The following is a 72,089-nucleotide window of genomic DNA, read 5'->3' as shown; positions in this document are numbered from 1 at the left end:
TTAATTAGAATATTTAAACCATGGCTTACCTACATGGGATCTTCATTTCCTGATATTTTTCTCTCTGCTGGCAATGAAACTGATTGCTGCAAATCAGGTAAACACAACACAGTATCTCAGGATTTTTTAAATTGACCTCCTAATATCTGAAAAATTGACTTTAACAAAATACATGTCAGTCTTAACAGAGGATCCCTCCACTCTGGTAAGTTTAATACCAAGGGCAGTCTAAATTCCTCCACATTTTCATGTGAAATATTTACTAAAATATCCATTTTTAATTAGTTGTAAAAAAAAATGGATAGTGATTACTGATCTAAAATTACTAGGTTAGAAATGATGCTAAATGATGGAATAGCAGGTGAAATGGATGATGGTTCCTGATTTATAAGCTAAGTAGTCATCCATTCTATTTATAAGGCTAATCTTATTATAAATTATCTTAAATTACACAATGAAAACAAGCAAATGAATTTAAGTTTATTCTTTAGTTTCAGTTGAAACCATGTTCATTAGAACACTAGTGTTCAAAAGTGATATGGGGCTGATACAGAGGCAAAGATAAGTGTAAGTGGTGATCAGGTGGGGTGGGGCTTATGTCCTCTACCTTCTTTATTCAGAGTAGTTTGATATTCATATTTTTGGGTAAGAACATTTTGTATGGTGTTTTCCTTCTTAAAAATGTCATTTTTTTTACCCATATGACAATTTTTAATTTATAGAAAAGAGCACAGAGGTTTATATACGGAAGAATTCTTGATGTTCTTTAGCAGCAGACAAACTTGGTGACTCCTAAAGATTTCTTCTAGGCTTATCAGTCTTTAGCTCAACCTGTAAGACTTAGACAAGTTGGACTGAGAAGTCTTGGTTGAATGTACCTTCCCTTCAGGGTTAAAAGACACACTAGACTAAAGCCAGCATTTCTACTCCAAATTCTCAGCAACTCCTTCCAGGAAATCCTTCAGATTAAACCAATCAGAGCCCGTCTTCTCAGCCTCACTGCTCTAACTACTGAAACATCTTTGGGAAACCCCATTATCGTTACTTTAAGTGCCACCAACAAGCAATATTATGTAACTGGAATGTCATATTCATTCTACCATTCCTTATGATCAGCTTCTCTAATTTCTCTCAATTTTCCTGAAAATTCACCAGCTTTTTAGGTACATTAACCACCAAGCCTGACAGTAATCCCTTTCATCAAAAACTTTATACTTTAGGAAGAAAGTTCAGGTGATTTTTGTTAAAAATCCCTCAACTTCTTCCTCCACAATTTTAAGTATAACTCAATAGCAATTCTTATCTGCTTTATTTCATTTTCAGAAGGTAAACTACCCCTCCTCTTCTCCAATGTCAATTCCTCTCCCCTGTACTCAGTCTTATCCTACACAGTTTCTCTAAAGTATCACTTAATCAAAAATGTGCCTTTCTCCTAAATTTCTTCCATTTATACATCTGTTCAAGAGCATCCTGACCTCATTCTAGCTTTGATCCCATGTTTCCTTCCAGCTACCAATATGTTTACTCAAAGCCTCAACTGAAATTTTATGTGTATGTGTTTGTTACATATTCTATGGCAATTGTTTGCATCAGAGTATTTTTCAGATATAATAACCGAAACACAAGTAGGATTAGAACAGAAACATAAAGATATTTTATCTTATGTGCCTTGAAGTCTGGAAGCTTGGAAGTTGGAAGTTCCTGAGCTAATCACCAAGGGTACACATTCTGTCTTCCATTTCCAGGGTCAGCTTTCATCCTTGGGCTTGTCCCTCATGGCTGCAAAATGACTGCTATAGCTCTAGCAATGATAGCCTTTGATAACTATACCCAAAGGCTAGAAAATGAGGAAAGGGCCATAAACTTTTCTGTGTCTATTAATAAAAACTATCACAAAAGCCCATCAACATGTTTCTCCTCATGTCTCATTGGCCAGGATCACCACTGTACTCAATTCATCTCTTAGGGTTGAGTAAGACCCCAGATCCCCTAAAGCATATGGCCATTTGATATCCACACTAACGCAAGGCCCTGTAAGCAAGGAAGAAGCAAGGGTAGGGGGTGGGGTGTAAGGTGTTCTTTAAACTACACATCCAAACAATCAGAGTGCCGGGACTCAGCATCCCTGTGGTTGTGGTTTTGCTGTGTGGCTCCACTGAGGTCTCAAATGGGACATTGTGTTATTTTTTGTTATTGGCCATTGGTTAAAGATAAAATAAGTAGGAATTTGTGTGTGTTTGCACATGGAGGAAGGGAAGTTAGAAGAGTAGAGAAAAATCCAATAAAACTCATAAATTCATGATTATGTTGCTGAATTAAATTCTTAATTATTTATAACACTTGACTGCTTCTTATGCATTTTGGAAAATGTACCATTTAAAGAGCCATATGGCTTACTGGTCTAGAAATAGAAGAAACTAGAACAAAGGATCAGGTTGGAATTTGGTCTGAATAAGCATTCAACATTAATTCATAGTCCTGTTGAATTAAACATGGCTGTGACTATAAAGGAAAGATTTCAACAAAATACAGAGATAGATCTCTATTCACACCTGTGTTCCTTCAGACTAAGGACCTATTATGACTTTTCAGTGATATTATGAACTACTGGAAAACTGAAAAGGGATCTTACAGTAAGCATTATTCTCTGCTAGAGGTAAATTTGAACTTAAGTCAAGTTTGATGCTTAAATATCCTGAGAACGTGTTTATATAGGACTGCTGAATCGGTCTCTCATTTTTCTCTTTCTTTAGTCTGTTCTCTGGCATGACTTTATCTTTCCTCTCACCCTTGGCCTCCCCATGCATTCCTTCTGGTCCTCTTCCTTTTCCTTACGTCTAGAATTCTTTCACCTTCATTCTCTACTTCTTGACTCTTATTCTTTACATTGTTTCCTCCTTTCCAAGTCCCTTAGCCCTAGAAGTCAAATGGAGTGAATACTTGTCCCCTAGTGGACAACATTGCACTATTAGGAGTCCACCCTTTTTGGTCTGCATGTCAGCTTCTGGTCGTATCAAGGTAAACTGCAGTAGGCAGAGCCCTTGTCTGGTCGGGCTTGACTATGTAGACAAGCAATCTAGATAAATAATTCTCAACCTCTGCTCACAAAAACACCCTTTTTCTCCTTTGTAGTGTGTTCTCAGGCCTTAAATTTTTTATGTTCCTGCTTTAACACTTCACTTCACAATGCCTCCATAAAAAGTAATATCTTTTCTCTTTCATTAAAAGAGGAATATCCTTCCAAATAGTTATCTCTCAAGATGTGTTGAAATCCCAAGAGGAACTGTGTTTTACTTTAAAAAAAAAAAATGCTTTCCCATGTATTATCTTGTTAGATGATCCCCAAAATCATGTGAAGTAGGCAGGGAGGCTAAGCAGACAACAATAGAATAGGCTGATTAAGGGCAGAACCTAGATCTCTCTTATCTTTACAGTTTTGATACCTATGAATTTGTATTAGAGTAATTTTATATAAAATAAGAAGATACAAAGACAGTGAATTTACAATGAACACATAGGATTTCCTCCTCTTTATATTCAAGGGGAAATAACAATTACAATTATTCACCCCATGAAAACTTTAATTGTTTCCCCCTGGGTGACAGACATGCCCTTATCTCTGCAGGTCCAGCTGCAATTCTCTGTCCTTCAGTCCATTTTACTTACACGCTGACATGCCATCAGTACTGACCCCAAAATGAAGTTTTCTTTTTCCCTCCTTCCTTCCTTCTTTTTCTTGTTTCTTCTACTCTCTCCTTCACTCCATTTCCCCCTGCCTTTCTTTCCTTCTTTCCTTCCTCTCTCTTTCCCTGTCTCCTTCTTCACTCACTTTCTTTAGTTCTTCCCTTGTTTCCACCCCCACTGCTAAGAAGAGATGAGAAATCCTTGATTCCCTGCATTCGCATTCTCTTTGCTTTCATTCTTTTTTTTTTTTTTTGGCCATGGTTCTATGATGTAATGCAAATTATTAGAAAATATAATTCACTCTGTCTTAGACTATTATTTATAATCTACTCTAGCATTTTCACATTCTTAATATCCCCGGTGTCAGAGAGAATTACAGCTGGGAAGCTGACTTCAGGCTTCCGTATAACAGGAGGGGAGAACATTGTTTTAACAGGCAGATTTTATGCTGTGTGGTGGAGTTTCGTGATTTTTCTAGAATAGGTAGACATTTTGTTATTTATTTACAATTAGTTTTGAAAAAAAAATGACATTCTATGATTAAGTTTTTCTTTTCTTTATAAGAATAAGAAAATAAAATTATCAGTAGATCAGTTAAAAGAAAAGAAACTTCCTATGCATTTACAAAGATATCTAGCAGTTGATGACTCCTGGGCCTTTTAGGTCTACAGGACAACTCTGACTATATACGGCCCATTCTACACATTTGACTCTTAACTTGCCCTAGTTTTTGGTTTATTTCTCTCTGTCACTCTCTCTCTCCACACCTCTCTGTCTCATCCAATCATTACACACACACACAAACATAGACATGTACCATAAAGGTGAATTCTTTAAAAACAAACAAATGAGATCCCCATCTGTTGTTCGTCAAAATTTAACAATCCACTTGGTCTCTGTCCAGCAGATGCTGGCCGTTTTTTTTTTTTTTCTTTCCTTGACAAAGATAAGATTGATGAACTTACCAGGAGTTAAGATGGAGCTTACTTTACTTACAACGCTTGACATGCCATCAGTACTGACCCCAAAATGAAGGTTTATTTTTTCTTCCAGGTACTTATCAGGAGTTTAGACAGAGCTAAAGAGGAAGAAGTAGGAAAAAAACAATTCAGCAGTAGGATGGTGAATATGAAAGAAAATGAGAGCAGAAGATGAAGACAAGGTAGACAGAAAAATTATTCCCTCTTAGCAAACAACATGCTCTCTGATGACCTGCATATGAGGGAATCCCAGTGGAATTCAATATTAAGACCTTGCATCCTTTGTCGGGCCCATTAACACACACATACACCAGCCCTACAGAATTTGTTCCTGTCCCTTCTTGGTCATTGCGAGCATGCACACACTCTCTCCAGCATCTTCTTGAGTAACTCAGGGGTGGACCACAACCTCTCTAACTGCCAGTCCTCCTCCCATCCCTTTAACCTACTCTTTCTGAAAAAAACAGACAAGTAATTTACATTTTGAGAATTTCAATGCTATTCAAAATAGAGAAATAGACAAATAATGACAAGGATAAACTACAAGCAATTATAAACATTTTCGGATATTAAGTATGATCAAGATCTCTAGAATTATGCATTTTAAAAAGTCCCCTGTAATCTGTCCACTCATGCAACCAAACGATACCCTTACATACCATTTCTATAAAATAGGTCATGGTCCTAATAGAATAATTTTACTTTTCTCATAAATATTTTCTTAATGTTGGGCTCCATAGTTCAATGGATGAATCAGCCCATCATTTAGAATTGTGTTTGTTTACTTGTCTTTTTTATTATAATGAGGAACAATACATTTTTCTACATGAAATAGACTGAGTAGTATAAAACCAACCACTGACTTCATGAAACATACCTTCTTTAGATAGGGAGGAAAAGACAAATTCAAGTATTTTTATCAATGAAACATCACCAGTGCTCGATGGTAACCAGATGACATGATGTGTTAATTTGTTAGGACTACCATGACAAAGCATCACAAACTGGGTGGCTTCATTAAAACAACAGATACTTACTCTCTCACATTTCTGGAGTCTAGACATTTAAAATAAGGTATCAGCAGAATTAATTCCTTCCTGGGGGCTAGGATGAAAAGTCTGTTCCACTCCTGCCTTCATTCTTCTTGGGGTTGCCAGCAATTCTCGGCATTCCTTGATTTGTAGATGCACCACTCCAGTTTCTGCCTCTGTCTTCACATGTTCTCCTCTCTGGGTGTCTATGAAATGTGAGTACAAGTGTTGAATTAGTATATAAGACATGGTGCATCCTTGTGTGTGTTTGTCCCATTAGTAAGGACACTAATCGTATTGGATTTAGGGCCCCCTGTAATCCAATAAGACCTCATCTTAGCCAATTACATCAGCAAAATGTTTGTTTCCAAGTAAGGTCATATTCTGAGACTTTAGGTGTACAAATATTTTCTTGCACACTATTCAATTTACAATAGATGGTACATAAAGGTCCTTCTATTTAATGGAAAGACAAGCTGATACAAGATGGTGTCCTTGGCTATTTTATGACCATTTATCCATTTAGTTTGTGTTTTCTTTTCTGCAGAGTAGTGAGACTCATATGTATTTTTAGGATGCAGCAAGTCTCATCATTGATGGCTACTTTATCAATCTCTAGACCTTTCTTTGAAAATCACAAGAAGTTAGAATCACATGCTCAGCGCTGATAATAATAATGCAATCTTTGTTTTGATTTAAAGCTATGGATTTGTAATTCACATAACTAGATAGAACAACTTCTAAAATGGACTTTAGAGAACTGAATATCTCTCATCTTAGTAAATATCTTTACTTGGTAAAGCTCCTTTAAGAACAGGAGTTAAAAGCAAGGCATATCAATTGGAACTGGTGAAAAAAAATTAAACTATAAAGACATAGATACTGAACACACACACACATACACTCACACACAAAAAAACAACAAGAAATGAAGTCATCATCATGGCTTGTACTATTTTATTTCAAGGGTAAATATTTCATATTCAATGATAATTTTGTACCTGTTTAAAGAATAAGCTTGCTCCCTCTTTATCCCTTGCATCTCAGATTCTTGTCATACAGTTTTTTAGTCTATCTAGTTAGAATTTTGGCTCAAACCTGTCCTTCCTCCAACCAAGCCATGCTCTAAAATAGTTTATTTTTTTTGCCCCATAATAAATGATTTGTGAATATGGCTTAGAAACAGTCTAAAGTAGCAATTACGAACGTTGTTTCTAGAACCAGATGGCTTGCATTCAAATCTGCCACTGTGTGAATTTGAGCCAGGTATTTGATCTCTCTGTGCCTTAGTTTCTTTATTTGTAAGACGCAAATGATGAAAACTGTACATTCCTTATAATTGTATTTGAGGATTAGATGAGTTAATATCTCATGTTTGTTAAATAACTAAACATCTGCTAGGGTTCTTGAGTCTTACATCTCTATTATTCTCTGTAACACTAAACTTAGAGCTCTGAACTTACTGTATATCTAATGGAATATTTATATTCATAAAATATAATTGAATTGAGGTGAACTCAGCAAAATTCGCATCTCTACACATTCCCATGCATACATTGATTTTATCTAGTGCAAACAGGGATGTCTATCCCTCCTGGAGGTTTACAGCACTTTGTGGGTATAGGAAACAAACCGATCATTGCTCACGGAGCACAGCACCCCACATTTGATGAAGGTCTTTCACAAATATCCTCCCCAACTTCTCTTGCCCAGCTAAATAATCCTGTTCAAAATTTACTTTCTCTTAGAATCTTTTACATCAACCTCAGAAATATATCTCTTCTTCTGTGTTTTTCAACATTAATTTTATATTCCCTAAGAATATAATTTATAAACATCACCATAGTTTGTAAAACTGGAAGGTAGGGTAGGACTTTCCAGGCCAGTGGTTATTGCCACTGATGCAGATCATAGTCAGCTTAGAGCTTAGATTTGTCTTTTAATGTACATGACTGGGGCCCATCATGAGAAATTTGGATTATATAAGGGTAATGGTTTCATGTTTGAGTTCTGAAGCCAGATAGGACTCAAAATAAATTGCAGCCCATTCTACTTGTCATCAGAGTGACCCATACAGTGCTTCTCAAACTTTAGTGTGCACACAAATCACCTGAGGGGCTCTTAAAAATGCAGATTCTGACTCAGCAGGCCTGCGGTGGGGCCCAGGATCCTGCATTTGCAACAAAAATCAGCTGACAATGCTGCTGGTTCAGAGAATCATACTTTGGGTATTAAGGGCCTCAGGGCTCAAAATCTCAATTTGTTTAATTGTATAATAGAGTTGTATGAAAAGTAAAGCTGTCATGTATAGAAACTGGCTTTATCACATATCTTTGTACAATAAGTGTTAGGCATTTTATTAGTGTCATTATTAAGGCCATCTTCATGGCCTTGGACCTATGCAGCTGTACAGAGCTCTGTCTTAAATGGGATCCATATTTTGTTGAATGCTCTACTGTCACCATCTTGAGTTCTTAATAATTTTATCTTTGAACTGTTTTGTGATTGAAATAGTAGGACAATGGCACGTGCATACGTGAGAGGAGATACTCAGAATATATACCGCCACCACATTACCCACATCCCTTGCCAACAGATTGCATCTAAAATTCACAAGGTTCCAAGAGCACGTAATTCTGATGGACCCAAAGTGAACTGTAATTCAGTAAAACTCAAAACTGCATGGTAAACATGTTATCTCTACAACTAAGTGAGTCCACACTTTCCCCAAGAGACCACACTTTCCATTTGAACTAGAACTTGCTTTGAATGCAGAATGAAGACAATGGCAGCCTAAGAATCATGAAGAATCCAGGATTCCTGTTACAGCATTTCTTACTTGAGTTACTTCCTGTATATTAGTAACCACTTACACTGAAAATAATACTTTAGAAGGAAAGGTACAGATAAAGCAAACAATAGTTCCTTCCTCTTCAATTCTGTATTACTTATCATTAAGATGAAGGTAAAGAGTATTGGTAGAAAGTATGCATATCAAAAAATGAAATGCAAAAGTTAAGTTAATTTTGTGTAGTGTCCACTGTTCTGATAAGAACAAAATATATAGAGATATATAAGCTCAGAATATGAATTGTGCAACTTTGGTTATTTTATATTAAGTACTTTTGTATTTGCTTTTAAATCTGGCATTCTACAATATAAAGAAGTAAAAGTCATGCTAATAATTTAAATTTAATTTTTTCACTAATTAGAATGACATTAAATAGCAAATAAAACACTATGACAAGTTGAATGACAGATCATGAAATTGAAGTAAAAGCTTTATAGCTTTATATTTTAATATCTTTAATGGGTATTTTTTCTTTGCTTTCTGAACTGGGGGGTCCCTGCAGTTTCACTTATACTGAGCCCCACAGATTATGTAGCTGGCCCTGCCACCATTATTATAATCATTATTGAGAGGTCTGGGCTAGGCTTCAACTTGAAAATCCCTGATAAACCTAGAAATAATTTTGCAAAATTACTATTCAGATCAGGAAACTGTGTACTATCTATTTTTGAGCACAGTTCTCACCCTGTAATTTATTGCTAAAACTAGGAATATTTTTTACATTGCACAAATATTCTATTCTGAGGAATGTCAGATTAATTATTTTATATTGTGTTCCGATTGTCCTCCAGGTAGAAAATACCACTATAGTGTTTGCTCAATTTCATCCAACCTAGAATTGGTCCTCCCTTCTCTGAATGCATGTCTCATTTAATGTAGCCACACCTGTGACAGAGACTGTGCTCTCACCTCCATTGTGGTTACTCATGGCACCTCAGTTCCTTATTGTTACTGAGCCTTGGTGGCCTTATTGTAGTACTCTTCACAGTGGATAGACTTCCTCATAAAGTAATCTAGTCTTTTCTTGAAGAGTGCATGAGTGAACAGGTGAAGTAATTGAATAGACTGTGAACCCATTTTAATAATTACCAAAGGATGGGGGGGTCAGGTCCTGAGGCATTATTTTAAATTCTAGTTTTGACTGCATTTATGCTTACACAAGAGAGACAGCAGCAGTGTGTCAGTTATCATAGAGTGTTGTCTTTATCTTTCCAAAGTGGGTCTGTTTGATTCCACTATTTCAATTTATTACTGTGGTGATAAATAGTAGTTTTTATAATTGAAAGTGAGCAGGAAGATATCGGACACAGTTTCTAAAGGTAAGGAGTGCCTAAACTGGTCCTCAACTGATGCAGCTTCTGTCCCATTTAGACATGTTTAAATCCATATTCCTCTCATATAGTCCCATCCCAAGCAGCTAAGACTTTCACCCCATATATTGCACTGCACAATTGACTCACTGCCTTGTGTGTGCATTCGTGGGGGGGAGTTTGCTCTCCTCTGGTGCTTCATGTATCATCTGGTGCCGGAGGCAGTGAAAATACAACATTGATGGACCAATGGGCTGATCCAATATGGCAAATCCTATATTCTTGCTTGGGTACAAATGAATAACCTCATATAGTTCTGCACACATTCAACAAAATGATGAAAGGGAGAAAAAAACAAATGGAATTTCCTGATCATTGCATTCCACTTTATTTCTCTGTTTTAACTTTGTAAGTGAATTCAATGTCTGTAGAAAGCAATTGATGGCTCTAAAAGAAAAGAAAGAAAAATGTTAAAGCCCCAAACCACAATTTGAACACTGTTAGCCTTGGTTCTCTATTCCTGCTGGAATCCTCAGCTGGGCTCCTCATCTCACAGACTTCAAAGGTCACCTCAGCATTTCAGGGCTAAGGGACTGTGATTCTGCAGGGCAGAACTGCAGCCTTCTGTCTGCTACCATATTGTAGTAGGGGGAGAGAGGGAGGGAGGACAAAGAGAAGGACTGACTAGGTATATATGAAAGAAAAAAACTGATGCTCCAGTTTGTCTCCAAACATCTCAAATATCTCTTCTAAGCAATCATGGTCCATGTCAATCATTTCAGCTTTTCCACAGCCCACTCCATACATAGTTTCGATTTCTGACTTTCTAGAATGCCCTTCGGTTTAATTTCTCTGCCTATCTCATTCTTGTGCTGTATATCCTTCTTTCCTTACCTTCTGAAGTCTTCCTTAATCAACCCAGACTGTAATATTCCTCTGTCACTATGAGTCTCTGAAGGATTTATTATATCACTTGCTTGTCATCATGTTACTCTGCACTTTACTTTTTATTTTGCATAAACACGTGTTTCTTCTACTATGTGAGTTAGTTAAGGAAAGGTCTAGCATCTTTTATCACCTGTTGTTCCTGGCAATGCATTTTATATAATAAATTCATAATTAATATTTGGTAATAAAAATTGATGTTATCCTTAAAATAAGTATATGTAGGCCATCTGTGTATATATATATATATATATATATATATATATATATATATATGACTAAGTAATTTTTTCCATATGTTTTTATTTTAAATATTCAAGTAAAGGACAAAAATAAATCACTTGATTCTTTTTATTTTGATACTTTTACATTAGCTGAAAATAGTTGAAAGACAGAGCTTGTATTTCCAAGTGCCAAGGTCTACCAAGTACTACCCTATTTCAGCAGTTCTTTTTTTTTTTCTATTGAGTATCAAGGGCCGGGAAGTCTGATTCCAACTTGATTATATATAGGTGGAGAAAGGAGGAAGAGGGATAAACCCATTCGTCATAAACCAATCAGCCAATTTAAAAGATCAGGGCATATTAACCAGACAAGAACGAGAAGGACAAATGTGCTAAATGCCCAATGGGCACAAACAATATATTCAATGCAAGGAGCAATACTGCAGAAAGAGCTCAAAAATAATTGAATGTGAACACTATACATAAATCCAGATGAGATTCAAGCTGTGACCTTGAGGTGAAAAGGCTCCTTAAACTGCAACCAAAGCTTTCTATTCTAAAGGGATTAAATCTCTGAAAATCATTCTTTTTCTTCGTATTCATGTTTCACACTTTGTAGTGCTCATATAAAAAGGGCAGGTAGACCAGGAGTTCAGTGTTTACTTTCTTGTGTTTCTTTTCTTCCCAGATAGCTGGTATCAGCTTTACCAGACATCAGAGTGGGTAGCCTTTTTTCACCTTTTGACTCTGGTTTGTAATTGTCAATACCAGGTTAGCCAGCTTTCTAATGGAAATTACCGGTGCATGGGAGAATGATAAAGCAATCTGCTCAGGTGGGAGAAGTATAGGCTTCAGAGCTCCAGTCATCTTTTCCAGGGCTCACAGTAATTATGAGAGCAAAGTTAATAAACTTGTGCATGAAACTTGTTATAGAATATCCCTAGATTCTATTGTTGCCATTGCATTACAAAGTACAAAATTTCAGCAAAAAACTAAAATGTTCACACATAGGCTAGGCAAAGCTTTGTCCTGACTGCTTTTCTATGGCCTCAGCATAACATTCGAATCTAGCCTCTGAGATAAGGTTGCTGGTGGTATTTACTAGCTTGATTTTCCCTTTCTCACCAGACAGGTGGCAATGATCAGAGAGCTCAAAAATATTTAGAATGGCAGCTACCACAACAGACAGTGGTTTCTTAGTTCAGAGCTTGAAAGGATTAAAGCTGGCTTAGGAGAAGGGTTATATTCCCAACAGGCAATATTTATAACAAAGAGAAGGCATTTTTCCACTCTCTCTACAAGAATAACAAGGAGGAAAAAATGAATCCCAACCATGATTCTCAAAATGACAAGATGTGGGCAGGACTTAAGAAATATACCTTTCTAATTCCCAGGCAATTTATGTGTGTATGGCTAAGTATCCAATTAGCAGGCACAGTTGCCATTTTGCATTAAAAAATATAAGGTTTTACAACTGCAAACCATCTGTGCCCATAAATTTTACCAATCACTTTGCAGAGGTCTACCAAGAATTTAGACTTGAACGTTATGGAATTTATTTTCCTCTGCATTTAAATAATCAGAGCTTGACTGACATTTTTTATCTATTAAAATATTTTCCTTAAAGAAAAGTAAGAGGTCACAATATGTATACATTGGTAAGCCTCACAAAAATCAACAGATGATTGCTGACCCATGAAAAGCCTACATTTCTAAACCAGCTCTGGCCAATGGAATTTTTGCAATGATGGGATGGGAGTGGTCTGTATCTCCACTGTCCTTTAGTAGCCACTCAGCACTTAAAGCAATTAAACACTTGAAATGGGGCTAATGCAACTGTAGGACTGCATTCTTAATTTAATTTAATTTTCAACTAGTTCAAATTTAAATAGCCCCACGAGTAGTTACCATATTGAGCAACACAACTCAAATAAGTCATGTTGTTAATAGGCCAATAAACTAAGAAATGACAGTTTGAAATCAAATAGACACCTGCTCCTCAATAGCTATGTGATGGCCATACAACTTAACCTGTACAGGGCCATTTTTTTCATCTAGCAAATGTCAATAACAATGGTTCTTCTAGTACTGTTGAATGATTAAATGCACAATGTGTAAGTTATTTGAACTCTTGCCTGAACAATGCCTTCAGTCATTGTTTTTGCATCTCTCTTCTCTTTCCCTCCTTTCTTTGTTTTCTCTCTTCTTCCCTGCATTTGTTTCGCCCTTTGTTAGATAAGAAAGGACCAACAAAAGAAAAAAAAAAGCAGCGAATGAACAGTATGCTTGATAAGGAATGCTGTTATACCTGTCACTTGATCAAGTACATTGTTGTAAATTGGAATTGTACATGAAAGTCGCTTACCATGTAGCCTAACCCGCCCTCAGCACTGAGGAAGTGACAAGCAATACAGCCAGTGCAAAATGTGCTTAGTTCTCTTTCTAATCTTTAATTGTATTGTAGTGATTATAAAAAGAGAAATTATTTGAAGGTTCCAGGAGAGAAAAATGATTGTCATTGGGCTTGGAAAAAGGGTGCGAACAGTGAAATGGCAGGATTTTAAAAAAAAGAGAGAAGGGAACAAAATGGAGAATAATGCAATGTAGTGAATTTAAATTGTGGCACATATTTTGCGTTTTCAGTCTCTTTTTTACTTAGTAAGTGTTAGAAAAGTTTAATGCCCCATATTTAGAATCATACTCTTTCAAATGAAAGAATAAAGCTTCCCTTAAAGACATGACTCAAATGGAATGAAAAAACTGCTCAGCTCTCCTATCAGGGTATCTGTACCATTCCTTCCTGCTTCCTGGCTACTTGGAAAGAAGGTGAATCAACCAGGGGCTGGTTTGGTTTGCTTTCTTCTTTATAGTTACCACTCCTTTTCCCACCTTGTGTTTACTTCTCTGTGTGTTTGTCTCCTAATTCAATATCTGTTTTCTTTTCAATGTCACTCTCTTTTGTTTGTTTGTTTTCCTTGTTTCTTGCTGTTCTTTTTTCTCAGTGCATTTTCCTGACTATGGTCAACTTAACTTAGTGTCTTGATTTAAAATATCTTATTTAGCATTTGGCAGGTACTGGGAGAAAGCCTTAGTAGTTGTTTTGTACTTAAGGATTATGCTTTCATTATGAATCCACAGGAAAGTAGGTTGTAGAATTAACCATGTAACTAAAAGCCATCAGAAAACCATTTGCTTGTTTGGCTGCAAATGACTTTTACCAGCAGCAGAACAATACTTACTTTTCCTCATTTGGAGGACTTGCATTACTCTGATGGGCAATTTAGATTAAGCACCTGTACAGAGAGAAAAGGAACCCCAACATAAGAAGTAAGACAGACAACATTTTATAAATGTTTGAAAGAATACTTCCTTAGAAATCAAGTAGCACACACACCCATAAAATAAGTGAATCACAGTATAAAGAATAACTGAAGTGTTTATGTGGATAATAACAAAGACCCTACAAGAGAATCATAGGTCCAACAAAAAAGAACCAGCAAGAGAACTGCTTAATGGTGTAGATGGACATGAGGTGTAAGTACGGTGTGATAGATACAAAAGGGCCAGCAACCCACGGGAAGATCCCAAATGGTCTAGAGAAAAGATTGTTTCCCATGGCCCACAGTTCTAAGGGTTCTTTCCAGAGTTCCTTGTAAAGTGTAACTAGCACCTACCCCAGAACGCTTCTGCAAAGCCTTTGCATTTAGATGTACACACTTCATGGTGCTGCACATTTCATTTAGTTCTCAGCTGCTGTGTTCTCAGTGGTTCTCAGTTCATTTTTTTAATCATCTTTATAAATGTCAGGTTAGACAAATCTGAAAGCATTGAAAGGATCTTATTTGACTGTTACCATCCAGGTCTTGGGTTAAGCAAAAACCCAGTGAAGAGAATCTTTCCAGGATGAGGCTTAGATCATGATGCTCTTTTACTGCTTTAACTTGCTGCTTATTACACATGACCTTTAGTGAGGAGTGGGCAACCTTACAGGAGAACATTAACTGAGATCAAATATGGAAAAGTCATGAAAGAAAGAGGATGTAAAAAATCAAAATAAAGCATCTTTACTGATACTCCCGGATATTTGCACAATTATTTTTACCTATTTGAGAATTTTCATATTTTTATTTTCTCAGTTTCTTTCATCTGCTTTTAGGAAGAGATCCTACAAACATTATTTCCCCTATTTGATAGATACATAAACAAATACCTAGAAAAATTAAGTAGGGTACTTAGGGTCCTTCATCAGGAGGATGGCAGAGAAGAGAGTAAAATTCATTTACATTTTCCTAACACATTTTCCCCCCACTGGCCTCATATTTAATTATGCAGGTAATGCAGAGAAGTAGAAACCAATTAGGCTCTAGATAGGTAGGGATCCTCTTCTAAGTTCAGATCATAAAGTGTCTGTATACCACAGTGCAGGCGCTTGTTTTAAGGTGTGTCTATCATTTTTTTTTCTTTTTCAGAGGTCATTTAAATGTACCACTGACATCCTGTGTGCTGACTGTTGGGAGGTTTTAAGAAAAGCATTGTGGAAGAATAATTGGCATGCACATAGTGTGATGGCAGCCTGCAGTCAACTGCAACTGCTGTTGTTCACTTCACAACATGTTTTATGCGGCTGGGAACATGTACATTAAGGTCAATTAGGTTGCCGAAATGGAGAATGGTAGCTGAGGGATGCTTAGTGGAGTGCACTGGTGTTTGGCAGGGGAAATGGAACTGATAAATCTACATGTGCTTGGTCTGCCAGCTGGTGGGTGGTCCCCGCCATGTTGCTGGAACATTATTCAATTCAAGTCAACAAATATTTATTGAGTAACTAGATGATGCAATGCACCAGGCAAACTGCTGGTAGGACAGCAAAGCTCAGGTCTTAGAAGTGTTTCCAGTAGCAATAGATCTCAGTATCTAGCAATGATTGCAATGATTGCATGGTTCCCACATGGTAGACATTGTTCTCAGTGTTCAACACTGTAACTTTCATAGCAACTCTATGAGATAGGTGCTCTGCGTTCCTTATTTTATCAATGAGCAGACTTGGTTGGTGAGGAGTAGTGCTTTTGCTAACCCTTATAGTGTCCTCTTTTCTGGGTATTTGACAGAGTTGCATTTCACTGCTACCTTGAAGTTGGCCATGTGGTCAGGTGTTTCACCTTAGCCAAGGAAACGTGAGCAGCCATGATGCCCTCGGGGAAGTGTTTAAGAGCTGCAGCACAATTCTCCTGCTACCATGGTCCCCAGTGACCTTCCAGTTGAGGGAGCCACCATCAGCCTGGATCTATCTGTGCACAAGAATAAATGAGAGCAGGGAACTCAGTGATATAAAACAGACAAGAAGTAAAATGTCATTTAAGCCCCTGCGATTTTAAGGTTGTTTATTATGACACCATAACCTGGCACAGACTGGCCAATAAAAGGTAAGAGTAAGAATAAAACACATGTGAAGTTAATTGACAAAAAAGATAGCACATGATTAAGTCCCAAGGAAAAGTACCAATAATAAAAACAGCTATAATTTATTAAATTCTTGGCAAGTGCTAAGTTCATTTACACACATTTTCTCTAGTACGTAAAACAAACCTACAGAACTGCAATCCACATTTTACAGACAAGAAAAGAGGTTAACTGAATTTCTTAAGATGATGTAAGAAGATACAGAACTGTGAATAAAAGCAGGTCGTTTTGTTTACAGAGCTCACACTGCCTATACATGGGCTGGAAAGGACCTTAGGGCGCCTTATCCTTATGCTTCTCGACTATACAGTTTAAACCTCTTTCTTTCCTCTCTCCGTTCTTTGCCCACACCTTTTCTTTCCCACTTCCTCTTCCTCCTCATCTCTCCCTCTTTGTCTTTGAGATCTTCTCTTCCTTACTTCATTTCTCCTTTCCTATTTCCTGCCTTCTCATTCTCTCCAGATATATACTGTGCACTGACTTCATGCCCATGTAGGGAGCATGGATTTTCTTCATGTTTACCTCCTCATTGCTACACCTTCTAGTGAGTAGAGACCAGGAATGCTAAGAAATATCTCAGAACACACAGGACAGCCTCCCTGCAACAAGGAAATATCCAGCCACAAATGTCAGTAGTGCTGAGGTTGAAAAATCCTGCTCAAAATGATTAGTAGACTCATCACCAGCTCTTCTTCAAGTTTGAATCTGAGATTCCCTTCCGTACTTAAATCTCTTGGTTAATCAAAACATGACTTCATCTCTTCTACCATAAGAGGTAACACCTTTTGTTTTTTTCTTTCTGAGTCCTCACTTTCAGGAGTTTCCCTGTTTATCTCCACTCATTCTCTTTGATTCTGGGTAGTGGATGATGCAGATGGCGCATAGGAACTCAAATTCCAGTTCAATACTTCCAGTAAGGCTGTATTGGACTAGATTCCTAGGATTTTAAGTTTCTATTGATATTCTTGCATTTCCAAAAAGTAGATTCATAGAAAACTGTGTCAGGAAGATGTTCATCTTCCATGGAACAAAAAATTTCAAATCATCTTATACTTGGAAAATGATGAAATTAAACATATTTCTTTACTACAGGGCTTTGCTGAGCCTTTAATATGTATTATGTCTTGAGAATCTATAAGTTGGAAATGATTTATGAGTGTTTCTTCAATATATTTTATCATAGAACTTTTTTTAAAAGAACAGCTTTCTGGACTCTTGCTCTGTAGTACATATTTTGCAAATTATGACTCCTCCAACTTGTTCATTTTACTGAGGTCCTGAAAGTAAATGACTTTTTCCAGTTTAAAAGACTAACTCTTGCCAGAGCTGGAATCAGAATCCAAAACTGCTGACCCTAATTCACTGTTCTTTGCAATATATGTTGGATAATAAAATAGTGTATCAATTCCAGTTTATTCTTTTATTGCAGTTCCATTTAATTGAATTATTTCTTTAAAATCAAAATATACACACATACTCACATAGCTATGCTACCTTCTTTACGTATTTTTCTCATGTAATATTTAGGCTTACAACTAGGTTTATGAATGTTTGTTAATATATTTATGCATGCCTAAAATATCTATAGTTTTGTTAAGGCTTCCCTACATAGTACTGAGGAATTTTTCTTATGCTGGTGGATTTACTGATTTCTATGAACACGTAATATTTTATATTAAAATAAGAATTACTTGAGATTCTTTTATAGTGGAGTGTACCTTATTTCACTAAACCTGCTCTCACACTTTTCCTTTATGATGTTCTGGATCATTAAACACAGGTTATTATTATATTACCTCGGGTCCATTGAAAGCAGAACTTAAGACAAAGAATAAAAGTGAGCAAAAAAAGGGAGGGAGGGAAAGATGTGAACAAGGTGATGTGTTGTGTTCTTATATGGCCACCACTTCATAATTAGCTTCAAATAACTCTAATAATTTTTATACTCATTTCTAGTTTCCTACATTAACCAACATGCATTGCTTAATTTGGCAGATTTCTAATCTTGAAAAATTCCCAAGATGTTCCATTTTATTTTCAAACTCAAATACCAAATTTTCCAATTTTCTTTCACTTCTCCAGAACTGGACTTGATTTGACCCTTCTGTGAAATTTCTAAGTAAAATATACCTTAAACCATTCAGATCATTTCATGGTTTATGACAACATTGCCTTTTGCCATGTTTGATATTCTGGTTAAATTACAGAAGCCCTATCTGGGCAAATATGCTGCCTTTTAAAAATCTCTGTATCGCCCATAACACCTAATACTAGACATTGCACGTTGTTCACCTGCGATATAAATTTCTAAATAATTGCTTGTTCAACTTTGTTTACATTTTTTTCAATATATAAATATACAGGCTTTTTCTTTTTTCAATTCTGAACTTTCTTTTTCTCTATTTCTATTTTTCTCAAGAGGTTCTCAACCTCTGTTGCCATCCTGATTAAAGAAAAGGCAGTAAAAGATTGTTTTCCTTACATAAAGCTTTAATTTTTTTTTCTGAAAGGAAGAATGTGAAGTAGTTACAAGTACAACAGATGAGCACCTCTAGTCCTTGTTCGGAGGCTAATTAACTAAGGAACCTTGGAAAGTCATCTTACCTTTCCCAAGCCTTCATTTTCTTATCTTAAAAATGAGCTATAGTATTTTTTATATGAGCTACTCCATAGGACTATTTCAAAGAGCAAACACAATCACATAAATACATTTTGGAGGTGCAGAGCAACATATAATTGCAAACATTGTCATGAATAGAAAATGATAGTGTCTCTGAGTAGGGCAGTGCTTTGAAAACATTTAGTCCTGTCCTCTTACGTTAGTGATGAGTGACTTGGACACTAGAAGTTTGCAGAACTTGTTCAAAGTCATAGAACTCACTGATGCCAGAGTCAAAAATGAGCCCAAAGATTGACGCACCCCTTTCTATTTCTGCTGAAATTCTATTTCCAGATCTCCAGCTCACCTGATCTCTCCAGATTACCAAATCATCTCTATCCTCCTATCTCCAATGTATTCACTTTCTATGGCTGATCAGTCTTCTTCTCTGTTCCCTAGAAAAGGTCTGAATAACTGTGTTTGATAATTGTTTAGGTTCTTTTTATCTTTCAGTAGTTCCAGTCTTTTAAAACTTGATTTTAAGCTGATATCCTGGCCAGGTCTCTGAGGGGCCACGTGCCCTTGTTGGCTGACATATTCTTCCTCTGGCCTGTCTACACTGAGCCAAGCTACTCTGAAAATCACAAACATGCTTCTTGACTTTTCTGATTTGATAACTTGCCCTCCCTCTTTCTGTGAGCTTTTCTTTTCAGACTGAATGTGCCTCCCAGCTCTGTGTACCTTTGTACATCAGAGGTAATTCTTGTGCCCTAAAGTCACCCTTGCCCAAATTAGCTCATTTCATCAGCCTTGCCAATTCTCTGGAATATTCCCTGAAAATTTAATCACTCAGGTATTCTGGGAGATGGAAGATCAGTTCCAAATTCTTTTAATTGCATGTTATTTTAAGCAGTAAAATTAAGTATAATATTTTTTCAATAAATTCTGGCCTCTGACTCCTAGGCAAGTTTATTTTATTTTAACATAATACTGTATTTTCTTGTTTATTATCATTAGTGCTATTCAAGACCATGAAATATAGAAATGATTCATTCATTAATATAAGTAAATTTGTATTTTTTCTCATTTTTTGAAGAAGATGTTATATTACTTGACTTTGAATCTCATCAACCTATTACTTTCTTTGACAGTGAAAAAAAGGTTAGAAAAATCCAAGTACTTTCTGTTGGCAGTAGTCAGATGAAACTCATATATACAAAATGGGATGAAAAACTGTGTGATGAGCTAGACTTGAGGCGAGAGGACAGGCATCATATATCTCATTGTTTTATTTGCCTTTCTTGGTCCTCCAATAACTATTCCTAGTTTTGTTTTGCATCATCTATTCCCCCAAAATGCACTCCTTAGGCTTTTATATTTATAGGCCCCTCTTCCCTTTTCATTCCTTAGATGGTTTTCTTTCTCCCCTTTTTCTTCCTTCCCCAATTATTCTATGGAGGCTTTTATTGACTTTAGCCTTTGATAGCTCTATGTATTTGAAAACAGCCATTCACTACCTCCTCTGGAGAAGTACCAATAAAGTGCAAAACCATTATCACAAAACTGTTTCTCAAAGTTTTGTCACATTCCAGACAGTTTCATGAAGATATGCTGAAAGGATTTGTTTTGTTTGTTTCCGTTTTAGGGATTGCTAAGGGCAACAGGCGACTGGGGAAAGAGATTGTAAATCATAGATTGTTGTGACACATCTTATTTGTTTCCGAGGTATTTTCTTTTCTTTGTGCCAAAAGAATTCAAAGTTTTGTTACAAAACTATTTTCTGATATCTCATGCCATATCAGAAAAATAGATCATTTTCTTGCTTGAAATCTTGAAAATTCTCTCAATGAATTTTTTAGGTACTTCCAATCCCAGGTCAATGAGTATTTCATTAAGTAGCAATAGATTTTGATTTAAAAAACAAAATCACTTTATAGAGTATTTCCAGAAGCTTGTTATGCAATAGAGAGGAAACCGAGATTCCGCCTAGGTAGTTCATATGAAGATATTGACTCTATAAGGGCCACTTATTGTATTAGGTCTCCTCTTAGGAAACTTTGGGGCATTATGATAGGTCACTGGAAGTTGTATTTGAGTTTACTCTGATGCTCTGGGTGTCTGGCCAGAAGTATCGATAGACCAGAGACTCAGTCATCAGGGTATGCACAGTGATAGATGTTTAGGTTTATTTTGACTGGATGGAATATGAATTTTGTTTTCTGAGTTTTAGAAATCTTGATTGAGGAGCCTAATGATATCCATGCTGAACATTGATCCACACATCAGGTTTGGAGCTCAAAGGGAGATGAAGACTAAAAGCATAGTCCTTGGCTACATTTTACTAAAATATACGTATTGAGCTCCTAAATGAGGCCACTTTGCAGTGGCCTGGAGAACACAGTAATGAAAACAAAACAGTTCTTGACCTCAGGGAGTTTAGATCTAGTAGTATTATACAGGTATGAGAATTTTAAGCAATCCCTGTGGAGGGAGCTGAAGGAAAAAGGTGTTAGGTGGAGAGACAAAAGAGAGGAGTGGCATGGGCTCCATAGGAGGGAGCTTGGTGAATAAACAATTTTTCAACTGTATCCACCTTTGATAGGGTGTTTTAAGAAGACCAATATTAAGTGGAAGATATAATTTGTTTTGTGTGAATATAACTCTTTGTATTAGAAGGACCTTATTAACAACAAAAAATAGCTATCTGTAAGACATCACAATTCTTTGAAAGATTTTTATAGTACAGATTAGTTTTTTCTGGATTCCCTTAGTGTTTATTCGTGAGTATATTTTATCCTATACTACCTTATGCTTTTATCAATTTAAATATTCAACAGGTCTTCTTTGATTGGTTGATGTAAACAGAATTAATACCATTCCTCCCCACTTGACACAAATCCCTTCGACAGTATAAATTCAGTAAAGATGAACCAAAGATTTTTTATCTATGTCTCATAATTTAAACATGATGCAAACACTGAAGGAGGGCACAGATTAATATACGTGAAAAGTAAATAACAATTCAAGGCAATAATAGTATGTATGCCTTCAGAAGGGAGCCTATTAGAAATCATAGGAGTTTTATTCATTGGTCCATTTATTCGTTCCATGTATATCTATTGAAATGACCTCTGAATTTTCTTCCATATCTAAGAATCTCTGTATAATTTGATGACCTCAAATCCATGTACTGACCTAGGATTGCTTTGAGTTTTTTCATTCTTTGTAATATGTGTGATCCAAAAATCCTTAAAAAGAGAGATCAGAGAACATAATTTTTCTTCGTATGTTTCCTAAAACTCTTGGCAGCATGCTATGAGAGCAAGTAATTTTCTCTCCATAGCTACTTGCTACATGAGATCATTATAAATATGTACATAAACATACACACAAATAAACATAAGTATATGTGTCCTCTAAATGAAGGGTCAAATATCACCAATATTCTGTATTTTGTCCTAGATCCAGTTACTTATCCCAAGTTGTCTCTTGTTAAACCATAGAATGAAGTGTCATCTGGGGCATTTTGAGATACAGAGTATAATACAACTGTTTAACATGAACACTTTTATTTAGGGGATTATTTACTGAGCTTTTCTTTGATTTGGCTTCATCAAAACGTAAATTCACTGTTCTGTATTTCTTTGCTTTATTTACCAGGGAGAACACATAAGTATTTGATTATCAATCCATTCTTGACCCTAACTCCCATACAAATTCCATCTCTGAGGCAAGGTGGGCAAAGGACCTTTACTTTTCTCACTGTGCACCTATTTCTCTTGAGTTTCTGCCCATTTCTTGCCTATTCAAAATTCTCTATATGGCCAGTCCATATTATAGGAGAAGACAGTCTGATTGGCTTATTTAGTTACCATTAATCCTATTGGGTAGAATCATTTATGGTGGAACATGCTATTATTTATCATACAGAAAGAATTTGTCCCAGTTACTTTTGAATCACAAGGGCATCCTGATTCAGTCAGTGACCATTTTTGCTTGAAAAACTCTTCAGCACTTATCTTACAAGCACTGGTTTGTGAATAGGGCAAGTTCAAAAAGAGAAACTATTGGGCATACAGCCTTGGCTGACTGTAGGTGCTGATTCGTCTGAGCAGCTCCAGTTTGCCTTGCTGCTCTCCCAGCTGTCTAGTTTGCTGATTCTTTCTCAAGAGTGGTAATACAGATTCTTTATCCTTCATGCCATTAGCTGCCATCTTCCGACATATTCAAGGATGCATCTGTCTAACATGATCCATGAGAACAAACATAAACACAATCATCACTTTCCAGCAGGGAGGCAATTCAAAGGCATCTCCGTTTACTTTATCCACAGGGAATATCACAGGCTCCTTTAAATGCTGTTTGTCTTGGACTCCACAGTCTCCATATGTCATCTGTTTCTCCTCTAATTCCATCATAATCCCACCCAGATGTTATCAGATCATCTATAAACTATGGACTACATAGTAAATTTAGCTACCAATACATTTTTTGTGTTGTAAAGGGGAATAATTAGAACTTAGCAAACACACACGGACAACAGCAATAATAACTGGAGGCAGATAAAAGCAATACCCCTCATTTATATTGCATATCAAAACACTTGAGCTGGTATTGTTTTCCCCAAGACATATTCTATAGTTTGGTGCTTTAATCCAGAACTGCAGTTGGCAAGAACTCTTAATCCAGTGGTGTGAGACAAACACTTCATTGTCATGAGTCCAAGTCCTCAGTAGTCTTGCCTGTGAATATGACAGTGGACTGTTATTAATTTTCATCACTGATCACGGTTATATAAGAATCTCCACAGGGAATTACTTAAATCCCAAGTTTACCTAGTACCAAAAATTGCTCCCAATATTTCTGAATAGCACCATAGCACATTTTCCACCTGTTTCTACATGAAATTAAGGATTTTAGAGATGGCTATCATGATGTTTCAATTTCTAACTTAATGAAACACTTTTTTTTTCCCCCTGGGTTGAATTATCCTTCTTTAGGCTTTTATCATTCTAGAAGACCAAAAAGCAAAGACTTTGAGCTTTATTTTTAAGAATAATCATGAGTGATTCACACTGACAATTCCAAACCATGGTTTCAGGATTCAAGTGTGGTTACAGGAAAATACAGCAACAAATACCAGATGATGTTTCAGAGCTCAGACCGCATCTTGAAAGACAAATTTATCTGGGAAGAAGTGTTCATCTCAGGAAGGAGCCCCACACTAGTCGTTGTTTTGTTTTGCTGTTGTTTTAATTTTATATTTTATAATGGCAGTACCTCTGTTTTATAGGCTACAAGACTAGTGAATCCCGTTTAGATCAAGCCACTTCACTTCTGGAGCAAATAATGTTGGTTACCAATCCCAGTGCTCATTTTCCTATTCTACTTTCTCAAAAGGATTCCAGGTTTGTTCAGCTATCTGCCTCCCAGTGAAGATAACACTATTCCCAGTTATTTAACTAAGCATGGTAATTCCACTATATTTGCCAGTGAAAGGTTTAGGGGTGAGTATATAACCTGACAGGTAGCTCCGTTGAAAAAAAAATCCTTAATTTTAAAAAGAGAGGCAGGAAACATAGATTTTCTTCTGATAAATGCAGTTTTATTGTCATAAGATATGTACAACTTCAGCAGCCCTTTTAAACTTAAAAGAAGTATTTGGCATCACTTAGAGGAAAATGCTGAAAGTGAACCAGCAGACCCATATGGCAAGTACATGACCCTACTGGGGATGTGCCCAAAGTGTGGGCAATCACAGAGGGAGAAATAACTAACTCTCCCTTGGGGAGTTGTAAAACATTCCAGAGAAGGTGAATTTTTTAAAATAAGAATTCATAGATAAATAGAAGTTCATCAAGGGCAAGTATGTGAGGAAGAGGTGATCCAGGTAGAAAGAATAGATAAGAAGAGGCAAAAAGGCTTAAAAGAGCACGTCATAGTAGCAGAAAATTTTCTGTGGGTTATTTAGGGGAGATAGGAAATGCAGCTAGAAAAATGGATCCGGGCCAGTTACTAGGGGTCATTTTGTGAGTTGCTTGAGTATGAAAGTCAAGTGCTACTAGTGAAGAGCAGCTGAAAGAGCTTAGTGATTACATGATCAAATTTACTTTTAGAGAGGTTTTTGAGAGGATGGACAGGAAAGTGTAGATTTAGGAAGCAGAGCAAACCATCAGCAGGCAGTTTAAGTAGTAAAATAGGGTAGAGAAGGGAGAGAGCTAACGGGAGACACTGGTTTCACTTAATTTACCAGCTCTTTGCTTTCAGGGAATTTCATATCCTGCAGCTAGCTGACCCAATACAATGGATTTGAAACCCACTTTCCTTCTGCCAATTTTGCTAGCAAGGTTTTTTATAAAATTTTCACAAACACTTTATGTTTTCAACCTAGGGCCACAAACAAGTATAATTTTTGATGTCCTTTCATGAGTTTTAAAGAACAGCTTCAATTGTCTTTATGTTGTTTTTCCTCTTTCCTGAATTATATTGAAACCTTCTGCCAAAGGCATAAAATCATCATTAAAAAAAAAAAAATCCAGCCAGCCCATCTGTTGCAGAAGTGCCACCTTCCCTGAAGACGGCTAGCACGTTTTTCTCCCTCTTCAGCAGTCAATGTTGCTTCTAAATTCCCCCAGCAGAGTCTTTGAAAGAATCTCAAACTTCTTCCCAACCTTTTCAATCTCACTCTTTAAAGCATGGTTGAGATTTAGGGTAGGTGGATAGAAAGTACTTCTCAGTCACATCAATATTTCTTTCAAGTTTGGCATAACTTAGTCTTTTAGATTCTCAAAATATTAATCATACCTTCTCTCTCCAGAACCTTGTATGCCATGTGCTACCTACATAGATTAGACTCTGACTTTGGAGAGCACCTTGCCAACCCTACTTTCCCATGTGCTCTCCTCACAGTGGGAGTATCCGTGAAACTTACTAACAACCCCTGTTCCTCTTCTAGACCATGCTGCAGGCTTCTGGGATCTGGGAATTCTCTGCCAAAAGATCCTCAAGCTCACATCTAAGGACTGCACAGGCCTTTTCTCAAGTCTTGCCTCTGAGGGAGTAGCCAGTGTATGCACCCCTAAAGGGCCAAGGGATAGCCAAAGGAGAACTATATTCAACAAGTGTAGATGGAGTGGGACATCGGTCTCAAGCATCTACACATGTGTATATCTGCACTGCTGGACAAAGCCAGTGATAGGAAGAAAAAGGGATGGTCAGCTTCCCCCACACTTGTGTTTCTGCCCCAGGAGTCAAAAATTCCAAATTCAAATGTACCCTTCCAGGTTATTATGAAGATATATTTTTTTCAAAGTACAAGGGTCAAATATAACTTAATAGTATGTTGACCTGACTTATAACAATTTAAATATTTAAACATGTTATATGGATCTCCATGTTCACTCTTACCCCAGGAAGAACATATGATAGGAAGAACAGATGATGAGATATGATGTTAGAACAGCTTCCTTGTTCTAAAATGTTCCTCTGTAACCTGTTGCTGTGTCTGAAATCCCACCATCATTATTCATCTTTATTCATCCTTTTTCAGGTTCAAGTTTACTTGAGGGGATCAGTTCTGTGGGATTGGCATTTCCAAATTCTCTCAGATAGTAGGTTGGAGGACATATTTTAATTAAGTGAAAGATTGAAATGCTATGAAAACAGGCAACAACCATGCGAGTCTAAAAATGACTTGGGAATCTGCAGAGGAAGAAATGGTGTAGAGAACACTCAAGGGGAACGTGCGCAGTTCAGTGAGCTTCCTAAACCCTGGCTCAAGCCTGTCAAATCACTATCCCTGACCACTGGATCCCACGTGCATTTTGTCATATCTTGCTGGGGGCCTGGTCCAGGGCTAGTGATTTCTTGGGTTCATGGTGCGGAGAAACAGGACAAGGAGTACAACCCCTGTGCCATCTCCAGCAGTTGTTGTGGTCTTCGAAATATAACTCTCTGCCTCACATTTCCTCTTCTTTAAGGTAGAGATATTTCCTGACACTCATAAAATACTTTCTAATTTGTGTGACCTTTTTTGTTTGTTTGTTTTGTTTTTGTGAACTCAGTTAAGAATGAATGTAAAGGGTTCTGTACTAGAAAATGTTCTGTCCATGAGTAGGCTGTTAACACGCTCTTGTGCCTGGCTTTGTTGGAGTAGGGAGTGTGTGTGTGTGTGCATGTATGTGTTTGTCTGAGGGAACCTTGGATTTCTAATCATGATAAAAGCAGTGTACAACAGGAACACTGCAAAGCAATGGCCTAGGGGTGCTGTAATTTCTGAGGTTTGACCCAAGAAGGGGACACTTATGTCCATTTCCACTATTCCCAATGGGAAAGTGCACAGAAACAGAATTGAAAGAGTTCATCATGAACCAAGCCCCTGATCTTACCTCCCTGACAAACTGGAGGTCAGATAGAGCTCCAAGACGATGGACAGTTTTAGGGCCAGAGTAGATTGTTGGGGTGGAATATCTCTTTGAGGTGATTGGAAGATAAGAGGTGTTACCCACATAGTGCTTTTCAAGGCTGTGCTTTGTCTAATTCAAAATGATTCTAAAATCAGATAATATTCCAAAGAATGCTTATAAGAAATATCATTTGTTTTGTACTTAATATTAGGTAGGACATGCCAGACATGTATTAAACAGAATATTATCTAATTATAGCCTCATAACAATACCAAAAGTTAGGTAAAATTTCTATTCTAATATTTTAATGGGGATCAGGTAGGAAAATATCCCAAGAAAGAGAGATTTTGATGTGGAAGGGAAAAATGAAGTTATGTGTACATGAGGAATAAGTAGCTGGGGATGCTGTTTGGAAAGATGTCAGTAAAACAAACTGCCAAAATCAAAGTGTGCTGTTTCTTTTTTTTTTAATTAAAGCATAGTTGATATACAATATTATATTGGTTACAAGTATACAGCATGTATACATTACACATACAGTATATATACATTGTAAATTCTTCACCCAACTAGTGTAGTTCCTATCTGTCAACATAGAAAGATGTTACAGAACTATTTACTATATTCTCTATGCTGTACTTTCATTCCCCATGACTAATTTATACTCTGATTGAGATTCTGTGCCTCTTTACATCCTTCATCTCTTTCACACACTCACCCCAACCCCTCCCCCATGGTAACCACCCCATGGTAATCACTTCTCAGTGTCTATGAATCTACCACTGTTTTGTTCATATGTTTTGTTTTGTTTTTGGATTCCATATGTAAGTGAAATCATATGGTATTTATCTTTCTCCACCTGGTTCATTTCACTGATCACAACACCCTCCAGGTCCATTCATGTAGTTGCAAATGGCAGGATTTCTTTCTTTTTTGTGGCTGAATAGTATTCCACTGTGTACTTGTGCCACACCTTTTATCCAGTCACCTATTGTGCCATTTCAATTCCAACCAAGAATCATACTTTCAAGTGAAAAAGTAACAGGAGCAACAACATAAATACCCAAAAATATAATATGATTCAAACTCCATATGTCAAAGTTGTGGCTGCAATGAGCAACAGCACCTGGGGACTGGGGAACAGCTTCATAAGAGGTGGCAAGGGGGTCTAGATTTTGAGTGATACATAGGATAACAGTCACATGTCATACAAGTGTGATTATAGAAATTATTGGTGGAATAAATCATATTAAAGAAACAAGAAGCTTTTATAATACCTAAACAGAACAGGAAGGAAAAGTTATTTAAGAAAATGATCAGACAAAAATTAAATTGTTCTTACATATTTTACTGGCAAAATTTTTTTTACGAAATCTATCAGCTATAGTATTTTATGAGTCAAACTCTTACAAAGTTAGAAAAAGAATTAAAAATAAGCAGAAGCAGTTTGATTTTGCTTTTTTTCCAACTACCCTGCAAATGTCCTTCAAAATCTTCTTCCCTCAGATTATTTACCGTCAAGCATGATGATAAAATTCCCAGGTAAATATATCCTCCCAAGCACTAAGTGATATTCAATATTTCTCCTAAGGTGAAATATCTCTTACCAGAACAAGGGTGAAAACAAAAAGTTGGGGTGCTGTTTGTCAGCATTCAGGGAGGATAACAGGGAAGACATATAAAACTCAGAAGAACAAATGAGGTCAAAACAGCATCTTAAAATAGCCAAAAGTTGAGAAATCCTTAACAGGAAGCTGTAAAGTGCCGCCCAAACAGAACAGAGAAATCGAGCAGAGAGAGAAACAGAAATGTGGTTGACTACTTGCTCTCATATCAATCATTCTGTTTAGGATTTTGTCGGTGTCACAGTCTCCAGTGTGTGTGCTGGGAACCTCGTCTAGTATCTGATTAGAAAGGTGAGGTTGTCAGTGCATTTCTACTCTTTGGAAATGTGGAGTGATGAAATATCAAAGTCAATATTTTTGCCAATCTTCCCTGCCCTTTGCAATCTCACATCTCTCCAGGGGCCTAAAATCTGCCGATCCTGGAGTAGATCCATGTGTGACTGCCAACAAAGCCTCTCGGAGAGGAGGCTGAGTGATTCCACATTGGGCAGAAAAACATGCTCCCCTGTGTATCCCCACTGAAAGGAGGAAACTCCAAAGGCAGGAGCAGCGATGGAGCAAAAGGTTCTGCAGCAATGAAGTAACAGGTCTCATTGTGATTTTCTTTCTTTATTTTGGCTCATTTCTCCAACTCGACTTTTATTTTTCTTTATGAGAAAATTTAATATAAAAAACGAGTATGTTTCGAAGTGTGAAATGGTGAAAGAATGATTTAGGGCTTGAAGCATTGTTGTAGGAGAAATTCTGAAAAAAACTCAGGGGAGTAAAATGTGGCCCTTCTGATACAGTTTTCAGTAGACTTTTGTCACCTTCACTTTTGCCTGAGGTTTATACTAAAGTCTGGTATCCTGTCAGTGATCTTTGACCAGATGCATTCTCGGGAAATTTTGGGTTTTCTCTTATTGGTTTTATTTCTCTTCCTTATTTTTCCACCACTGCTAATCCTTCAATGTCTATTTTGCTCTATATATTCAAAATACTAACCGTTCTCAACAACCTTATGGTCCTTACTGTTTTCTTCACTCTGTGTTCCTTATGTGACCTGGGAGGACCCTGAATCTGTGAAGTAGAACTCTGGCTGCCTATAGTAGCTGAGGCAGACTGAGTGCAGATTTGACAAAGATGAGTAAACTACAATATTATCATTCAGGAGGTTTGTTAAGTATACATGTTACCAGAACAAATCCCTGGATTTTGGTCCTGTGTACCTATCTGAGGCTAGTGAATCTGATTTTTAACATGTACTAAGCAATTCTAGTGTAGGTGGTGCATACATCAAGAATGCTGGTCTAGAGTACAATGCTGACATTCTTAGTGAGTCATCCAATGTCCTTTACAATTGGCTGTTGAATGCAAGTTTAGTTCTTAAAATTTCAAACTTCACCAAAGTGATTCAAAGCTATTTTACCACCCTTTCTCTCTCCCTATGCCCTTCTTACTTCCGTCAACTTATTTTATCACACAGTACGGTGTTTAGACATTTTAGTGCCATACATTCTTTAGAATCAGATAGCCTTTCCTCTCCAGCTTCATAACTTCAATTTCATAACCTTATGGAAGCCAATTTGCACTCTGTTCTGCAGTTTCTTTATTTGTAAAGTGGAGATAACTTACATAGCCATGTGAATTTATGCTAGCTTCCTGAAAATGCAACATACACATTCACATATGAATTCACACTTTGAAGGACCAATAGCTGGCTTAATGCTCTGTTTTTGAAGCCCTGACTAAAACTCTAAGTTATGTGTATATATATGACTTTGACTTTACATGTACTTATTATATACATATATATAAATACACATATATATATTTATACATATATAAAGTGTACATTGTGTCAATTCAATCTCCTACTCAGGAATGATTATATGATACTGACCTTAGGAAATTTTGAACCCATTTATGAATTTAATCAAAAATAAGGAGTTTGGTAAGACTTAAGGCTAAGACATAGTGCCCTTGGAATTCAAAGGAGTGTATGTGTGTGTGTGTGTGTGTGTGTGTGTGTGTGTATTGACTAGTTGCATCAGAAATTGGTTAATAGAAGGGGGGATATGGGAATTACAGAATGGAGGAAAGAAAATGACCAAAAAAAGTATGGTATATCAATTGAAGATTTATGTGAATTAAAGGGCACAATTTGAAGATACCAATTTTACCTATTCTCCTTTCAGGTTATATTATCAATGTTCAAACTAACTAATTAAATCAAAACCTGATGCTATATGACTTAGTAATGAAAATTCTGATTAGAGTAGTGGGTAATTTTGTAACTACAGTTTTTGATGAGGAGTAAAGATGTGAATGGAATGGCACATACTTTGAAACTCAGAATTTCTTGTTGAGTGAAGGTAAAAAAAGTTACAGACAGCAGTACAAGAAACTAGATTATCCACTCAATAGTGTTTACTTTTGTTGATTAATAACTTCATTTACATGTTCACAGTTTTCCATTTAATTAATATTTCACTTCTCTCAAAATGTGCTCTGCACTGTTCCTGTAGAGAATCATGTGTGTTAAAATTATAATCCCAGAGAGTTCCTGAAACACACTGAACTGAGATCTTTGTGAGTTTTCTGTCTGAGAATAATCTAGCCCCAATTTGTGATTACCCTAATGTTTGAAACTCTAGTTAAGATTTCACCCATTTAAATACTAAGGGTATTTTGCAAAGTTCTACAGCCCATATTATAAAAGTTAAGTCCTAGCTTTGGTCATTGAATTCATCCAATTTCCTGTGAAAGAAGTGTGAAAAAGAGATGAAGGAAGCCCAGGAAGAACATGTGAGAAGTCCATGTGAAAGAACGACATCGTAATTGCTAATCTGGAGGCAAAGAATGGCCTCAGGAAAGGGATCACTAAGAGTATTATGGCTTCTGAAACTGAAAAACAATATGAGTGGGATATTATGGACTTTTATATATATATATATCTTAAATACAGCAATATATATGCAAATATATATATGTGCACTAAAAAAAAAAACTCTTCCAATGAGTACTTATGAGCAGCAATCTTAGTTAATTCATTCCTTGTTTCAACCTTATTATATATTATTCCTTATTATATATTATTATATATTAACTGCTTACTCTGATGCTCTGAGATTAATATTGTGAGACATTTTTCTAAAGATGCCTTAACCAATAGAGATTATATTTTACTCATTGAGGCCAGACTTTTGTAAATCTTTTGGAGAACAATAAAAGTTATATGCAAAAGTCTATAGAAAGCTGTATAAATCTTATACAAATAGAGAAGAGATGAGTAGAGGTCAACATTCTTGAGAAGAAATTTTCATGGAGAAGATAACAGATGACTTGTTTTTTAAGGAGGGGTAGAATTCAAACCAAAATGTGTATGGTGAGCGTTCCTGAGAAGGAACACTGTTAGAAAGTCCTAGAACTCACTGAGCGTAGAGGACTCAAGGGTTGTATCATGGGCCACCAGAGTGCTGGTAAAATTGGACTTGAAACTTAACCACTAAAAGAATTATTTTCGGAGGAGACAAGTCATATGCACTGGTAAACAATCAGCAGTCATTTGCAGAAGAAAGGAAATTATCTTGGGAAACAAATCCTCAAGTTATTGAGTCTAGAGCTGAGTTTAGACAAGTGAGAGTTCTGTGTGCACAGGAAAAAAACAAAGAAAACAACTGAAGGGAAAACCAATTAGACATGAAAATAAACCAAATCCAGGATATATGGGCAAGAGCTCTATTGTAAGGTACCCTGGGGGTCACAGTGAGGAGTTGTCACTTATATGATAAGTCAGAAAAAGCCCTGAAGGTTTTCACTGCAAACTAAACACAACAGATCTGTATTCTGGAAAGACCAATCTTGCCAGAGCATGGGAGGTAAATTAGAGAGGCCCAAGTGGAAGTAGTGGGCCACTTAGAAATGTAACATGGCATCCTAGTTCACGCAGAAAAGGCAGTGATTTCTCTAGGGTGGGAGTTAGTAGAAAGGAAAGGGTGTAGCAATGGAGAAGGAGTTAATGGGAAATAGCAGAAGAAATGAGTAGCATTTGCTATCACCCATCTCTACCCCACTTTGTTATACTCTCATGCAATCCTCATTCCTCCAACTTTTGATGGCGGAGTATAGATATATGAATAAGTAGATGTTCTTCTTTGTTCTGTAATTTGTCATGCTATTAATTCCCTGGTGCCCATGTGTATGCTCAAATGTGGGTGTATGCTTTAATGTGTGTGTGCATGTGTGACAGAGAGAGAGAGAGAAGAGAGAGAGAGAGACATGAGTTGGGAGTGGGATGCCTGCTCCAAGCACTGGGGCGTTTTCTTGTCCTGGCATGACATCTTGTTGGCTAAACGAAGATGCCTGTCATCTTTCATTAATAAAAATTAACTGTAAATCTTCTTGCTTCCCACAGGAGAGCCTTTTAAACATTCCATCAGGGACTTGCAGAGGACGTCTGGTGGCGAGTCAATCAAGAAGCAGCATGTACTGGCAGCCAAATCTATGAGGATTTTTAAAGTACATATTTATATATACATTTATATACGTCCTTGTCTATCTGCCAGTCCTAAGCAATCCTCATCTGAATTTGTTTCCATGGCCTCTCCACAGACAATTTCTTTTGCCAGCTTCTCTCCACTACCCCTTTATTCTTCTCTCACCATCCTTACACCCCTACCCCCCACCATCCTTCTAGTGCTGGAGACCTGTGCAATATCATTTTCTGCATAATGAAATCTAGAGTGACATTAATATAAGTGTAATTTTATAGAAGGGAATGGGCATAGCTGATAGTTTCTACCTGCTGTGTTTTGATGATAGACATCGGGATGTCACCATCTGTGTAATGAAATTTCACCTCTGTAATGGTTCAGATTATCAAACATTCTTCCAAGCTGGGTCTGGGAATCTATTTATTTATTTATTTACTTGTTTATTTATCTACAGACGGTGCTGTAGTCCTGTTTATCAATGAAAGGTGTGGGTGAAAAGGTTTTTAAATGTTTTAAGCAAAGTAAAGGAAAAATGAGTCTAAATATTAGCAACATTGCCCCCTAGATATATCAGTCATAAATTGAAGTTTCTATTTCCAGTCCTGGACAGAAGTTTTTATTCCTTACAAACTTGCACAGCTCTTGAACTGCAACATACCATATCGAAGGTTTAATGTCAGGTAAGTGTAAAATTAATGTAAGAAAAATGCATGCACTGTTTATTTTATAGATGTTTATACATGATCTCATTTAATTCTCAAACTATGTTGTCAGGATACAATGAGTTACCAGGTCTAAAGCTCCAGGAGACAATTATAAGACAAAATGTGTAACATGCATGAAAGGTGGGTGCTGTTACCTTTTAAAACAAAAAGTAAGACTCAGGACAATCAACTTGTCAAGATGGCCCAGGGATCCAGGATAAAACATTATAACTAGATCAGTCTGCCTTGGAAATTCATGTTCTTCATTACTCCAAGTTGCTTTCCAGACACTGAAGCCAGAGTGGGGCAGGTGAGTTATCTGCAGTAGAAAATCTCAGATATGTCTAACTGTCCCAATATAACTCAGTATATTCAAGTTCTCATATGAACCATTTGTGTCTCCTGTTGCCAGCAATGGCCTAGAATTTGCTTGTTTTCTTTCCCTAATGTCTGGCTGATACAATGTCATCAAGAAGATAAAGAAGATTGGAGAGAGGATAAATATTGATATATAATCATATCTATTAGATTGCACACTGCTTATTTCATTACATTATAAAGCCATTTTTGTATGAATACTGAAAACTACATTTCAGATTATATCCAGAAGCTGAGTATACATTTTTGGTAATCAGTTGTTGAATATTATGGCAGATATTATCCTCTACCCTCATTTTTAAATACAAAATGCTAATAATATTATTTCTTTGTATCATTATTCAATGTTTTACCCTTTTTCTTGCTAACCAAAAACCTTCAAAGATTCAAAACTCTGTTCCAGCCTTTACAACTGGTGTGGATTCTTTAACTCTGAGGTGTGCTACAGTGATAGACAATAATAATAATTAAATTGTCAAAATTTTAAATCACCTCTGTTGCAAATATGTTATAAATTTTTACTTGCTTGCAACTCTCATATGATTTCTTGAGTAGTGTTTTCCATATAAAATCCAAATCCTCTTTACTTATGTTAGCACCAGTAGGAGAGTGGAGCCCACAGGCAAGTTAAAGATCAAGTCCTACAGAAGCCTGAGAACTGTGGATCTACTTTACTGAGTGTAACTGGCTTTTGAGCCCCTCCTCAGTAGTTTCAGATTTTTTCATACACTTTCTCTCTCATCTTTTCTTCATAATTTATCTTTTTGTGATGACTTGGAGTATAATTCTAGAACTCAGATTTCCTGCCTCTGATTTAGTCTACTTCCTAAGTGTTTTATGACTTTATGTCATTCCTGGTTATCAGATTATTCTGCACAGAACTCTGAGCCTTTCTTCATTACCTAAGGCAGGAGTCTCTCTGGCTAGAGTTTGCAAGAGATCATATTGATCACTATTTTATGTGGGCTGAGGAAAGAATCAAAATACTTAATAACTGAACAGATGGCCCAAAGAGTCAGTGAAGTGTTAAACCAGTAACGTTTTGTTGGTGGTGAACACATGCTATCTACTTTGGAATAAACAACCCCAGTGGTATAGGTTTGTTTATCAATGGGGGTAAGAAAAGAGGTAGGGGAGAAGTTTATTTTCTTGACATTGTCCATCTGGGTCTTGGGCAAAAACCCTTGCTAACTCAAGAATGAAATATTTCCTTTAAAAATATGCCTTTCATGTCCTAAAACCTTTGCATGTACCAGAGACCAGAGCTTGGATAACTGACATAAGAAACCCTAAAGACTTTTGCCTATATCTGGGTGCAGCTGTAGCCTCTAAAATCCCAAATTATACCTCTATTTGATTTGATTTCCTCACCAAGTAAAACTAACTCCATCTCACTTGATCTAACCACTAAATGAGAAACAACATACATTTTTTTTGTCATTTATATCAAAAGACATGGGAATATCCTAGTCAAGACTTGGTAGCATATACTTAATTTTCATCTACCATCCTTTATCTTAACTTCTTCAGAACCCTTCATATTTATCCTTTGGGAAGATGCCATTTTTCCAAGATTCATCAAGAAAAATGATTCACCAATAATTTACCATAAAATCTAAGACTGTTATATTCGCTGACCTTATAATCTTGAAAATTCAAGTTCAAACACTCATACATACAGTGACACACAAATACAGAGTGTATTCTTCATTTTTCTGGTTATTTTTTGTTGAATCGCCTTCCATTATATAAAACTTCTTCAGGTGCATCATCATTTGCTCTCTCTTTATACCAGTGGAAAGATGAACAGTTCAGATGCAGTCTATTTCCCTCAAACTTGGTATGGAGTCACATCAACAAGAGAATTATTGTTAAGGGTTGAACTTCAGTTATATGGAGTTTTAAATATGTGAACTAAGTTTAGAGAATTGTCCATTGCTAAAGGTTGTGAACAGGCATGAACAAAGAGTCAATGTAATCAGGAAAAATTAGGAAGAATAGGAAGAGCCAGTCACCATAACTATGCAAGCAGATGGCTTTCTAAGCAGCAAAAGTTTCCTGTGTTTCAGAAGAAGCAGGAGGCCAATAATCAAGGTCCTATCCTGTGACAATGAAAGGAAGTACAGAGGTCAGCTTGTGGACCTCATTAACTTGCTGTGAAGATAGAAACAGGCACTGACTGTCCCATGTGTCAAATCGTGGAATTCCTGAGCTCTTGCAAAATGTGTTAGCTTTAAAAATAGTCATATTTCCTATCCTCTGAATCTGCAATTCAGGTAGAAGAATTTATTTGGGCTTAGTAAACTAGGAATAGAGAACTTCTTCAACTTGACAAAGAATATCTAAAAATTCCTACACCTAACATTACTAAATGTGAGAAACTCAAAGCTTTCCCACTAAGACTAGGAACAAAGTAAAGATGTCCCTTTTCACCACTCCTTTTTTGTACTGGAAGTGCAAGCTAATGCACTAAGATAAGAAAAGGAAATAATAGGTATATGGGTTGGGAGAGAAGAAATAAAACTATCTTTGCTCACAAACAACATGATGAGCTACGTAGAAAATCTGAAAAAATCAAGGAAAAAAAAACCTCCTGGAACTAATAAGCAATTCAATAAGGTTGTACACTGCATAGCTCATATACGTAAGTAAATAACTTTCTTATATACAGGCAGTGAATAAGCAGAATGGAAAATTTAAAATATAATATCAGTCATAGTAGCACCTCCAAAATAAAATACTAAGGTATAAATCTAACAAAATATATACAAGCCTGTGTAAGGAAAACTGTAAAACTGATGAGTAAAATCATAAAAAAATCAAGTAAATGGAGAGGTATGTTCATAGAGTGGAATACTCAATGTTGTCAAGATGTCAATTCTTCCAAACTTAATCAATAGATTCATTTTAATTCCAATCAGAATCCTAGCAAATTCTTTTGTGTATTGACAAACTGATTCTAAAGTTTATATGGAAAGGCAAAAGACCCACACTAGTTGACATATTATTGAAGGAGAAGAATAGAGGACAGATACCATCTGACTTCAAGACTCACTGTATAAATCTATAGTAATCAAGACAGTATGGTATTGGTGAAAGGAAAGAAAGATAGACCAATGGAATAAAATAGAGGATCCTGAAATAGACCTACATATATAGTCAAATGAACTTTGACAAAAGAATGCACTCAGGTTTAGCACATCCCTCTGTCCTCACTACTTCATTTTGTATAGAATCTGCTCAACTGCTTTTTCATGATGTTTTCTTTTTTTGCATAGAGAAGCCAGGAATGTAGTTATGACCATAATGTCATGATTTCTACATGTGCAATTTAGATTCAGTGGAAAAAAGAAAAAAAGGCAATGGCATATGTATTGTTTTAGATTGAACCCTATATATTGAAATCCTGATTAGACTAAACCTAAAGGTTTAAACTTTATATTATCTAATCTGCATTTTAGGGACATTGACATTAGGAATGTATAGACAATGTAGACACTATACAAGGGATTATTCAGAACCTCAAAATCATCCTTCCAAAACTGTCATAGTGCCTTGTGGAAAAATCACCTGGGGAACTCAGAGATGCTGTATCGACCCACAGCATAGTAACAGGTAGATTACATTTATAGGAGTTAGCAAACTGCAGCCCATGGGCCAAATGCAACCACAGCAAGCTTTTGTAAATAAAATATTATTGGGGCATAGGCACACTCATTCTTTTATGTATGGTCTGTTGCTGGTTTGGGCGGTAGTTTCAGAACTGAGTAGTTGGGACATGTAGCCTAAATAATTTGCTCTATGGCCCTTAACAGAAAAAGTTTACTGACCGAAGTTAGAAAACAGAGACATCAAAAAAGTATCACCTACCAAAACTGGACAGCTACATGTAAGAGAATAAAACTGGATTGCTGTCTAACTCCATACACAAAAGTAAACTTGAAATGGATCAAAGACCTGAATGCAAGTTATGAAACCATAAAACTCTTAGAAGAAAACATAGGCAAAACTCTCTTGAATAAAAACATGAGCAACTTTTTCATGAACACATCTCCCCAGGCAAGGGAAACAAAAGCAAAAATGAACAAGTGGGACTATATCAAATTGAAAAGCTACTGTACAGCAAAGGATACCATCAGTAGAACAAAAAGACACCCTACAGTATGGGAGAATATATTCATAAATGACATATCTGATAAAGGGTTGACATCCAAAATATATAAAGAGCTCACATGCCTTAACAAACAAAAAGAAAATAATCTGATTTAAAAATGGGCAGAGCATCTGAACAGACACTTTTCCAAAGAAGAAATTCAGATGATCAACAGGCACATGAAAAGATGCTCCACATCACTAATCATTAGAGAAATGCAAATTAAAACCACAATGAGTTATCACCTTATAGTGGTTAGGATGGCCACCATCCAAAAGACAAACAACAAATGTTGGCAAGGATGTGGAGAAAGGGGAACCATCCTACACTGCTGGTGGGAATATAAATTAGTTTCACTATTGTGGAAACAGTATGGAGATTCCTCAAAATTCTAAAAATAGAAATACCATTTGATCCAGGAATTCCACTCTTAGGATTTTACCCTAAGAATGCAGGATCCCGGTTTGAAAAAGACAGATGCACCCCTATGTTTATAGCAGCACTATTTACAATAGCCAAGAAATGGAAGCAACCTAAGTGTTCATCAGTAAATGAATCGATAAAGAAGATGTGGTACATACACACAATGGAATATTATTCAGCCATAAGAAGAAAACAAATCCTACCATTTGCAACAACATGGATTGAGCTAGAGGGTTTATACTCAGTGAAAAAAACCAGGCAGAGAAAGACAAGTACCAAATGATTTCACTCATATGTGGATTATAAGAACAAAGAAAAAACTGAAGGAACAAAACAGCAACAGACCCATAGAACCCAAGAATGGACTAACAGTTACCAAGGGGAAAGGGACTGGGGAGGATGGCTGGGAAGGGAGGGATAAGGGGAATAAGGGGCATTAAGCACATAATGTGGGGGGTGGGGGCACTAGGAAGCCAGTATAATACAGAGAAGACAAGTAGTGACTCTATAGCATCTTACTATGTTGATGGACAGTGACTGTAATGGACAGTGGTGGGGACTTGATAATGGGTGGAATATAGTAACCCAATGGTGCTTATGTAATTGTATATTAATGATACCAAAGAAAAAAAAGTATCATCTAAGCATACTCTAAGTGACCATACAAAATAAGGACAAATAACTAACAAAATAAATAAAAGTGCTGTTCATATTGCTTTATATAACAAGTAGCTAATGAAAGTCATAAGTAATTTAAAAATAAACTAAAATTAATCCTGAAAAAGAGAGTAAATAATACTAAAGGCCTTACTGTTAAGAAGCTCCATTATGATAAAATTTGGGGAACATTTGTTCTGGTTTATAGGACTAAGAAAAATGCATTTAATGAAAAAAAGAAAGGAAGGAAGCAAGGAAGGAAAAGGGAAGGAAGGCAGGCAGAACTTCTTTCTTCAGGAATGAGCAAATGCCAAAATAAAATTAAAAATTATTGAGAGTGACCAAAGTTCATTCATGAAGAATAGAACATAAATGTTACACACATTATAGAAAAAAGTAAATGAGAATTAGAAAGAGAATATAAATTAGAGAAAATACTCTAGTATACTAATTGAAAATTGTTAATTATTAGATTCTTGGATAGTGAGAAAAAAGTTATAAATAAGCACTCCCAAAATCCCTCCACCATTGTAAACAAATAAATGATGAGTGAGAACAAAATACCTGCCAAGTGGTATTATAGAAAGCACAAGATACTATATCATTGAAGAGATGATCATTGGGATGGCCCGTAAGGTTGGCCATGAACAAGGACTGCAGAGATACTCACATAATGAACAGGTGGAAAGTTTGGACCAATGAGATTTCCTCTAACAGCAACACATCTGGGTACCTGCCATTTAAAACCTATATACAGTTCTTTTTTTAAAAAATTTTTACTAAGTTATGATTGACATACATGCTTGTGAAAGTTTCACATGAAAAAACAATGTGGTTACTACATTTACCCATATTATCAAGTCCCCATCCATACCCCAATGCAGTCACTCTCCATCAGTGCAGCAAGATGCCACAGATCCACTATGTGCCTTCTCTGTGATACACTGTTTTACCCATAATCCCCCACACCACGTATACTAAACATAATACCCTTCAATCCCATTCTCCATCCCTCCCCACCCTCCCTCCTGAACCCCTCCCCTGTGGTAGCCACTAGTTCATTCTTGGAGTCTCTGAGTCTGCTGACATTTTGTTCCTTCAGTTTTGCTTCACTGTTATACTCCACAAATGAGGGAAATCATTTGGCATTTGTCTTTCTCTGCCTGGCTTATTTCAATGAACATAATGTCCTCCAGCTCCATCCATGTTGTTGCAAATGGTAAGATTTGTTTCTTTCTTATGGTTGAATAGTATTCCATTGTGTATATGTACTGCCTCTTCTTTATCCATTCATCTCCTGATGAACACTTAGGTTGCTTCCATATCTTGTCTATTGTAAAAAGTGCTGCAATAAACATAAGGGTGCATATGTCATTTTGAGTCTGAGAAATTGTGTTCTTTGGGAATATCCAAGGAGTGGGATTCTCAGGTCAAATGGTATTTCTATTTTTAGTTTTTTGAGGAACCTCCATATTGCTTTCCACAATGGTCGAACTAGCTTACATTCCCACCAGCAGTGTATGAGGGTTCTCCTTTCTCCACATCCTCACCAGCATTTGTTGTTCTTTGTCTTTTCGATGCTGGCCATCCTTACTGGTGTGTGCTAATATCTCATTGTGGTTTTAATTTGCATTTCCCTGATAATTAGTGATGTGGAGCATCTTTTCATGTGTCTGTTGGCCATCTGACTTTCTTTTTTGGAGAACTGTCTCTTCATACCCTCTGCCCATTTGTTAATTGGGTTGTTTGTTTTCTGGGTGTTCAGGCATATAAGTTCTTTATATATTTTGGATGTTAACTCCTTGTCGGATATGGGATATGTCATTTATGAATATGTTCTCCCATATTGTATGATGCCTTTTTGTTCTGTTTATGGTGTCCTTTGCTGTACAGAAACTTTTTAGTTTGATGTAGTCCCATGAGTTCATTTTTGCTTTTGTTTCCCTTTCTCAAGAAGAAGTTGCTCATGCTTAAATTCAGGAGATGTTTGCCTATGTTGTCTTCTAAGAGTTTTATGGTTTCATTGACTTGACATACATGCTTGTGAAAGTTTCACATGAAATTTTTGCCAACACCAGCTATTGAAGAGGCTGTGATTTCCCCATTGTATGTCCATTTCCCCTTTATCATATATTAATTGACCATATATGGTTGGGTTTATATCAGGGCTCTCTAGTCTGTTCCATTGGTCCATGGGTCTGTTTTTGTGCCAGTACCAAATTGTCTTAATTATATACAGATCTTTAATGAGGGATTTTTCTTCTCTTGTACCTTTTCCCCTTTACCAGCAAGAAAATCTTTCTCAGAAACTGCCTACCAGATATCATCTTCCATCCAATTATAAAGAACTCATATCAGTAACTATTCCTATATTAGACAAAATATACTTTAAGCCAAAGTATACTTTAAGCCACAGAGACAAAGAAGGTCATTATATAATGATAAAAGGGTCAAGATGATATATAACATTTATAAATATTTATGTACTCAACACCAAAGTACCTAAATGTATAAAGCAAATATTAACATTTATGAAGGGATAAATACATGGCAGTACAATAACAGTAGGGAACTTCAATACCACACTGTCAACAATGGATAGATCATTCGACAGAAAAGCAGTAAGGAAATATTGGATAAAACTATATATTAGACCATATGGACCTAACAGACATATACAGAACATTCTATCGAACAGTAGCACATATTCTTCTCAAGTGCACATAGAACGTTCTCCAGAATAGATATTTTAGACCACAAAACAAGTCTCAATGAATTCAAGTAAACTGATATCATATCAACCATCTTTTCTGACTACAGTGATATGAAACTAGCAATAATTACCAGAAGAAAATGGGAATATTCACAATATGTGAAGATTAAATATATTAAAAGCATGCTCTTAAACTATGGTCAAAGAAGAAATCAAAAAATATCTTGAGATAAATTAAACTGAAAATACAACATGCTAAAACTTTTGGAATGCAGCAAAAACAGTACTAAAGGGAAGTTTACAGCAATAAACGTCTTCACTAAGAAAAAAGAAAGATCTCAAATAAATAACCTAACTTTGCATGTCAAAGGAAAAGAACAAATTAAATCCCAAGTTAGTTGTAGAACAGAAATAACAAAGATACAAAGAAAGAAAGAAATGATGCGGAGACCAGAAAAATAATAGGAAAAAATCAATGAAGCTAAGAGTTATTTTTACAGACTGATTTACCAAGAAAAGAAGAGAAAGGATGCAGATAAATAAAATTCTAAAGAAAAGAGGAGACATTATAGCTGATATCACACAAATACAAAGGATCAAAAATGACTACTATGAAGTATTTTACATAGACAAGTCAGACAATCTAGAAAAATGGTTAAATTCCTAGAAATATAAAACCTATGAAGATTGAATCATGAAGAAATAGAAAATCTGATCAGACCACCATAAAAATAATTAACTAGTTGCACTGTCACAAGTGGGCAAGCCTTTGATGTCCTCACAGCTCTTGTCCTTACTTGTTCTTCTATTCAGAAGGCTTTTTTCCATACCTGTCCTAACTGCGGAAGCAGGACTGAGTTAGATAGAAATCTTCCCATAAGCTTAACCCATGGCAGCATGCACAACTCGCTCTACAGGTTCACACATCTACCCCTATTATGACACTATCCCATTGCACTCATTTCCAGCCTGCCGCTGTCCCCACTAAGTGGAATCAGTTTAAGAACATTGGTCATGTCTTTCTCTTATTTTTATATCATCAGAATTTAGCACACTTGGCACAATTTTGAAGCTGAGTTTCAGATAACATAATAAATAAATAAATGGATGAATGGGAAGGAAGGAATGGAAGGAGGAAGGAAGGGGGGAAAGTAAGAAAGGAAGAAAAATTTATGTCCTCTTGCCCAAGAAAAATACAAAAACTTAATACTGTTGGTTTTGGCGGTAAAGAGATGGGATCAGAAGCACATGCTATGGTAAGATGAAAGTGTATTTTGAGAGAAAATAAACTTCAGTGTGCATCTTGGATAGCAAACTATAAACCTATCACTTCTTGCTGCAAATCTCTGGAATAAATCGGTCCTGTAAGCTCAGTGTTTTTCATAAAATAGTTTCTATTCTTTAAAAGAGTAAAATGATCTAATCTGCAGTTGCAGTTCCCCCCACCTAAAAAAAAAAGGGTTATTGAAATTTATAGATTTGGCCATGGCAAAATGGCATTTATGTTTTTCAGAGTTAAAATGAAATAAAATATATAACTTGTTGGGTTTTGCTTTCATGACAAATAGGCACTGACAAATACATACCACATTACCATCCTTGATTGCTCTGATGGAACTCATTTTCATCTTGTGTTCCTCTAATTACATGAAAATTGCATACTTTTTATGCATGACACATTTTGCACAGCTTTAGCAAAAGGTTGTGAAGAGAGGGAAAAAACATTTATCAGTTTTTTCCCCTTTCACAGCAGCAATTGATCATCTTCCCAGCAATCAATCTTGCTTTATGGGCCTACTTTTCTCCACTATTGTTGTAACCAAGTGGCAACAAAAAGACACTGTACACAAAAAAATATTGTGGAAATTTTGAGGTGTTTTCTCTGCTCTTAATAGATGAGATTTAGGATGCCCTTTCTTTCCATCGATGGTTCTGAGTTGTTTTCTTTGCTTCTCACTCCCCTTTCTGCCTAGATTTGAAGCTTTTCATCTTAGAGTGATATGACTCTGCCTAAGAATCCTGCTCCACCCCTTATTTCTCATTCAAGCTACTTTACATTTATAGAGACCCTTAAGACTTTTAACACACTTTCTTATCAATGTTTTTCTCATTTTAGCTTCATGATTAAATGGGATATATTTAGAGAAGATAATTTTAATCTGCATTTTGAAGATAAGGAAATTGAATGATTATATGACTTCTGACTTGTCTAAATTGATGTGATTTATTTGTTTTGAATCTTGAAGTTGATTCAGAAGTCCTGGCTTCCAGTCCCAGATCTTCCCAAAGCGTTTACCCTCTCTTTATGGAAAAAGTGGGGAAATAATTTTTCTGCTCCCTATCCCTAAAATGCATACAAAGAACACATCAATAACAAATATAAGAGAAAATTACAGGCAATCAATTGGGTGTTCCTTTTCCCATTCTTTATTTCTATTCTTTCTGAGGAAGAAAGCATTGGCATTCACAGGAAGCTCAGCATCATTGCATTTAACTCGAAAGGGATTGAGGAAGGCACATCTCATTCCTTGAAAATAATGACAAATTATGCAATTTTTGTTTTACCCAACTAGATTGAAAACGCCTGGGGAATAGCCAAGCTGCCTGGCAAAGGGAGGCATTTGATGTTCGGGGCTTTGGAGCTAAGGGAACGACATTGCTTTTTAAACAGGTGCAGACTCCTAAAGCTTTGCTCGCTTCGCTTTTTTGGACAGGCACAGCACCTGACCAACTTCCGGAGAACAAAGCCTCCATCTGGACCGAAGGGAAAGAGAGCTGGTCGCCTGTGGAGCTGCAGAGAACAAGGCTCTGCTTCCTTTGAAGCGCTGGTGTTCTTAATCACTTGTCAAAGTCTTAATTTAAAGAGGATCTCTTAGAGTAGGGGTAATCTCAAGTATATTTGACTTTCATATCAAATCTACTTACCTTTCATCAGGTTTATTAAAACTGGTGGTGTGTTAATTGTGAACTCCTTTGGTATCTGAACATGTAGTACTGCCATCAGGGTCTCCCTCATTACTCTGTTTGGTCTTGGGCTGTGCTCACATTGCTGTCTTTGCCCTGGAGTAATTATTTCTGGGGATAAACACTGTGATGTCAGGCACATTGGATTAAAATTGTTGCATAGTAAACACAAGGGAACTTCAGGTCTTAGAATGCCTAATTAGACAACAATAAATTCATTGTGAGATGTATGAAATATAGAAGCCCAGGAAGTATTGCATTTTCACCATTATATACTATATACACTAATGCATTTCATATCTTTATTCTTCTGAAGTAAATATCCTACAGGAATGCTCTTATCTTTTTACAAAGGTATGTGAAAGATCCACTTTGGAGAAATGTATAAAACCCATAAAGCTGTAGTCTCAGGAGTAGTCATCTCCATATTGTGTGTGTGCAGTATGTTAGTGATTCAGGATATGCACGTAATCCCACTTTCACCATGGAGTGCTATTTAAAAAAATAGGGCACAAGTGAATTCTTGATTTTATCCTTGGCTTTGGTTCCTGCATGAAACTATATGTTGGGGATACAAGAAACATGTAATTCTTGACATAAAAGAGTTTGTAATCTATATGATAGAAATAAAATCATCTGAGAATACAGCTGCAAAAATAGAATTAAGTATCAAAAAATATCAGTGAGAAATCATAGCAAGACAATCTTAGTCAAGTAAATAGATAACAAGTTTCAGGGAACTTCAGTTAGAGATAAACTTAAAAAGTTGCATGAAGTTATGAAGAAAGGGACAATATGTTTTCAGTGTTGGTGAATTAAAGAGAAAATGTGTGTAAGGAATAAACCATCAGAGTTTCAAGGGAAGACTCTCAACATGTCAAAACAGCAGTTTTGAAAAGATATTGGGGTTAACGAAGACGTCTTTAGGCAATCATCAGATTGGAAATTTAGATGGTCGACTTTTAACTGTGAGTGGAGTGTGTGCCTGTGTGTGTGTGTGTGCCTGTGTGTGTGTGTGTGTGCACTTTTGTTCTCTTCTCACATCACTCTACGGATTTTCATGAGATGCCTCACCCAACTACAGCCCATTGAACTATGCTCCGTACTCAAAATATTGCTCTCAGTCTCTATCACATCAACCTTTCCCTTTGGGGCCTCTTTCCAGCTGAATCAGGATAACAGAGTGATCGACAAAATGATTTTACACCAAGTTGCATATCTGTAACTGTAATAATGCGTGATAGTCTCCCAAGACTGCTTTATCTGCAAAGGGTATTCCTAACTCAATGAACCAGTGGAAGTCCTTTCAAGGACTGTATGACTGGAACACTTTGGGGTAACAGGAGGACATCCCAGTGTCCCTCAGTTCTTTCCACATAAGTTTCTGTCTACTTCCAGGAATGCACCTTTGGACAGAAAAGGACTTGCTCTTTGGCCCTGTAGACTTCAGAGGCCTGTAAACAATGGTGCTTGTCACATTGGGGGTTGGGAATAGAAAAATAGGTGGGGAGGTGGTGCTCACAAAATCCCATTCAGAGAATTATTTATTAATCTAGTTTGTAGTTTATGCTCATAGCATCTGTAATAAATAAACACGCTCCAGAAGAAAGCACAACTTAACAAGGAGTAGATGAGATTGAATGTGACGACTCCAGCCCTGTACAAGAGGCACTAGCCCATTAAATGAATGTGCACAGCTACTTCTTAATGCTCTCCCTAAGTAATCAATTTCTGAAAATACCAAATAATTTTAAAACAGCCCTGTCTGACCTCACTCTCCAGTGATGCTGGGCCAGCCTTTGCTGATTTGCCTACCTAGTTTTTAATCAATCAGATCTGACATTTTTGTTTTTTTGTTTCTTTCCCTTGCCTACATCTGCACCTTCTCTCATCCCTTGGCAATGTTAAATGGTATCTGCCCTCCCTCAAGGTTAGGGCCCCACACTGTAGCTTAATATTTATAGGTTTGGACATCTTTTGAAATAGCAGCAGAGGAATCTAAATGCCACTGCAAGAGGCTAGAACGTTCTGATTCTGTACTAGGATTTGATTCCTATCCCAAGAAAGAAACCTGGGATGCCCAGAATCTGAACACAGACAAAACTTGAAAAAGAAAAACTGTCAGTCTGAAATGTCTTCTGTCAGACTTTTGAACAGAGGGTTCATTCAAGAAAAAGGGTTAAAAAATCTGATTTGAGTCTCCTTCCTCTTTTTGATTGACTCAATTCACCAAGTCATTCTAAAATAAATTTTTCTAGCTTCCCAACTCACAGGAGATAACTGGGAAATGTTTCTATAGATTCTAATTTTTGATAAATATTACATATATTAAAACCTCCTTATTCATTTGTTTCCTTTTGGTCTCTATCCCCCTCTTACTGTTTTTCTCCTTTATTTTTCTCCTCATCCTTACTCCCCTTTCTCTTCTACCTTCATTTTGTCATCATCCTTATTTTAAATATAATTATATGTATTTGCTATGGATTGTATATCTGTGTGCCCCCAAAGTTCTTATGTTGAAACCTAAGTCCCAATGTAACAGTATTCAGAGGTGGAGCCTGTGGGAAGTGATTTGTCATGACAGTGGATGCTCACGAATGGGATTAGTGCCCTCCTAGGAGGCTCCAGAGGGCCTCCTCACCCCCTACTGTCAAGTGAGGACACAGAGAAAAAGGACGCATATGAACCAGGAAGCAGGTCCTCACTAGGCACTGAATCAGACATTGAATCTGTTGACACTGAATGACCAGACAATTGATCTTGGCCTTTCCAGCCTTCAAAACGATCTGAAATCAATTTCTGTTGTTTATAAGCCACCCAGTCTATGGTACTTTGTTATAGCAGCCCAAGTGGGCTAAGTCAGAATCATAATGTATGTTAATAAGCATGGAATACCAGGATATGAGAAAGGGAGTTACCATGGAAAGTTATGGGAATTCATGTTTTCAAATCAGGGAGGAGGAGGAAGCAAGGTTAGTAATATCAATTTAGTAATATTAGTAAGATTAGAAGTGATGCTCTTTTTTAGAAAAAATAATAAATGCCTTAAGTAAGGGAAGAAATTGCTTTGGCAGATGAAAATGTGGCAATTCAGGAAAATAATTTGGATTCTCAGGGAGTGAGTTGATAGTTACCAAGATATTAATTGTGATAAAATGGGATGTGCCTAAGGAGTAAATGGCTATCATATACTGGATCACACAGAAGCTTGGCGTTTGTTCTAAAATTGCTAGAAAGAATGGGCAAAGATCTTTGCCCATTCAGTAAATGGTATTGAGAAAACTGGACAGCTACATGAAAAGAATGAAACTTGACCACTCTGTTACACCATACACAAAAATAAACTGAAAATGGATTAAAGACCTAAGTATAAGACCTGAAATATAAAACTCCTAATGGAAAATACATGCTGTAAACTTGATTATAAGTGTTAGCAATATTTTTTCTGGATATGTCTCCCTAAACAAGAAAACAAAAGCAAAAATAAGTGGAACTATGTCAAACTAAAAAGCTTTTGCACAGCAAAGGAAAACATCAACAAAACGAAAAGAGATCCTACAGAATGGGAGAATATATTTGCAAATAATATACTTGACAAAGGGTTAATCCAAAATATATAAAAACTCATATAACTCAACACCAAAAAGACCAAACCACCTGATTAAAAAATGGGCAGAGGAACTGAATAGACATTTTTCCAAAATGACATACAGGTGGCCAAGAGATACATGAAAAGATGCTCAACATCAGTACTCATCAGGGAAATGCAAATCAAAACAATATGATATCACCTCCTAACAGTCAGAATGGCTAATATAAACAGACAAATGACAATTTGCAAGGATGCGGAAAAAAGGTAAACCTCATCACTATTGGTAAGAATGTTTGTTGGTACAGCCACTATGGTTAACAGTATGGAGCTTCATCAAGGGATTAAAAATAGAACTACCATATGACCCAGCAATCTACTGGGTATTTATCCAAAGGAAAAAAAACCCACTAATTCAAAAATATATATGTTTGTTGCAGCATTATTTACAATTATTTACATCATTTACTTCTAAGATATAGGAGCAGCCTAAGTATCCATCAATAGATGAATAAATTAAGAAGATGTGGAACACACACACACACACACACACACACACACATGCACACAATGGAATATTACTCATCCATAAAAAATAAATCTTATCATTTCCTACAAAATGGATAAAATTGGAGGTCATTATGCTAACATGAAATAAGTCAAAGAAAGACAAATAGTGATTTAATTTATATGTGGAGTCTAAAAAATAAAAATAAATAAATAAATAAACAAAATAGAAATAGATTCATAAATATAGAAAGCAAACTGGTAGTTGCCATAAGGAAGAGGAGTAAAGAGATAGGAAAATAGGTGAAGAGGATAAAGAGGAAAAAACATTGGCCGGGATCTTTGCCTGTTTAATATACACAATTTTCACAAGTGTCGGAGATAGCATACTACTACCAAAGGAGATAAATCTAAACCAAGGGCCTTGTGGACGTTGTGGTTGGGACATGGCTAAAAGGATGCTAGACTAAGACAATAGCACAGACATGAGTTATGTTAAATAACAAATGTATTAGACAAACTGTAGATGACAGAAATCCAAACTGTTACAGAGTTTTCAGGGTTCGAAAGAAGGGGAAGGACATGTTAAAAGAGGAGTACATCATAAGTTTTGGGCAAGAGGTGCCAGCAGACACGGCATGTTCTAGGAATAAGGACAGATTTGATATGGCCAAAACATGGGTTATATGGGAATAGGAAGTGGCAGAAGCAAGGATAAAAGAAAAAAATCAGTTTGGCCAGATGATGAAGAACTTTGATGTGATGCCATCTAGTGATGTATTATGCATTTTGTTTCAGATTGCTTGTGAAGGAGAGATTCAGATTGATTGAGTCTGACATATATTTCAGAGGAAGAACCAATGAACCAACTGAATGGGGAGGTGAGGAGATAGTATAGGGAGTTCATGGATGTGGTACTTGTGTGAATGATGGTCTTTCTAAGATGGTGAATGGAGGTGGGTAGCAAGAAGGAAAGGAGAATAAGGCCTGTCATAGTAGGTTTGAGTGTCTGTGGAAGATTCATGGGAACATATTTAAACACAAGGAACAGGTGTCTCTGAGTGGATAGGAAGGGTTGAGAATTATCAATGTACAGTGGAAACTGAAGCCATAGGGTCCATGGGCTTACCCAGAGAAGGCCAATAAAATGCAAAGCAAGGGGATGGGGGATAATTAGAATAGTAATACTGTCAAGGAGTTATCAAAAGGATAAAATATCAAACCTTCCTTAAGCCTCCTTAAGACTTAAGACCGTGTAGAACTGAGAACCACACTATGCAGCTGAGTATATGAGTAAAAGAGAAAGGGGTCTGTAAACAGGTACTGCATGTCACCAAAGATTACTCTGGCTAAACTCATGATTTTGGTGAGAGTTCTTCCTGAGCTCTTAATTCCTAATTGTGAGCTAAATTTCCTAATGCAAAAAATAGAAATAAAGCAGGTGACGTCAGCTTGTCCACTAACCCCAGGACACCACCTCCCCTCCAGCCCCAATTACATTGTCGTTTCTTGATTCCTCCCCCAGTTTTGGGCTGATCATATTTTGTTTTCCATCATTTCCTTTTATTTCTTCCTTTGCCAGTTGCTAAGCACTCCCTTGTTGCTAAGTGGGATATGAGCACTTAATTTACTCCATTCTTTTTTCTCATACCAGATTTTAGAAATTGCAGATCCTGTTTAATCAATGTGTAAATGCAATGCTTTTGATGTATTTTTCCTAAGAGCAATATTTTGATCATTCTTAATGATACTTAATGAAGTCACCGCATGATTTCTGATTGTACCTAATTGAAGCTTGTGACTTGCATTTCAATATTATCATCTTACAGATTTAGTTCTATGAGATGAAAATTTTTCAGGGCCCAAAAATATTAGAAAACATGAAGGACTGATGTTTTATTTTAAATCAAAAATTATTCTAGAATAGATGTATGTGCTTCTGAATATACGTATATGAAATTAGATGAAAACTGAAACAAATTTCTCAAAAGGAGCTTCATATGTTGAGAGCAATCTTTTTAATAAACAGGAAGTTTAACCACTAGTTTTAAGCTTTATAAAAGAATATAATGGATTTTGACACTGATAGCTTTGTATGAATCCTATGCTGAACTACATATAGAATCTAATATGCAAGCAAATTCTGGCCCTTGAAAAAGATAATAAATTGGATAGTTTTCTTGAAGCCTCTCCTGAAGACCCAGTCTCAATGATTCAGTGCCTGCAGCCATGGTATCAGAATTTTAGTTAGCCCCAAACTTAGTCTCACATCTTCAATTCTGTCTTTCTTTCATCAAAATGAGTCCATCATGTGCTCTGCTCCCCCAAGGGTCTTTTTCTTCGCTATAGGACCACGGGTGGTAATGGCTTAATCAGAGACAATAACCCTGCTAATATGTTAACTAGCTAATATATGAACCCTCCTAGGATAACACATTAGCTTTGACCCAGATTAAAAAAGAGAAGAACTATAGCTCTACTAGAAGCCCTTAAGGAATAATACCATTATAGCAACTTAACCCCATAGCAAGCCAGTGGGGAAGCTACTTAAGGGCAGCTTTTAACATCCATAATACCATATGCCATCTCCATTTTGGGTCAGTGGTGGAAATAAGTTAGCAATCGTGGTGCTGACAGAAATGAGACTCAAATCCAAGACTTTCCCATGAAAAATCATAAAGCATTTCCAAGGCAAAGATTGGGCATAATATTTTTGTAAGGGTAGAAAATCAAAGGAGAACACACTTGTGTCAACATCATTTTCTTTTCCTTTTTTTCTTCTTTGTTCTTTTCCTAGATATTAAGGGTTCACAGAGATATTTCCAATTTTTTTTATAAATAAAGAAATAAAAGCCCAGACAAAGCAAACTGAATAAAGTTTGAAGTTTGGTAAATATGAAAGGTGAGACTCAAATCCAAGACTTTTAGTTCCATGGCCGTGACTTCTATTTACACAGGTATTTATCACCCTGCTCCTCATAGAGTTTGGGGGAACCCAGGTATAACCAGTATATATATGTAATAATACCAATAGCATGTGCTTGATTTATGGAGCACTGAACCCCACCCTCCCCACCTTAGAGCCTCCATCCCCCAAATTCCTTAGAGAAAACACTAATTCTATTGAAGCAAAGGGAATCTACATAATACCACTAAATGTATTTTCCAATAGGCATATTGTCATAAGAGGTGGTTAGAAACTGTATTATGCCTAGTAGTAATAGTTGTGCACGTAGTGATAGTATATAGTATGAATATTATCAGCCTGATTATTGTTTGGGCATGCATTTACAGATTAGATTAAAATTCTACTAAAAAAGGCATTCCAACTTTCAAACTGTTTCATCTACGGACATTAAACAAATAGCCTATTTATGGCATAAGAGATATCTGAATAAGATTGTATCCTTATCATCAAAGCACTTAGAATATAAATATGGAGAAATATACATAAATGTCAGTTATGAGCCAAAGTGAACTCCCTAAATAACAGGTATCTTCAGATTTCAGTAAAGAAAGGGAACACTTAGTACAGTTAAATCATTTTCCTGAAGTTTTCCCTTGATTATCTTGTTTAATCTTCCCATTAAAGCTAGAAAACAGGTATTATTATTAGACTCATTTTACAAATGAGGAAACTGAAGCTTAGAAATTAAGCAAGTAGCCCAACTCACACTAGGATTAAGTGGCCAAGGCAAGATTTGAATCCAGACATTACATTCAACCTTCTGAATACAGACAGTGCATGCACCCTCCTTGCCTTGGCCCCCATTCGCTCAGATTAAGAGATGGAATCTAACTGGGAGGAAATAGAGAGGAACATTTGTTAAAAATACTTACAATCTACTTTGGGAGAGTGATATAAAATGGTTTAATTTACAGTAGCACTAGATATTCTCATATTTCTTGAACATATACCAGAAGTTTATTAAGTGGTCATTACTGACTCAGAAGCAATTCTCCAATGTGCTATATTGGTTAATATTTTTCTCCATTCTGCGTATAATGATTTAGGAGCAGTGTTTTTCAGATTCACCTCAGTATTTGGGTAAAAGCAAATTCTGATTCAGTAGTTCTGGAGTGGAGTCTGAGAGTCTATATTTCTAACAAGCTTCCAAGTGATGCAGACACTGCTGGTCCACAGATTACTCATTAAGTAACAAGACATATTATTCTTACAGGTAGATGAAGAACAGCTGGTAAAAGAATGAATGTTTGAACTATTTCAAATAGGAAAGCTTTGGATGACTTGACTAAGATTTTAAAACACCTTAAATATCTTCAATAAAGTCCCTAAAATGGAAAGATAACACTTGATTGAGAATAATACATGAAGGTGTGTTTAGTGTATTGGTTTGGTACATTAAAGGAAAAAACTGACTATTACACTTTCTCAGTCTTTCCACCTGTGCACCGTGCAGTTGGGATCTCAACCAGTTAGATCTGACTTGAAAGTTAATTATCATACTGACTGTTCAAAGTGCCTCTGAAAGGGTATAGGTTAGGGCATATGTACAGGCTTTATCATAGGACATTGAAAATTATTGGACCAGGGCCAACAGCATATAAGAGGAGAAATGAGGCATAATGCCAAGGAAGAATAAATGTAATATAAAATAAAATGATAGTCCTGTTGAACCCTTGAACTCAAACTCAGACTACATCTGGAGTGTTATATTTAGTCATGAGTCACAGTTTAGGTATGATACAACATGAAATGTGTTCAGATGAGAGGAAAAGTCATTTTAGAGGAAATGGAAATACATCATAGGAGCTACTGAAAGAACCAGTGATAGTCAAAGTAGAAGAAAACATAGTAACTACTAAGAGATGTAAGAATAAATTTACTGATAATACATTTGGTGGGAGACGGGGAAGAAGGACATGGAATTGTTCCATGCATCTCTGGAGAACACTTACGACTAAGGCATGGAAATTGTAGTAAAGCAATTTTTCAACTGAATATAAAATATCAGCTTTGAAAGTACTCAATTGGAGGGTCACTAAAAATCTTCCAATAATCATACATTTGAGATGTGGTCCTTTTTGATAGATAGGAGTAGATCTACCTCTAAGTTTTTACCTAAATACTGTGAACTTAGGAATCACATGTTTGAGGCTTTCCACAACACTGAACTCAAGAAGCAGTTCAGCAACCAGAAAAAATTAAAAATTAAATGAGTTTCATAGTTTAGTTACATATCTTGAGGGATATTAAAGGAGACCTAATTCATGACCCACCAAAAAAAAAAAAAGAAAAAGAAAGAACTCTAAAAATCACTTCCTCCTCTCTCCAATTCTTTTGTACCCAGTAACTGTTAATAATATACTGGATGCCCTAAATCAAAAACATTTCCACACCAGACCAGCCACATAGGACATTTGTTTTCCCTCTCTCCTCCCTCCCTCCAGCAAAAAATAATTCTTCCTTTTTAGTAAGTGGAAAAAAGGGAAGGGTTTCTGAGAAGACAAAGAATAGTTCCCTTTGGCTGGATTGGAGGGAGAAGCAGGCATCAGCTCTGACCACCCAGGTGAGACCAGGGTTGGAAGACCGGGAAGCCTTTGTTCTGGTTCTCTGCCTGAAGAGCAGCTCAGGCTGCAGTGTGGATATGTTTGGGTGGAAGAATGGAATTGTAGCAGCGAGTAAGAGGAGGAGTGTGTGGGAGAATCTGGCTTTTTACCCCTCAGATATATGGAACAGGAGCACAATTATCACAACAAAATAGAAGCCCTATTCCCTCCAACTCTACCACCTTATACACTGTCTGAAAAAAAGACAAAATAGCAACCTAAATCCTGTACCTGCCTAATCACCTTCCTTTCCTTCCTAACTCACTTCCTTGAAGAAATTGATCATCATTTGATGACCATAGAATTCCTTGCTGGCTATAAAACAGAATATGCGGAGATTGTGACAGGTTTTTTTTTTCAATCAATATTTCAGTCAATTTGCTGAGCAACAACTATGTGCTCAGTCATTGAGTTGGTGTTCTGAGAGGATAAAGAAAGAGAAAAACCTGGTCTTTTGAGGCTTAATTTTGAGTTCAATACTAGTTTACTAAGTCTTTTATTCTAGTTCTAAGCCTTTGAAAGTATATGTTCCTGTGTGTTTGTGTGTGATTGCATCTGTATATGGGAGTATGTTTGTGTATGGAGAATGGTGTTAATGAAACAAAGGATTCTTTTTACTAATTTGGTGCAAGATACCAATTTAAGGCTTTGAATTAGAGACACTAGTTCTGGGAATCTATTTGTCTATCAAGAAGCTTCTACTGTTTTCTGTAAATATAACAATGTCTAATAAACTGTTGCAGATTTCTGCAGCACATGCAATAATTGGCAATGTACCAATGTGTGCATCACAGCAGAAGTTGGGGTAGTGGTTTCTCTAACGGCTGTATTGGTAATGGCTAATGCACTACCTCTAAAGCATCATATAGACCGTGACAGATACACCCACTGTATTTATAATACTTACTGAGTATTGCACACTGTAAGGAAAATGGCTCATAAAAATCCCAATGTCTTTTTTGTCCTCTCCTCTTTCTCTTTTTCACCACATGTGTTTGCTCACAGTGTCACTGTGCTATGTAAATAACTTCACTGGGGTATATGATGGATGAATGAGCACATGGATAGCTATCCCTGTCATTTTTGTTGATAGTTCTAGGGACAATTCCCTTGAACAATGAAAGGTAAAGTTTAGATGGTCCAATGAACAAAAATTGTGTGCCAAATTTAAAAGAAAAATGAAGACAATAGAAAACATATAACATTTCTGAGGCCTAATTTGTTAGTCTCCATGAGACCGCTCATGATACAATGAAGGATGCTAGATTGGGAGTTAGAACACCTGAGTTCTCATTCTGGATGGCTACAAACTACTGGTGTGATGTTGCAAGTTGCTTTTCTTTTCTGAATTTTAAAATGCTGGGTAGGGTTTCTGTTAGTCTCTAGATCCACTTCTGGTTTTCACATCCTTGTTTTGTTGATTCTATCAGAAAGTCATTCATCAGGCCTTTATTAAATTTTTTAAGCAGTGTCCTTTATGTTGTGAAAATATAAAAGAGGGCACTGCCCTTGCTTACTTGAAATCAATTTCATTAGATAAAATATAAACCTGGGAATTGTAAAGTATATAAGCAAAGGCTTGTACATGCATCCAGGTAGTAATAGAGTAATGAACACAGTAGAAATATCTGTGTAAAAGAAGTTGATGAGAATAATTCAGAAGTGCCAAGTACATGCCTTTCTCTAGACTACAGAGAGAATCTGTGGAAAGATTAGGGAACCATATATATCATGTTCCTTGCCTCTGCTTTTGATGCTCAGCCTCTCCTTGGAGTCTCACTTCTCCACAAAGTAATTCTTCCTTCCCATACCATTTACCCTGCTCATGAAACATTTGTCCTGATACTGGTCATTAATACTTGTTGTGGAGGTTAGGAACCATATATCTAGCCTGATTTTTTAAGACCTTATTTTTTAGAGAAGTTTTATAATTTAGTTGTACATCAGAATTGAGAAGAAAATACAGAGATTTCCTATATATGCCTTACCCTCTCACATGCAGAGCCACCCCCATTATCAACATCACTCAAGATAATGGTATATTTTTTACCAAGGAGGGGTCAATATTGACACATCAAAATCATCCAAAGTCCATAGTTTATCTTATGGTTCACTCTTGGTGTTGTATGTTCTATGAGATGAGCAACTGTATGATGACATATATTCAACATTATAATATCATACACAGTATTTTCACTGACCTAAAAATCCTCTGAATTCCATCTACTTATCTATCCCCCCTATACCTCAGAGGGAACAACTGATCATTTTATGGTCTCCACAGTTTTGTCTTTTCCAGAATGTCATAAAGTTGGAATCATACAGTATTTTGCTTTGTCAGATTGGCTTCTTTTACTCAGCAATAAACATTTAAGTTTCCTCCATGTCTTTTCATGGATAGTTAGTTAATTAATTTTTTGTGCTGAATAATATTCCACTGTGTGGATGAGTTTATTTAGATTAGCTGAACATTCCAAGGAATGGTTTATCCATTCATCTAATGAAGGAATCATGGTTGTCCAGTCTTATTTTAAAGTGTGAAAGTTTAGACATTAGCAAAAGATTTGGGATACAATGTGGAACAATGAATCACTAAAATCATAGAAACTACGCAATGGAATAAACAAGCTGTTTGTTTTATCATAACAATCCCTATTATTAGGAAATAACTTTCTTAATTGCAAAAACTATGGATATAAAATTAAATCCTCCCCAGGATTTCAATTCTCTTCCAAGTTGAACTGCTTATAAGCAGAAGTTTCTAACTTAGAGACATGTTTTTCATGTGGAGTTCAAGGAGACTGGTCCTGTTGAACTAGAACCACTGTGAGGTCCTCTAGAATAGCCCTAGAAGACGTATGATGGTTCCCTTTTGATTAGAATCTGGTGGAAATTCTCTCAGGGCTTGTCAGACTTTTAGACAACTATGGAGCTGCATACTTTAGCTAATAAAGCTATATTGATCCTGACAGTTTTTACTCCTTTCTCCTCCTGGCTAGGAAGGTAACCAAATTCTATCTCTTCTATCATCTTATTCCTAGTTCAATCAACAAGGAGTAGTGAAAAGCCCTACAGAAGTCCCAAAGTGGAATTTCTAATATGAATGATCATCTTTGCATTTGCTAGTGAATCCTATAAGCAGAAGAAAGTGGTGAAGTATGAGGTTCTGCCATTAGTCTGGTTTCAGCTCTTGGCTCCTAAAATTATTATTAGCAGTTTGACCTTGGGGGAAATTATTTAAACTTCATTTTTTCAACTTATCTATTGTTAATAGTACCTAAACCTATATTATAAGGATTTAAAAATACTATTCACTTAAATAATTTATCACAGTGCCAAAAATACTATAACTTGCAGTAAATCTTTGTGGTGGTGGTAGTTGTAATCTTTGCTGAGACTGGAGAATGCGGAATCAACGACAACAGGAAGTACGTGTTTGGTAACTACTCCTCATCCTTCCTTGCTTTTGTATTTTCATGGCATAATGGCCCTCCTGAGACTAATAAGTGACTTGGGTGAGACCAAAGAAAGGGAAAGATGAGAAAGCTAGGAAACTATTGCAAAGGGCCTAGGAGTTGATATGTAAAATAAGTCAACTATGTGTTAAAGATTTTATTTATATATACGTTTTCAAATATGTATCTTTATAATTAACTGAATGTCCAGCATGAATTACATGCTTATGGAACTTAACATAGTAGAACATGATTAATAAAATATAAATTCATATTGCTAATTACTGAATTACACTATGCATGCTCTAAATCAAGATATAATAAACACCTACTACCATGCAGAAGCTCAGACAAAGTTGGGACATGCGAAAGTTTTCTCTGCAATAAATCTTTTCAAAATGTCTACCAAAAGCGAAAATCTATGTGACCTTTGTTATGATCTCCTATTGGTGTGGTCTCTGTGTCATTAAAAATATTCTTCTGGGGGCAGAAAGATATGATTAGAACTAAAGCAAACACAAAAGTTATAAAATTTATTCTGTAAAGATTCCAGCTATTATTAACTCAAATCGAAGCTACCTGATGTGTAGTTGTCCAGAGAGGAAGAAAACTAGGGGAAAATGTTATTTTGTTTTAGTTTCACACGCAAAATATTTTTTTGGTGCTTGACATATGGCATTAGAAAGTAAAGGGGAGATGACTCATTCATCTTCGTTCCTACATAGCTAGTGCAGAAGTGGAACCTTGAAGAATGTGGCTAGAAGAAGAGAAATAGCATAAATATTATGACATTTGGAGTAGAATTGAAGTTTTATGACAATATTTTGCTGAATGAGATTTTAAGAGAGGAGACTAGAGTTAATTCCATTGAGGTGAGCATTGAAGAGTAAATGGTTTTCTTGTATATGTGGTGTGCTGATCTGAATCAAGCAGTGAGTTTTCTGCTCCTGAAGGTATTCAAGCTGAGATGTGCTGGGGATGTTGGTACAAAGCAAATCCTCTTCCAGGAGACTTGGCTGGATGACATTTCAGTGAGATGATTTTACTCTTCAAGGTGGAGAAAGAGTCGGAAAGGGGTCCTAAGGAAACACTTAATTTTTCATTTCACCTTGGACTGAACTTAGTGGGAGATTTTATGATCACCATTCATCACAGACAAAGTGAAGCATTGAGCTGGGGCAAAAACTCATAAAAGTTAGCCAAAAATATTATCCTGTTCTTAAGAAAAAATCAGATTTATTGCTTATGTTTGGTCTGACTTATTTAGATCAGTTGAACATCCCAAGTGATTGTTTGAGATTCTGCTCAAGAGAATGCAAGTTTTTATAAATCATTTTGTGAGAGAGTGTGGGTGCTGAGCATAGTGAGAGAAAGGAGTGGAGGTCTCGCAAATATCCTCCATGTCATGTTGAATTCACTTGCCCTGTTTCTAGCTCTTCCAACTCTCTGAAGCCTAGAAAGGACCCTCTCACATATAAATCATGGTACACTCTTACTACCCCAAAACAATGATTCTATATAGAGGCAGTACAGCTCTCTGGAGGCATTTGCATTGTTAAAGATCTTGGTGGATGCTGCTGCAACTTAGCAGTTGGAAACCAAGAGACTCATATATTCCTATGTGTAGAAAATAACAGGCAAAAATAGATCACAGATTCCACACAAATTTTGAATGCCTCACCAGTCTTTTATGTATATAAGCCTAGAGACTTTACACCTGTTTTATACAATTTTAATATACACTGGCTTTTCCACTTACACAACTATCTAGCAAACCACAGGAAAATCATCTTTTGTTTTGTTCAATATTTCATCAAGAGTTTTGTGTCATTGCAGAAAATCTTTCACTGATGACAATACCACTCCTAATATTTGAATACCAGTACCACATGCTTCATTAGCATAATTTGTAGTTAATTCATTCATGAAAATTTTATGTTTATGTATAGGTGAAAGCATCTAACCAATTTTATTATTTTCCCTAGTATAGTTCTGTCTCTGCATTTAAGTATTAAAATATATATTCTTACTGTTTAGTATATTCCCTTTATCTTAAAATTGAAGTTTAGCTGTTACATTTTTTAAAATTCTGTGTGCTGTAGGATATTATTCATGAATTTTGTCTAAAGATACTATACTGAATCCTAGAAAATACTAGTTTTAAACAAGAGGCATTTGTGGCTCTTAACATTAAGAACAATTGTTCTGTACTTGTCCCAAGTACAAGGCTTTCTCCAGCCTTCCAAGCATCTGACTCCTAAGTCAGAGTATTGATACATGATGATGGAACTTACGATTCTTATCCCTAGGAAACAAATTCAAGGAAAGACAATTTAGACTAATATTCTGCCCATGCAATCTTTCCAATTTGCTTATATATTCCTTGAGAAATTATGTGGTGTAATTAGGCCAAAGGACATTCCATAATATACCAACCCAACTTGAAAATCAACATACTCATTAGTCATCAGGTCATGTCATGGCTGACACCCAATTATTTAAAGTGTCAGCTTCAGGTGGATTAAGTTTATTGTTAAGTGAAAAAGAGCAATAATGAAGTGGGGAAATGGTTCAAACAAGAGTTGAAGCACTAACTAAACCACTTCTTTTATAATTTGAGCTACGATGAGATTAAGATTAATTAATAAAGTGAGGGGGAAGAGACAGAGGAGGGAAGGAAAGCAGAGAACATGTCCACGTTGAAACTGAAATTGCTCAAAGCGTTTGGTTTCATCAGCATGGAAAGCCAGTGGCAGAAAGTGGATATTTGTATTTTCTCTTTTATTTCTGCATTTTGCTTGCATGGCTGGGACAGAACATTTACTCTTAGAATCCTCCTTTTATGGTGAAACTTAAGAGAGATTTTTTTCTCTTTCATACCTTTTTAAAATCAAGTTTTTACCCAGTTTTTAAGATCTGTCTCTGTCTCTCCACACACATACACACACCACAAATACACACCTCTCTTTCTTTTAATAAACACTTAATTCATTTCTTTGGGATGACTTTATGGCACATTTTATCTGCCATACATAGTTTTTACCTCTCTAATGATTCTCATTCATGTCATGAAAGCTTATTAATCTGCATCTCAATTAATGTATTTATTCAATAAATCAACTTAACTACCAGTAGATATTTACTGAGTATCTGTTAGACAGAAAACATTCTGCCAGATGCTCTAGAGCTCTGAGATATATAACACTTAATTTCTTAAAGAACTTACATTTAAGTTGGATAGACCAGAATATGTATAAAAACAGTAAGTCAATTTTATCAAGAACTTTAACAGACTTTCTCTTTGTAGATCCTTCTAATTGTGAAGTAGAAATTTTATTACGATCATCTTCACTTTAAAGGTTAATATAATGAAGCTTACAAAGGCTAGATAAGGTTCTTAAGGATGAAGGACCAACAGCTGGGTCCCTTGTCTGTTGATTGCAAGTTGATTTAGGTTAATTCCACTGATGATGATGAAAATAAGGAACAACAAAAAAATTATACAATAAGCCATCTATAATTCAACTCCAACTAAGGGACTGTCGACAAGTCCTCTAGGAGCTCAGGGAGGAAAGACAACACTACAGGGCTGAAAGGTCAAGGGAAACCAGGTCCTGAACACAAAGGATATCAAATAAAGAATCAGTTTCAAGTATGCTGAGAAGGGGAACTTCTCAAAGGGAAAGAAGAGAGTGTGATAAAAAATTCAAGGTCTCACATCAGAGGGAAGGTTTGGGTTCAGGAGGGCTGGCTCCAAAGCCTGTGCACTTACCAACTACAACCATGCCATACTACTTCTCCAAGAGCTGGTAAGATGGAATGAATAACCATGTGGAAAAAACATCTAGACTACAGCCTCAGCTTATATATTTTCCCTTTTGCCACCTGAATTTATTTGTGACTTTTAGTTATCTGTCTTTGCGCTGTATTGATGTAGGGGAGTGATTAGTTGACTTTTAAAACCATTTACCCAGTGCATGTAATAATGCATTTATTTCTTATTAGAATCCTATAATACAGACAAATCAGATAAGATTTTTATTTAATGGAAATATAGAGTAAAATGACATACCCAGGGATCCCACAGTGCCAACATTGTTCTCTGTTTTTTATTGCCTCTCACACATTGCAGGTCGGCTGAATCGCACTCTGCTGGGAGATGTCACCGTCTTTGCCACCTCCTACTCTCTCTTCTGGCTCCATATCTGGTTCCTATATAGTTCTCCTAACATGCTACATATCTGAAAGAGGATAGGAATGAACTCTCTTAAATTATAATTCTGAGCAAGGCCGAATACTAGAAAATGGGGTAAAAAGGAAATTTCAATCTCCAGAGGTTCCATCTGCCAGCAGCTATTGGACCTGAGTGATTCAGCAGCCCTAAAATTCTCCTATATGGGTAAGCCACTATACCCCACAATAGCCCTTCCACTGGGCAGGGTACAGACCCTGCAGGAGCTGGAAGAAAAAAAAATCTGTTACTTATGAACAAAATAAGCTGTATGCCTTGGTTTTTTACTTGTTTTCGACTCAGTTGGCTGTACTGTGTACAGAATTTCTTATTTCAATTAAAAATAGAGAGAAAGAGAAAGAAGAGGAAAACCATAGGAAATTTCAAGCAATAATAGACTTCTACCCTATTAGCAGGTCTAATTTTCAGGATTTTTATCACCTCCGCAATCTGTCAGGCTGTTTTCCTTTATTTTATTCTCTAGGAACAATTATAGGGAAGCAGTCTGGACCAGTGGCCAGGCCTGGCTGAATTGCTCCTGGAGGCTCAGGTTCCAGGTTCAGAGCAAGCCCCTAAGTGCTCGGAATTGGGCAAAGGTTTCCATCTTCACACACTATGGCACGAACCTCTTTGAAGCACAACTGTCCACCAAGACCCAAGTACGCACAACCCATAATGAAGACAAATGTCCCTTGAAGTGAGTTCAAACTGTGGAATTCATTTTGTTATGAAACTTTATTGCCTTCTAATTAGAGTGACATTTGGTCAGTCTCATTATATCTGGAATCAAACCAAAGACTTGGAGGTAAAAGCCCCTCTATGCACTGCCCTCTTCTCAGAACTGATGTGGTGAGCAGGGATGGATAGCCTTCATCCCTTACAGTCTTCCTTCTCACAGCCTGATTATTACTGAGGTCGTTACTAGTTTAAAAAAATGCCAGAGTCAAAAGCACTTTCTGTGTTCTGATCTTCTTTTTAAATGTGGTGAGTCTTTCAAAAAACTAAAAATAGAAATACCATTTGACCCTGGAATCCCACTCCTTGGAATATACCCAAAGAATACAACTTCTCAGATTCAAAAAGACATAAGCACCCCTATGTTTATCACAGCAGTATTTACAATAGCCAAGATATGGAAGCAACCTAAGTGTCCATCAGCAGATGAATGGATAAAGAAGATGTGGTACATATACACAATGCAATACTTTTCAGCCATAAAAAAGAAACAAATCCTACCATTTGCAACAACATGGATGGAGTTCGAGGACATTATGCTCAGTGAAATAAGCCAGGCGGAGAAAGACAAGTGCCAAATGATTTCCCTCATTTGTGGAGTATAACAATGAAGCAAAACTGAAGGAACAAAACAGCAGCAGACTCACAGACTCCAAGAAGGAACTAGTGGTTACCAAATGAGAGGGGTGTGGGAGGGTGTGTGGGGAGGGAGGGATAAGGAGATTGAGGGGTATTATGTTTAGTAAACATGGTGTGGGGGATCACGGGGAGAATAGTGTATCACAGAGAAGGCACATAGTGGATCTCTGGCATCTTGCGGCCAGTGACTATATTGGGGTATGGGCGGGGACTTGATAATATGGGTAAATGTAGTAACCACATTGTTTTTTCATGTGAAACCTTCATAAGAGTGTAATCATACCTTAATAAAAAATTTTTAAAAAATGCATTGAGTCTTCACTCGGCTGTGTCTCCTCTTCCTGAGCAAATGTATGCCAGGGTGGCCTCCTCTCTGAAAGTGGCACAGATATGAGATTGGAGGGTTGGGCATGCACAGGTAGCATCCTTTCCTTTGTGAGATAATTGGCAGGGGGGAAGGAACACAAAGCAGTTAATTTGGTGAACTGTTTTCTAGAGAAAACAAGTCACAGCATTTAAGTTACGTGGAAAATAAATATTTAGGGTCTTCCCTTGCATGTGGAGTCCCTGTATTTTGTTGGATTCAGGTGCAATCAGGTCCAGGCAGTAGAGCTTCAGGTAGACCTGGGGGAGCTGGAGGGAAGGGAATGCACAATCAAAAGTTTGAGTAGGGGCATATATATGGCTACTGGAGCTGGCAGACATGCTCGCAGACTATTCCCCTCATAGCCCTCATGTGGCATATTAGAATTAGGTCACCTCTTGACCCACCCTTCATTTAACAGGATTACTTTGTCCACAGATGCCTGGCCTATAAAGGCTCAATACACTCACAATCTAGGATGTTTTATCTTTGCCTACCTTTGAATAGTTCTTCTCTTTTCCTATCCTAATACCTTCTTTTCCCTCTATAAGGTATACCAAGTCAGTCAGAAGTGCACCATGTATAAGGCAATTGAACACCTACCCCAAATTCATACATTTCCAGATTATTAAGCAACAGCCTCTTTAATTAGTGCCCTTAACATGTGAAACATAATTTCTTTAAATTCCATGTTTGATATTCCTGCCATATTTAAGTCTCATTCTCATGCTTTCTCTCTCTTTTTTAAGTTGTGTTTTTTGCCTTGCAGTATGCCTTGTAATTTTTGGTTGAAAGCTGGACATGACATACTAGATAAGAGAAACTGTAGTAAGTAGGCTGGTAGTGAACTGGTGGTAAAATGTGGGGGTAGAGAAGCATTCTATAGTCCTATGACTAGGTCTCAGTCTTTCTAGTGACCCTGTCTCCATTTATTGTGAACTTCAAAAATGCTTCTCAGTTCTATTCTGCTTGGTTTTGTTTTTACTCCTTTTTGCAGGACAGGATGGCTAGAGTGGGCTAGAGCTGAGTATTGCCCTTCTCCTAGGTTGGTTAAATTCTGATAAAACCCCTTGTAAATAGCTTCTCTTGAGGGCAGGCCTTGTTAAGAAAATAACTCTTTAGTGAATTTCAAAGTGGTTACTTTTTTACTTCTTCCCCAAATGAAGGTTTTTTTCCAGTCTTCACTGTGAAAACTTGACAGACTTCCTGGAGGTAAACAGAAGCCCTCCTGGAGAGCTCACAAAAGTGTGCCTTTATCCCATGACTGGATGCCTCTGACATTTTTAACTCTCAAATTTTTCTACACTTACCCTCTAGCAATTAATCGATGCAGTTTAGGTTTTCCAACCTTGGTACTATTTTCTGTGGTGCTTTTGGCTCTTGGGTTTCTGCTCTGATAAGTTGTGATTTTCTGTATCTGCCTATCTGTTTTTTCGATTCTGGGGAAAGTTGTTTGCTTTGTTATTTCAGTTCTCTGATGGAACTAAGAAGAGTTGCTTATTTTCAGTTTGTTCAGCTTTCCACTTGTTGTTAAAATGGAGTGACAACTTCCAAGCTCCTTGCATGCTGAGCCTGAAACTAGAAATGCAACATTTTCTTTAGATATTCATGTTTGTTTAGTCTTCCAAATCCTCCACTATATAGGGGTGACATGAGACTCAGCATAACATTGTTCTTGCATTTGTTCTTCACCCCTTCTATATCAATAGTTCCATAATTCTTCACTCATGACCTAAGAATGATACCAGGTATCTGTATGACTGGGTAAAATCAAGCATTTTTTGAAGATGATGGGTGGAGGGAAGATGCCTAATGTAGCTCATATTATTCTTACGTAATATGAAAAATTTTTAGTCTCCAGGCATGTTACTATTACCATCAGAATAATCATTACTATTATTGCAGCATGCATATATGGTGTTAGATATAGACTTTTGACTCTAAAACTCTTTGGGTTTATTTACTTGAGCCCTTGTGTGGCAAACTTAAATACTTACTGGGTCCAGTAGATAACGATTTAAGTCAGCAGGGTAGGTCTGGGCTAATCAGGAACTCATGCTCTTGTCTGAAGAGGGCAGTGGTACTCAGCTCCAGGGTCTATTATTTTGAAAGAAGGCAGGCCAACTCTTGCTAGGTCATCAGGCTTTTCAACAGAAATTACAAGTACAAATATTTATGTTAAATCCCTAAATGAGTTAATGAGTTAATGATGTTAAATGCTTTGAATACTTTTTAAGTAATCAAAAGAGAAAAAAATGAGCCATGTCTTTATACTAGAGTCCTTTGGTGGGCTCCCCATTGTGCATCTTCTGTCTTAAGGCACTATTGTTAAGATTCAGGAACTTTCTTGACATTGACAAGAGAAATATTCTTTTGTCATGTTCTTTTTTTACTGCTATCAAAAGAAATGTTCCTTAGAGATGAGTAAAATTCTGTATGTTAAAAATAGCTGTATCAGCCACATTTACTCTTAAGCATAATACTTACGAATGGGTCATGTTTACCTGATCACCAATTCACATGGACAGAAGTTCATGTCAGTAGATCATTGTGCACTAAATAGTTGCTTATTCTGTGTACATCTGCAAATGTTTGTTGAAAAAATCCTATGGGGCATTCATTTTGCTACATACAACTGATTTAGATTAGAAATAAAACATGATCCTTTATTAAATATTTTATGCATATCCATACAGTAGAATATTATATAGCTATAAAAAAGAATGTTTCAAAAAAATCCTGATTGGAAAATCCCCAACATATAGTGTCAAATGGAAAAAAAAGGTGAATGATAGTAAATATGCTGAACTCATATTGAAAGGGAAAAATATGTATTTATATTTTTGTAGACAAAAGAAAATCTCTTAAAGAACACACAAAAATTGATAAAACCGTTCCCCTGCAAAGTACAAGGGACAGCATAGGGGGAGGACTTTATAGTTTTATATAAATGTAACCCCATAGTTAGGTTTACTATATATTGTCAGTTATGCAATTGCAAATACAAGATGTCCTTTAAAATGAATCTATCAGGGATTTCAAATGGTCACTGAATGAGTTAGATAACATAGAGGCAGACACAAAAAGGCATACTAGAAACACTTTTCCCCTTACCCCAACAAACTCATACATTTTTAAAAGTCAATAAATTAATAGAAAATTAACAATATGCAAATGTGTTCAGAAGAAAAGCTCTCCATGGTCCAGGCAGCTTTTGTTTGCAAGAAGCCAGCATTGTAAACTGTGAAGCAATTCCCAAATTGAATTTTCTTGGTCCCCAATATGTATTCTGGCTGCCCTGCTGGTAAGAGACCAGGGGAGCCACAGCAGAAATCTCTTAGTTATTCATAAATTCTTCCTCTTAAAAAAAGTTGTTGTTTTAAACACAAGAGTGGAGATGAACTCTAGTGCTTAGAAACCATTTTCATGCAAAACCAGGCGGCTCAGTATACAAATAAAGACCTAGCTGGGGCCCCTGAACAGAGCAACATAAATACTCACATCTGGTATAAATAAACAACAAGATACATTGTTTTACGATTAATGCCCAGCTCATGAATAAGTACACACAATGGAGATAGAAATATTTAATTTTGTGTTGTAGAACATAATTAGAAATTATTAAACAAAGTCAGAACACAGTAGAGATTTCTCAAAATGCACAGGCCCCGGGTGCAGTCTGGGTGTGTTTGGAACCAGTTTTGGCCAACGTCACTTTTTAAAAAAAAAAGGAAAGCAATCAAGAAAAGCTACGACCATAGCGTTTCATTAAATAGTTAATGAGAATCTCTAACTTTCTCTCTTTCCCCATTTCCTTCTGGGAGTTTAATGCACTGTGATAAGATAAATATCTGCCTTTTAATGATGATCACACCGTATTAAAAATGTCTCACCCTGTTACCGATAATACATGAGATTACGAAAGATGAAAAAAAAGTAGAAGTTCCATTTTTACATTTTCTCTTCCCTGCTGGTGCTGTTTGTTTACTTTTTGCATGTCCCTGGTTTAGACAGTGAAATAACAGCAGCTGATTTTACTGGATTTCTTCTATTCATTCCATTTTGATTTCTCTCACACATGAAATCCCTACCAGTTTTATTTATTATTTTCTTTGTAGATTAACAGTCGTAATTTTGCTTCCATTACACTTGACTAGACATAACACTACAACTTGCTTTAATCGAAAAGGATGGAATCCGGTAGAACCATTATAAATTGCCAGGGTTCTTTAAAATAACAGAGATTGCCTGGTCTGGGGTGATGGGGAGGGACAGCAGCAGATCCCCCACTGTAGTTCCCAGACACATGTAATTGTGTGTGATCACTAACACACAAGAACAGCATTGCTCAAAGAATCAATGGAGTGATTATTATTGTAATTGTAATTTTTAAGGAACTCTCTGAATCGGAAGAGGATGGAAATTTCATGCAGACTTTATTTTTAAATTTTAGAAGTAAGCGGGTCAAGAAGAAGAAAGGCCAAAGAATAAACAGGTCGACAAGGCGAAATACTTCGATGGTGAGATAAAATAGGTTCGAACAGCATGAGCCTCACCTTTGCTTTGCTAGATTATAGAAAACAAAGACAGGGCTTTTGTCCTCAGAGAGAATTGTCCCCTGCTCCGACTTTCTGTCTGAATAACCTTTCTAGCTGATTTATCTCCTTCTCAGGGACCAAAATGATAAGGATGCTGAATCTCTAATTCCTGGCCTTTTCCTCTACTCCCCTGCCAGCAACTTAACTCTTATTTGTTTTGAAAATTAGCCATTTAACAGGGCATTGCCTTTACTGGCGATTTGTTCTGCTGACCTATGGGGAAAGCTGGAATTGGTGTTGCAAATGTGCTCCTCTAACAGGTCTGTTATTGCATTATTCCTTTATGGGGGCTTCCACATAATTACACCAAATGTTGTTATAAATCCCACCTGAAGCTACCTCTCAGCTGAAGTCTAGAGGACACTTTCAGTGTATGTATCCCTCATCTGCCATTAGCACAACTCCATGTTCTTCCCAGTGTATTAGAGGACACCCGGAACGGGGACAAGGACTACATGATCCAAACGGAGGGTGAGTGATTTGACAAGAAGCCAACCAGCACTCAGAGCAAAACTAACGACCATCGAAACACTTCCTTCAACAACAAAGGTTGAATCAAAACCCTATTCCCCTAGCATATGAATTAGAAGAACAATTGTCTGATTATGATTAAAAAAAAGAGCATTACATTTTATGTTCAGCCATAATTGGTATTTATGACAATTTATGTAAACAGTAATGAAGCCTATGTGATTTTTGCGGGGAAATTGCATTATGACACCAATGATCGTTACTGTTAATTTTCCTGAAGATGATGGCAATCAGCAGGCATAGTTTCATTGTAAATAGGTTAATTTAAAATTCAAACACTACTGGTATTTCAAAATGAGTTCACATTTGATTTCTGAAAGCTTTGGCCCAATCTTTTTCCATGTCAAGATAAAAGTGTACGGATGATGTATGTCAATATAGAAAACTTTGTTCTTCAGGTCTGTGTGTATATAAACATGGGTGTGATACAGATATGAAAATGTGTCTTACATACTACACATCTTTTTAATTTGTGTTCTGGCTTTGTGCTACAGAAATGTGTTTCAAACTTATTTTGAACATCACAGAATTGCTAGCTTTGTAGTGTAAGTGAGGATTGACATACTAGCTTATTTTATTATTTCTAATGTGTATTTGAAGATCACCTAATCAAATTTTTAACAAGATATAAAACCATAAATGTACCTCTCTTTATTGACCTTGGGTTCTGGCTAGTTACTGAGTTAAATTGATGTGCTGCCAGTACACATTTTCAGATCACAAATTAATAATTTTTTTTTCCTTTTAGGATATATGCTCCTAGGATTTAGATCAATTCCTGCCAACTTTTCCAAGCAAAGTGAAAGTGTCTAATTTTCAACCTTTGATGCTTTTTAAAAAAATGGTGGATATATCTTAATAACTTGCTTTCATATGCATATATATATATATAGTGTATATAACATATGTTTGTTTCTACATATACACTTATGTATATCTATATAAAACAACAAATATAAGAAGGCACTTGGAATTATAAGAAAAAGGAAGAAAATATTTTAAATATTGGTCTGTGTCTACTTCTTTTAAACAATATTTAAATAATCATATAGCATATTTTCACATCTTTAATGTATTAAAAAACTGTACTAATGTAAATTACCAATTTTCCTTTAAAAATAAAATACTGTAGACTAGGACTGTGACAGAATTTTTTAACAACAGAAATGAACCATACCTGTAAATATCTTCGCTCCATCTCTTTCTGTCTCTCTGTCTGTCTCTGTCTCTTTTTCGTTCCTTTTAAGGGCAATTTCTAGGTGATCAATCCATTGCTCATAGTTTGTTATTCTACTGAAAAAATGTAAACATGTTATGATTTTGAATATAGTACTTCTACCACTTTGATCTTGAAAATTTCATTCTCTATAGAAAAGTTCTATGACTGCTCATCTGAAATGTAGCACTTTTACTGAAAATGCCATTTGAAAAATAACATGCTCAGATAGTTTTACCCCGGACCACTCATTTAAAAAAATAGGAATGAGAACACACGTTTTAGATAAACAAATACCTTTAAAGGTGGAGCAAATCCTATCAAACTTAGGTATTTATAGCCCTGAATTAGTACTGCTTTATATTGAATGTATATATTCATTCAATGTATAAATTCATTCAATTTCCCTCAGGAAAGGGAAATAAATACAAGGTATCAAAGAGGTTTGATCAGGTGTTTATTCTCATCTCAATACTCAATTGTAACTTGTTCCTTCGCTCAAATAGCTATTTTTATCAGACTAGAAACAGCCACTAGAATGTTTTTAGGAGGAAATTATGGAAAGAAATCTTAAAATTAAGAAAATTATGTACATTTATTAAAGGTTCTGGGAATTAGTGAGGGCCATTATTTGAATTACTGCCTTTGGCAGATATTCCTTTTCAGGGAGTTTATATTGAGAATTATTGCTCTGAAGTATAATCAAAATGATATAGATCTGTTGCTGAGTATATATTTTTTTAAACCATTTTTAATTTGATCAGCCATTCCCTGCTGATGAGGCCAAATTCCTGCTTAATTTTTGGGTGATCCCATTTATTGTCCTTCCATTCCCCCATAGAGAGAATGATCCCTAAATCCAGATAAGCCCCCTAGTCAGAAAGAGTCAATTGCTTAACACAAACCTTTCCCCATATTTCAAAAAGAGAATCAATCCCACGAAACAATATGAAGACATATATCCTACGACTGAGGATTCAGTCACACTGAGTCTTCATTTTTCATATGAACTTGAGAACTGCCTGTGCTCCTTTACAGAACTGTTTTGCAATACAATCTCAGGATTCTTTAA

General features: G+C 36.4%; 1 long non-coding RNA gene across 3 annotated transcripts; it reads left to right on the top strand.

The window, feature by feature from the left end:
• The first annotated feature begins 29,543 nt into the window (after window positions 1-29,543).
• Window positions 29,544-64,336, top strand: LOC140843433 (uncharacterized). 3 transcript variants are annotated; one of them, XR_012121202.1, is made up of 4 exons: window positions 29,544-29,701; window positions 33,511-33,614; window positions 34,190-34,269; window positions 45,332-49,826. It is a non-coding gene; the product is annotated as an uncharacterized lncRNA (long non-coding RNA). The 3 variants fall into 3 exon arrangements; XR_012121204.1 differs by lacking the exons at window positions 34,190-34,269; window positions 45,332-49,826 and adding an exon at window positions 62,836-64,336; XR_012121203.1 differs by lacking the exon at window positions 34,190-34,269.
• Window positions 64,337-72,089: the final 7,753 nt, after the last annotated feature.

The sequence above is a fragment of the Manis javanica genome, chromosome 9 (assembly GCF_040802235.1).
Source record: "Manis javanica isolate MJ-LG chromosome 9, MJ_LKY, whole genome shotgun sequence".
NCBI classification, from domain to species: domain Eukaryota; kingdom Metazoa; phylum Chordata; class Mammalia; order Pholidota; family Manidae; genus Manis; species Manis javanica.
This window is presented reverse-complemented; position numbering and strand designations above follow the sequence as displayed.